General features: G+C 36.8%; 4 protein-coding genes across 9 annotated transcripts; 2 read left to right on the plus strand and 2 right to left on the minus strand.

Moving 5' to 3' along the window:
- The first annotated feature begins 2,507 nt into the window (after positions 1-2,507).
- LOC136209346 (uncharacterized) lies at positions 2,508-3,301 on the plus strand. The gene has a single exon (XM_066000790.1). It carries the CDS (start codon positions 2,519-2,521, stop codon positions 3,026-3,028), a length of 510 nt encoding a protein of 169 aa, XP_065856862.1. The 5' UTR covers positions 2,508-2,518; the 3' UTR covers positions 3,029-3,301.
- Positions 3,302-5,879: 2,578 nt separating this feature from the next.
- On the plus strand, positions 5,880-12,657 carry LOC136208565 (uncharacterized). 5 transcript variants are annotated; one of them, XM_065999559.1, is made up of 12 exons: positions 5,880-6,053; positions 6,224-6,283; positions 6,377-8,095; positions 8,201-8,273; positions 8,658-9,303; positions 9,409-9,622; positions 10,287-10,363; positions 10,425-10,555; positions 10,674-10,770; positions 10,871-10,927; positions 11,039-11,369; positions 11,931-12,657. In XM_065999559.1, exons 3-7 carry the CDS (start codon positions 6,893-6,895, stop codon positions 10,356-10,358), a joined length of 2,208 nt encoding a protein of 735 aa, XP_065855631.1. In that variant the 5' UTR covers positions 5,880-6,053; positions 6,224-6,283; positions 6,377-6,892; the 3' UTR covers positions 10,359-10,363; positions 10,425-10,555; positions 10,674-10,770; positions 10,871-10,927; positions 11,039-11,369; positions 11,931-12,657. The 5 variants fall into 5 exon arrangements, with proteins under 5 accessions (XP_065855631.1, XP_065855629.1, XP_065855632.1 ...); XM_065999557.1 differs by lacking the exon at positions 11,931-12,657 and having other exon boundaries at positions 11,039-11,552; XM_065999560.1 differs by lacking the exon at positions 11,931-12,657 and having other exon boundaries at positions 6,381-8,095; positions 11,039-11,552.
- A 943-nt stretch (positions 12,658-13,600) lies between these two features.
- LOC136209288 (rab escort protein 1) lies at positions 13,601-20,237 on the minus strand. Its single transcript, XM_066000717.1, has 9 exons — positions 19,442-20,237; positions 18,816-18,938; positions 18,445-18,544; positions 18,134-18,172; positions 17,814-18,057; positions 17,653-17,728; positions 16,468-16,660; positions 15,154-15,234; positions 13,601-13,892 (listed from the first exon to the last, which is right to left on the minus strand). Exons 1-9 carry the CDS (start codon positions 20,179-20,181, stop codon positions 13,812-13,814), a joined length of 1,677 nt encoding a protein of 558 aa, XP_065856789.1. The 5' UTR covers positions 20,182-20,237; the 3' UTR covers positions 13,601-13,811.
- A 40,925-nt stretch (positions 20,238-61,162) lies between these two features.
- Positions 61,163-63,564, minus strand: LOC136208999 (uncharacterized). Of its 2 annotated transcripts, none has more exons than XM_066000329.1 (2): positions 63,349-63,564; positions 61,163-62,111 (listed from the first exon to the last, which is right to left on the minus strand). In XM_066000329.1, exon 2 carries the CDS (start codon positions 61,897-61,899, stop codon positions 61,420-61,422), a length of 480 nt encoding a protein of 159 aa, XP_065856401.1. In that variant the 5' UTR covers positions 61,900-62,111; positions 63,349-63,564; the 3' UTR covers positions 61,163-61,419. The 2 variants fall into 2 exon arrangements, with proteins under 2 accessions (XP_065856401.1, XP_065856400.1); XM_066000328.1 differs by having other exon boundaries at positions 61,163-62,200.
- Positions 63,565-72,089: the final 8,525 nt, after the last annotated feature.

Consider the following 72,089-nt stretch of genomic DNA (forward strand, 5'->3'; position numbering starts at 1 on the left):
CAGATAAGTGTTTGGGATTGACACTACCCGCGGGTACCCTACCATTTGCCATCCCTAATCAAATCTGAATTTCAGCAAATGCATAAACTTGCAACCCAATTTTGACCTCAGTACGATTTGAATTTCAAATGTGTAAAATATGTAACGTGAAGCCACGTGTCTTAGATTTCCATATCAATTTGAATCACATCAATTTGAACTTGTATGAAGAAGTTATGCCTGAAACACGGAAGAGTGTCAAATTTGAAAAATAGAGCATCTACTGTAAACCTGGCCTGCTTGATGAGTAATATCGACTCCTCGATGAGTTGGTTGTGTTTCTCCAAAACCATCATAAAAACACTTAGCATAACCGTCATAAATACTAAAAACATCAAAATGTAAAATTTACTTAAAAACGTTATTCCACGAACACTCTAAAAATAAACTCAAAAACACTATTAGAGAAGATGACAACAAATATTAAAAAAACTTGTGGTTTCACCATTTCATAAAACATAGTCTCGTTATTTAAAAAATTGCAAACATAAGTTTGTGATTTGTATAGTTTGCAATCCCGTGCATTTTGTCCAACAAATGTTGTCGTAATTTATCTTTTATGGAAGTGAATTGAGCAATTAAAAATATGACTTTTCGAATTGACACATAAATAAGGCATGAGTTTGCAAATTAACTAAACACAATAATTTCTAAACGAAAATTTGATTTACAAATCCCTTAACTTCAAACTACATAACTCATAAATCCGTGTTTGTAAGTTTTTAAACCACGAGATTGTGTTTACAAATGAGACTCCATATTGTGTTGTTGTTGTTTATATATAGTTAGTATTAAATTCAGATAAGAGACAATAATTATTTATAGATATATTTTTCAACAATTGAGATCTCAATAATTGTTATATTATAATTGATGACTATGCATATTAATATTAACAAATTTAGAATCTATAAATTATTCATCTAATATTATATGAAATATATTAATGAGATAATGTATAAAAATATCCCTAACGTTTACAATCAGAATTTTTTTTTTACCCTTAACGTCTAAAATGATGCAATTTTACATCTAATATTGGCAGTCAAGATCAATTTTACCTCTAACATTGTCAAGTTGGGTTAATTTGAGAAATAATTCATCAAATTATCTTATTGGTCACTAATCTTGTTATCTACACTTCACATGTGAGTCATTTTTATCAGTAATTAATTAGTAACAAATCATAAATATATAATTAGATGTGAAAAAAAAATTAAAAATATATTGAATATTGTGCGGTTTGGATAAATTTTTTTAAAAATATTTCACTGAATTTATAAATATTAACATCCAGTTCTATTATTAAATCACACAAATATGATTTTTTTAAAAGCGAACTGATATGCAATTGATGTAGAATAAGGAAAAAATATTTATGTTTTACAAGAATAAAATTGTAATCGATGCCGAATAAGGAACAAAATATCTTTATTTTGCACATCATCCCTGTATTAATTTAAAAACTTTTTACTGGCCTTTGATGGGCTATATGATCCGATCCTGGCTGAGGCAATGACGATCAGAGAAGCTCTATCTAGGTTGAAGCAGAAAAAACGCAGCAACGTGGAGATCAGATCAGACTGCCTTTTTGTGGTTCACGTAATAAACAAGTCTATTTTTCAGTTTTCTTATTCACGTGAAGTTATTTCAGATTGTATTTCTTTGTTGCGATAATTAATTAATGTCTAAATTTCTTTTATTAAATGCTCATCGAATTATGCAGCTCATAGATTAGTAAGGACTGTAGTTTTAAAGTCTATGCGTGGAGAGTGGGAATGTCGGCCTTCGTTTCTCACCGAAATTCTTTTAGTTGATGCTTCTTAATAAAATTTAGGGCAAAGTTCAAATAAAACCCCTATGTTTTCACTAATTTTCAGATAAAGGATTGTAGTTTACTTTTTATCAAAACGAGGACTGGGGTTTTCAAATTAGCAAAATAATAACTTTTGATACTATTAAAATCACCATTGACGACTTCAAAAATGACATATTTTAAAAACTACTAATATTCTAAGCAACTTTAATTCTTCAACTTTTTTATTTTGAGATTATTTAGATGGTATTTGGTAAAGGGAGAGAAGTTAATGTTTAGAGAGAGAAAGTTCTAAAAAAGATGATTTTCTAAAATCGAAAATGTAGTTCCATAGAAAATATGGCATTGAACAACTTTAATTCTTGAAAATTTTCATTTTCGGGTCGTTAAACATAGTTTTAATAGCATTATTAAAAGTGTGAAACCTCAATCCTCGTTTTGATAAAAAGTAAACCATAGTCTTTTATCTGAAAATTAGTGAAACCACAAGGGTTTTATTTGAACTTTACCCTAAAATTTATTTAAATTAAAAAAAAAAAAACTTTTTACGGATGGAAACAGGGGATTCCACATTTATGATAATATATCACGTGACACACGTCAAATACCGTATAAAAATCAGAAACTGACGTTAATCCCGCCATTCCCATTTTCAAAACCCTAATGTTTTTCCCTCTTCCCTCCCATCAGTTTCCCGCCTCCGACGCGCTCCTCATCAAGATAAAAAACAACCCCAACCCAATCTCCTCTCACTTCCTATCCTCAGTTCTCCCATCTTTTTCCGATTCAGCCGTCTCTAGATTTTTCATCGCAGCCATGAGACCTTCTTCCAGATCATCACCGACAAGGAGGACTGATTCCTTCTACAGATATTTAAAGCCAGGAGCGCTTGCCCAACTCAGAAACTCTAAAATGAGTGCCAGATCTCGCAAACCGATCTTGCTATCTCACCGGATTGACTCACCGCTGTCTTCTCCTCAGATCTCTGCGATGGACCAAGTCCCTTGCCTGCAGGCCAAGATCTACGGTCCTCAATGCCTCAAAAGGAAGAAGCTCTTGGCTACTAGATCTGTGTTCTTGCTTAATCTAGGTTCTTCAACTCCTGTTTTGGAATCTAGTAATAATGATTCTGTAATTGCTTTGTATAATAATGATTCTCTGGTTGCCCATTGATTAGAGTGGTAGATAATCCGAACACAGTTCAGTTCATGTTAAGAAACATTTGCTTTTTTTTGGTGTAATTGATCATAAATTGAGAGATTGTTAGTGTAAATTAGTGCAGACTAATCAGGCTTACAATTAAAATTCCAATTGTACTTCACTAGTTGTGAATTTGATAATTGCTTTATGTTTATGATTAGATTCGTTTCAATCCGCCACAATTGAACTCTCTTGCTCAAATTTTATGAATAATAATTGGGGAAATATCGAGATTGATCCTGTTTATTTATTAGACTTTTTTTCTTCTTTGTTTGTAATTTGTACACAACAGGTTGAGGCTTTTCATTTTTTTTACCATTATAGTACATATTCCTTAGAAATAAATAAATAAAGTTGTGCCAGAATCGGTAGTTAGGCTGTGGGCTTTTGTTTGATTAGTTTGAGGGCTCATTTGGCTTGATGGTAGAAACGAAGGAATGTCCTTTCTTTCCGCTTGAACCGCCGCAAGAAGACATACTCAAGACTCAGTCATCAATTTCAATCGATTTGAATGTTCTTTTCAATCGATTACTCTTTTCAATCAAACGAAATGCAGGATGGTTTTCGGAGGAATCGGTTTGATGGAACTGGTAAACAGAAGGATAGTTTCCAAGGTCAGGTGAGTAGAGATTGATGATTCTTTTTAACTTTCTTTTGATAGTAGATCATTGATGATAAATTCATTTTCTTAATGAACTGAAAATTTGGTTCTATATAAGTTCTGATTGTTGATTGTTGAAATTGAAATTATAGATATTAAAATGACTCTTGTATATGACATAATTAGTTAGATATTAGATAGTTGACTACCTACCACCAATATTGGAAAGGTTATCTCATTATCATTGATCACTAGATGTCCAAATTTTTTGATAATTCTTGTTGTCATCTTCTTCACTGTGTCTTTAACATTATTATTTCTCCTTTTCATTCTCTGCTTTTTTTGTTCTACATTTAGCCACTGGATTGAGGTTTTGAGGAAGCTGAATCGTACTGGATGTTGATTATTAGAAGCCGAAGCTGAAATCAAGGTAAAAATCCTAACTATAGTTTTGATTGATTGCTTAGTTGGAATTTAATTATTAATATATAGTTGGTTAGTTTACAAGTACAATATATGACGGGGTTTTGCTAGCAAATGGGAAGACAAATGGCAGATGAGCATGGTGGCTTATCTGTTGCCATTGCTACTGCTGCAAACAAATTGAAAAACAAGTTAAAGATTATTTGGTTAAGACTGAGGTCAAAATCAAATGATTCGGACAAGTCTACATTTATATCAACAGAAGCAGAGTTATGTCTTTTGATTTGTAGCATGTTTCCTCATGATTTTAGAATGCCAATTGACGAATTGGTTATATATGGGATGAGCTTAGAGTTGTTTGAAGACGTGCATGATATGTTTGCAGTAAAATGTAGAGTCCATGACATCATTTCGATCATTAATGATCTAAAATATCGTTAACCAATTGGTGGAAAAATTAGGCTTGCTAATGAAAAAGATGGATCCGGCTATCAGTATGTAAAAATGCTAGATGGCACACGTGATTTAGCAAAGTGTTGGTATTTCACCGAGAGATTATAATACAAACGTGGCCACAGTCAAATTGGTATAAAGATTGTTATGGACTTCAATATAGCGAAGATTCACAAAGCATTCCAATTGAGTTCTTTGAAGGTATAAAAGAGCTTTGTGTTCTATCATTGTACGTCCCCTCACTACCACAATCTCTTAATGTGTTGAGGAATCTTAGAACATTGCGTCTAAAAATGCAATACGTATTTCCATTATCAATTGATAGAGGGAATTTTCTATGAAGATGAGGACGACATCCCCATACAAAGTGCTGTATTGAAGAACTAAATTTGCATTCACTTCCAAGGCTGATTAGTTTATCGATACACAAGAATAATACGATTAATGAGGTTCACGATGACATCAAAGAATCCTTAATGACTAATAAGGTAAAACCACAAGATTTTTCAGTCATTACTTTTTTTTATAAGATTGTTAGCTTTGTCTACAAAATAAAATATGAAACATTAATGTTATTTTCTCATCGATAGGTTGTTAACGGGTCAACCAACAATACTCACTTCTTTGTCGTGACGTTTTAGCCTGCTCGGTCCAATTGTAGTGCCTCGTATGCTTTCCTTGTTATGATGTTCCCTGAATTTCTGTTATCAAGTGATACCCTGCAAACCTAGATTACTAGCTCATCATTATGCCCTATTCTAAGGGTATCTTTTGTTCTGCCGAACGAAAAATCAGAGCTGGACTTGCTGGATCCTCCTTCTAGTGACCTTTTTGTTCTTTCTTTCTTTCTTCTTTTTCTGTGACGCTTGGTGTGGAGTGGACCATCTCAATCCTTTAGCTCTGATGTTCTGATGTAGAGCCCTTCCCAATCTTATATAGCAAACGATCTAACTTTTCGTGTACGACCATTTCTTTTTCCTATCTTTTACTACCTTACCACTTTACCATTCTTATAAAATTTGATTTTTAATTTTCATTTTAGTTTTTATATATTATTTTTTATTTTTAAACTAATTTCTTTTTTAATCTAAAAAATAGTTTTCACTAAATGTTTCAACGCATAACACTCATTTTAACTTTAAACTAAAATTTTAAAGTCAATTAGAAATTTAAACTATTAAAATCATTGATTAAATCTTTGAACAAAATAAAAATCATTAATTAAATTCTTATATTATTTTAAAATAAAAAACTATATCTATTTGATATTGAATGTAATGATTTCTGTATGGGTTCAAAATGGATTTGGAAAAGAGTGACTCTATTTCAGTTTTAATATTTATTTTTTAATTATTTTAAGATTTGTACTCTTTTGTCATCTTATCCAAAATGCAGATATCAATCGGTTTGAATGGTCCACAGCTCTTTGCAATCAAACGAAGTGTTCTACAGCTCTTTGCAATCGGAAGGATAGCTTTCGAAGGCCACAATTTTGATTGAAGGATAGTTTTCGAAGGCCAGGTGAGTAGATATTGAGGGTACTTTTTTACTTTCTGTTGCTACTTATGATAATAGATCATTGATGATAAATTCATTTTCTTAATTTAACTGAAAATTTAGTCCTAGATATGTTCTGATCTGATTTTTTGTTCTAAATTTTTTTGTTCTGATCTGATCTGGTTTTGGGGAAGCTGAATCGTACTGCATGTTGATTACTAGAAGCCGAACGTGAAAACCAGAAGTCGAACTAGGTAAAAAAATGAACTACAGTTCTGATTGATTGTTTAGTTGGAATTTAATTATAAATATATAGTTGGTTAGTTTATAAGTATAATGTATGACAGGCAGTTTTGCTGGCCATCTAAATTTGTATCAAATGGGAAGACACATGACAGATGGGCATGCCGGCTTATCTGTTGCCATTGCTACTGCTGCAAGCGAATTGAAAAACAAGTTAAAGAGTATTTGGTTAAGACTGAAATCGGACGAGTCTAAATTTATATCAACGGAAGCAGAGTCATGTCTTTTGATTTGTAGCATGTTTCCTGATGATTATAGAATACCAGTAGAAGATTTGGTCATATACGGGATGGGCTTAGAGTTGTTTGAAGATGTGCTTGATATGTTTGCAGCAAGATCTAGAGTAATTTCGATCATTGATGATCTAAAATATCGTCGTAAACGGATTGGTGGAAAAATTAGGCTTGCTTATGAGAAAGATGTACCTGGCTATCACTATGTAAAAATGCTAGATGGTGCACGTGATTTAGCAAAGTCGATTCTCTCAAGGAATCGATTTGTATTTCACCGAGAGATTATAATAGAAAAGTGGCCGGAGTTAATTTCATACAAAGATTGCTATGGACTTAATTGACTTCTTTGAAGGTATGAAAGAGCTTCACGTTCTATCATTGGACGTCCCATCACTACCACAATCTCTTAACGTGCTGAGTAATCTTAGAACATTGAGTCTGAAAGTAATTAAGTTTGAAGATATGTCTTGGATAGGTGGTTTGATAAATTTGGAATTTCTTTCAATTTTTGTCTTAAGTTTGACAGATATTCCTAGGGAGATGGGACAACTAGAGAATCTGAGGTTGCTCGACTTAAGGAAAATGAGCATTGGATACATTCCAGCAGGTGTATTTTCGAGATTGTTGAAACTGGAAGAGTTGTATTTTCCATTAAGCTTCAGAAGGTGGGGATGCAAGCCAAAAAAATATGCTGATTATGATGAATGGGAATCAGGGGAAGAGGATAATTCTGAAGATGATGAGAGAGTCAATGCAAGTCTTGCTGAGATAGTATCTCTTTCACTAAATGCATTACAAATTACTGTACCAAAAGCTGCAAATTTGCCTAAAAAGTCGCTGATATTCAAAAACATTCAAGAGTTTAAAAATCTTGCACCAAATAATGTTAAATATCAACCATTTGGCCAAGGTTCAATGAATCAGTTGCAACTCACAGGTGAAGCATGCATTATCAAAGAAAGTGGTATTTGTGATTTGATGAGCCGTACGGAAGACTTGAGTTTGACAAGAGTGAGAAATTTGAAGAATGTCATCTACCAGCTTGAAGACAATGACTTTATGCAGTTAAAGAAGATGATTATTTCTGAATGTGATGAACTTGAATACATAGTTGATACAACAAAAAAGCAAATTCTATCAGAAGGTGATTATTTGTTCAGGAAGTTGGAGTGTCTTCATTTATCAATGTTATCTAATTTGAAAGAAATATGTCATGAAAGATGGACAGATTTTCGATGGCTTCCGAACTTGAGTCACATAAGCATAAGGTTCTGTAATAAATTGAAATACGTGTTTCCTTTATCAATTGTTAGAGGATCGATACTAAAAAGCATAGAGATACTTGATTGTGATGAAATGGAGGGAATTTTCTATGAAGATGAAGACGAAGACGACATCCCCCTTATGTTGTGCTCTATTGAAGAACTAGATTTGCATTCACTTCCAAGGCTAATTAGTTTACTGGTACACAAGGATAATACGATTAATGGGGTTCATGATGACACCAAAGAATCCTTGACGACAAATAAGGTAAAACCACAACATTTTCATAGTCATTACTTTTTTTTTTATAGGATTCTTAGCTTTGTCTACAAAATAAAATATGAAACATTAACGTTATTTTCTCATCGATAGGTTGTATCAAGTTATGCCGAGGGATCAGTTAGTACATGTGATGGATATTCCAAGCCCTCTCCAACAAATAAAGGCAAGTCAATATTGAACGGGAGTTGCAATGATGATAAGGAACTCATTTGTACACCTTCTACCTCAACAAGCACAGCAAAACGACAAAAAAGGGATACCCAACAACTTAACCTCTATGCTAAATTTTATTAATTATTGGAGAGTAAAATTAAATATGGCCTGGGAATTAAAATATCTTATATTAATTGAAAATCACTTAATAATAAGAGTGAATATAGTCTTTCATTTTCATTTAAAAGGCTATGCAAATACAGATGAAATATAACTAAAAGATTTAAGGTCTGATTGGAGATCTCTTTTTAAACAGAATAGTCTCATTGTGTGTGTGTGTTTTCAGTTTATTATTAATGTTCATTTTATGTTTCTTTTATTTGGAAGGTTTCAGTTATAGAGAGCAAGGATGTAATTGACCATATGAAGATGTACACTGCTTTTCCATCCAACTTTGCAGAAAAATGGTTGCAGAATTTGAAAAGACTCAAAATAGCTTTCTGTGATGCCGTAAAAGTTGTATTTTGGTTTGAAGAAAACTATGGTACTTCTACAGCCTTTAATTCTTTGAAAGAGTTAGAGCTGTATGGGCTGCGAAACTTAGTTCATATATGGTTTCAGATTCCACCAAAAATTACTATCTTTCAGAACTTGCAACTTCTTGTTTTATCAGAATGTCCAAATTTATATCTTTTCTCCTCTCGAGTAGCCAAACTTTTGGCTCAACTACAAAAGTTATATATTAGTCATTGTGAGAAGATGGAAGAAATTATTGTTAAACATGATGAAAATGAGATAGAAGACACAGTTGTATTCCCCCGATTAAAGGTTTTGGAACTTCAACATATACCCAACCTTACGATTTTCATCAGTGGGGTTTATGAAATGGAATTACCTTTGTTGGAATCTTTGAAACTTAATCAATGCAATAAGATGAAATTTTTCTCTTATGGATCGTTGAGGACGCTGATGCTAGAGAGAATAGTAGTAGATGGAAGATTTTATTCATTAATGGGAGGTCTTAATGCAACTATGAGGCGGTAACATTTCTTTTCTTATGTTTTGAATTTCATTTATGATAGTTTAAATTTATTATATTCTCATAGCACTTGAAATTTATGATGCATTATTGATTCTTCTGCTAGTTTTGAGAGATGCCAGCCTCTTCATTCTTTCTCCTATGCTGATCTAAAGATTGCTACACAAAATTTTAGAGGAGATAATTTGTTGGGTGAAGGAGGTTTCCGGAAAGTCTATAAAGGATGGATAGACAAAAAGACTTTTTCACCCTCCAAAACTGGCATTGGAATGCCAGTTGCCATCAAGATATTGAACATAGAACGTCGGGGACAGTGGCTGGTAATGATTCTTATTGTGAATATATTATAATTTACTATGTACTACCACTTCTCTTTAGATGAAAAATAAAATTATTTAAGCATTTCTTATAATTATTTGTCCATTAAATGAGAGGTAAGAAAGAGAAACAAGTGCGACACTTTTAGTTTTATTTTTCACAAAATGAGTCCCACTGTGACATTTTGTTTCCTTCCTATTGATTGAAATTCTGTATTAGTTGATAATTGAAGTTTTGGCAATTCAGGTGGAGGATTGAATCCTCTATCTTCTGCACCTTAGTGTTTGGATTCAATTGAACCTTAGTAAGGCTTTGTTGTTGTTGTTGTTGTTGTTGGCAAGAAAAAAAATTAAGAGAATTGAATTTTCTCATATTTAAGAATTTGGAGACACAATTGCTCAATTAGCAATTCAATTCCTTATGTTTAGAATGTTTTCTAAACATAGAAAATGAATTGGTAAATTAATTAAATTGAATTCTGTTATTAAAATTTAATTATTTTCTTGTATGGAATTTGTTCAAAACCAGACGGTTCACAATCGAACAAATTGACAATGTACATGTCCTAAATTGCATATTTAAAGCTTCTAAATTTAACGTTGTATAATGTCTATGATTTTTTCACATTTATGCTAATTATATTCTGTTTTTAATTTGATAATGCAGTGGAAGTTGTACTTTCTAGAAAGGCTGTCGCATCCAAACTTGCAAGAGTGGAAAAAAGTTGAGAATATATAAAGACTTAGATTTACTTAGTAATGTCTTTGGTTATTGGATTGGTTTTATGTTCAGGAAGTCTAGCGATTAAACCATTGTCTTGGGACATGCGGATCAAGATAGCCACTGGAGCAGCTCGAGGTCTTGCTTTTCTTCATTCTTCAGAATGCAGGGTTTTTCACAGCTGTATCACACCTTCGCTTATTCTGCTTGATGTCGTAAGTTCTCGTTCTTAAGCCAAAAGAAAATAAAATTAATTGGATAGAAGTTCCATAAATCTTACTGTGAGTTATAATTTTGTAGCTCTGCTTACCAATTTTTTTTTCCTGTTTGCAGAATTACAATGCAAAAATATCAGATTTTGGGTTGGGAACACTTGGGTCTTCCGATGGAGAGTATGGTTATGTTGCTCCCGAGGAGTATATTGCAACAGGTAAGTAATACTCTTGTTATTTTGTAGTAAATTGTGAATCTTTGAATATGTTTGTCAACAACTTTAATTTGTGTCTAAACTATTTGTCTAAAAATATCAGCTTTTGTGTCGTCAAACGGAGAGTATGGTTATGTTGTTCCCGAGTGTATTGTAACAGGTAATTGTGAACCTTTGAATATGCTTGTCAAAAAATTTAATTTGTGTCATTTTGTAAGTAAGGTCAAACTATTTTATGTTAGAGTTATTGACTATAATGTTATCTATTAAGGCACCGAGGCTGCCAAATCAACGAAGAAGCAAAATATATATAACTTCGGCGTGGTGCTACTGGAATTAGTGACAGGATTAAGGGCGTCAGATCTAACACGTCCAGTGGGGCAGCAAAACCTGGTTGATTGGTTGAAGCCAATTCTCTCACAGAAAGCAGAGTTGAGAAGTATTATAGATGTAAGGATAGAAGGCCAATACTCATTGGAAGCAATGTTACTAGTAGCACAACTTTGCTCAAAATGTTTAGAATCCGATCCCGAAAGACGTCCATCTATGAAAGAAGTTGTGAATGCACTAAAACAAATAAAAGCAACTGATGAAAAATGAAGGTATGTTTAGAATCTTTATGTCTATAATTTACATTTTATAATTATGTTGTTGGTAGAGGATATTAATAAGGAATGCTTTGCAATTTAGCTTTTTAAGAAGCATTTGGATACATTAATAAACTAAGCCTTTGATCTTTTATTTGGATATATTAATAAACTACTGATCTTTTATTTTCAGTTCAATTAAGTTCTTGATGACAAAAAAAAATCAGATTTGATGATAAAAAATGGTTAACAGTGTTGTTCATTTAAGGTTGTTCAAATTTGTATTTTTTTTCATATTTTGGACGTTGTTTTTGATACTTGTAATGTGACTATAGAGAAACTGTCAAAAAAACATAATTGCAAATACAAATGAAATGAACAATGTCTTTTTTTCACTACTAATTGCGACAAAAAACAAATGTTTAGGGGTTTAATGTGTCTAAATAAAAGATCAAGAGCTTAATGAACTAAGGGGTGTTTTTTTCCGTTTTAGGTGTTTCAAGTTATTTGGTTTATTCATATTTTTCTTCTCATTTTTTATCTTACTATTGTTACAATCTTTTCCTAAATTGCAAGTTTCCATCAAAACAATGTCCAGGAGTTGAGACACTTCACTAACGCCTTATTAGATGGTTACTTTAAAGAACCGATGCCAAAGGTCATTGGGATCGGTTGTTCGAAACAATGACTCCAATGATTCCTTATTGGCCACTGTCATTAGAGAAAACTGACCCGCATGTAGTGAAAGGTCAGTAGCGTTGGTATTTTTAATTAAACTTATGGATACTAAACCCGAAAACTCTAATGACTATCCATGCAACATAGTGTATTTGTGGAAATCCATTTTATTGCATATATTCAGTTGATTGTGTGTGGATTTCGGTTAATTGAAAGTCCCATTCTGCTGCTGTTTTATATCAGACCTTGAGAATAATGTGTCTCTGAATTACGGTATTTGTGGTTGATACTCGCTGCACTCTAGATGTGATTCCGAAATGGTCATGAGCTCCTTTGACAATTGTTAACATCGTATTTGACAATCGTTAGCGCCATTATTTTGACGTAACATGGACATTAAAATAATCAGTGATTTTACTGTGACCAAAACAAAATTTTAGTGACTTAATTATCTTATCTTATTTTGCTAAACTAATAAGCTCATATAGTTTTCGTCTGATTGTGAAGTTAGTAAGAATTCTAGCTGCAGTTGCTTATGTAGAAGTCTCTGGACATGGTGATCAGGATTCAGGGAGCAGTTCTAATTTAGTATCTGTTTATTGTTATTTGAAAATTTTGAAAGTATCAGATACAGTAGGCAACAAATATATTAAACTGAATTACAACTTGAGTTATGTTAACAGCATTAACTATAATTTTACTAAATACTAATTATTAATTAATAACAGGTTAGGTTTATGTAGTTCTTATGATATTAAGTAAAGGGGAAAGTTCAAATAAAACCTCTGTGGTTTCAGATAAAAGACTGTGATTTACTTTTTATCAAAACGTGTTTTCACACTTTTAATAATGCTATTAAAACTATCTTTAACGACGTGAAAATGAAAATTTTCAAGAATTAAAGTTGTTCAATGTCATATTTTCTATGAACTACATTTTCGATTTAAAAAAATCATCTTTTTTGGAACTTTCTCTCTCTTTAACAAACATCATTTAAATAATCTCAAAATAAAAAAGTTGAAGAATTAAATAAGTGAAATCTTTGACAGATAGATGAAGGTGGTTTGTTTCATATTCGGTAAATTATTAGAACCACCCGGTTCTTCATGTTAAATAGATAACTTCTCTATTTTGCCACGTGTAATATAGAATACGTGTTTCCATACGTGTTTCCAAATATGAATGGGAAGTCCTTCAAGTGACATAGAATACTGGATATGATAAGTTGGAATATGAAGACATGTTGGCAAACAAAACACTTAGTGAAATTTAAGTCTATAATCAGACCGAACCGAGCTTTAACCTAGTCATACTCACTCGAGCCCAACATTTTATTCTTGAGTTACTAACAAGTTGTTCACAATCTTGTTTATGAGCTTTACTAGCAAATAACTTTCCAAATTCCATTGTTTTACATTTCCTCTTCATAAACATATTATTGTTAAAAATGGTACCGAACCAAATTTGATCACGAACGTATCCATAAACATTTTAATTGAGCTTGCTCATGAGCTTATTCATGAACCTATATCTGCTCGCAAGCCTTCAATCGGAGATCCATTTACAAATTGAGCCGAACATAATCAAGTTTTTATCTAGCCAAACATCGAGCCGCTCATACAGCCCTAGTGAAAATGAAGGTATGGTGATACAATACAATAACTTGAAAAGAGTCCAAAATCCTGAAATTACTGACCCTAACTAACCATAGCCAAGTGTAAAACCCTTGATCCAGATAGTATCAGAAAATGATACATTCTCAAACATCATAATCAAATTTTACCCACTATCATTCTCAGAATTCTCCGGCGAAGTTGTCTTGGGGAAGAACTCCTCGTTCGGATACAGTTTTTCAAATAACTGTGTGGTGTACATGAAAAAAACAAATTCTTGTCAACACAGGGAAAGAGAAGAATAAGCAACCTATTGTATAATGTGATAATGACCTATTCCAGACAATGCATATAAGATAATGTTCTAGGAAAGCTTTTTGCTTGAATAGATGAGAGTTATACATAATATATCTTTCAAAAGAATGAGACGTTATACGCCATTAATTTGAAACAGGAAACGAAGTACCTTCATAATAGAATCTAAATCGTGACCGAAACAAAGAAGTGGACATAACCAGACACAGAAAGTTGTTTACTTGAATAGATGAGAGTTATATATAATATATATCTTTCAAAAGAATGAGATGTTATACACCATTAATTTGAAACTGGGAATGAAATAACCTTCATAGTAGAATCTAAATCGTGACAGAAACAAAGAAGTGCACATAACCAGACACGGAAAGTTGTTTACTTGAATAGATGAGAGTTATACATAATATATCTTTCAAAAGAATGAGACGTTATACGCCATTAAAGGGAAACAGGAAACAGGGAGCGAAATACCTTCATATAATAGAATCTAAAACATGACCGAAATAAAGAAGTGGACATAACCAGACACGGAAAGGTGTTTACTTGAATAGATGTGAGTTATAATATAATATATCTTTCAAGAGAATGAGACATTATACGCCATTAAAGTGAAACAGGAAACGAAGTACCTTCATAGTAGAATCTAAAACATGACCGAAATAAAGAAGTGGACATAACCAGACACAGAAAGCTGTTTACTTGAATAGATGAGAGTTCATAAAATATCTTTCAAAAGAATGAGATGTTATATGAAAGTGAAACAGGAAACGAATACCTTCATAGTAGAATCTAAAACGTGACCGAAATAAAGAAATGGACATAACCAGACACAGAAAGCTGTTTACTTGAATAGATGAGAGTTATATATAATACTCCCTCCAATCCCTTTTATAAGTCATTTTAGGGAGTTTCACACAAATTAAGAAACACAATTAATTTTAAATCAAATTACTAATCTAACCTTAACGTTGGGAACCAAAGTACGTAATTAATATTTGAAGAACGATTAGCCATATATGAAACAATAAAGAGAAGGGTAAAATGGGAAAAAGACTCCAAAATTCCATTGAAATTCTAAATGACACTTATTTTGGAAAGAACTCAATTGCTAGAATGACTTATAAAGTGGCATGGAGGGAGTATATCTTTCAAAAGAATGACATTATAGGCCATTAAAGTGAAACAGGAAATACCTTCACAGTAGAATCTAAAACGTCACCGTAGTCCAGATTCCCATCAGGCATGCAAGTGGAGCAGACAGAATTGAAGTCGCCCTGACAAAATAGAATAAATAAGATATCAATTACAGTGATGAACACAAAACAGCAGAGTAAATGCTTCCATTTACTAAAATTACTCTGAGAATAAGCAGTCATATGAAACTAAATCATACAACACAAGAAGATACACCAGCAACATTTTGCACACGCATTTCAACCCCACTCAAATAATGAACTGTTATCGGCCTAGGATATAGTTACGGCAAGCGTGTGATTTCCTATAGAACTTTAAGGGCTCGTCTAGAGACAACCCTTAAAATGTGGTATTCTGATGGAATTTGGTTAAAGCATAACGAATTACATAGGATTCAATTCAATCCTAGGAATTGAATTCCTATTTCTATCTTGTTCCAAGTAAGAAATATTGGACTTGTAAATGAGTTCCATATTTTATGAAATTCGTTTATTCCAGGTGGACCCGCACTCTATATACCATGTAAGTAACACAGAGGAACTTTAGGAAATGGAGAAGCTTTAGGAGATCAAATTGGTGATTTCTAATTCTAGCATAGTACAACAAAAGAGAAACAAATAAAAAGAGAAAGAACTGTCACTATCATTGTTTATGTTTAATTTTAGCAAATAATAGCTATTTCCATCACCACAAGGCAATAAAGAGTTTATGATGCTGAAAATATTGTATTGGTTGGGTAAAATTCCGTTTTTCCAAACAGCCAATACACCTTATGAGTTCTAAAATCCAATCAGTAGTCCCTAGACAAGTTTCACCAATTCAATAATGTCATGGAACCGTTTGTTCAAAAAGCTTAAGCCCATAGTTAAAGGTCCACTTCATATTAATATCTAACACACCCCCACACGCGCTTGAAGCGTGCATAACACAAGCCCATATTACCATGTCTTGCAATTTAATCAACAAATGCGGTTACCAAGAATCAGACCCTTGACCACTTGGTTGATACTATGTCATGGAACCATTTGAACTAAAAGCTTGAGATGATAGTTACAGGTCCACTTCATATTAATATCTAACAAATAACAAATGTGAACGGATTGTCATGATTCTCAAGTGTCGTACACCATTCACCGTGCAAATACATAATAAATTCAACTCAACAGCCAAAAAACAACATAAAATCAAAACTTGCTCTAAAATAATATCAAGCTTTGTTGAGAAAAGAAAATCGTAATGTCTGTTAACTCATCAGTAAAATATCATGTCATATCCAAGGAAAATATAAATTAACAGTCAAGAAAGAAGCTTACAGTAATCTCCTCCTGAATATAACATGCACTCCAGAGTAAATTGGGCTTTAGTTCTGTATTCTCAATTTCATCTGCGGAAGTGCTAGTGGTATCTACAGAATTGGGACAACTTAGAAGGGAATTGATGGCAGCATTTAATAACTTCTTTCCCTGATGTGCATCATCGCACAATGCTGAAAGATACAGTACAAATCTGCAAGGAAGATACAAAGAAAAGAAAGAGTTAAAAAGAATTAATAAGAGGGGATTGGTTTGTCAAGAAAAAAACACTAGATCTTCTAAAAGACGAACCCAAGCATACTTACTACATTAGATTGAAAGAAAAATAATTAAATATGTCAACCAATCAGTGAAAATTACTAGATTCCATTCTCTAATAAGGGTTCTGTACACCTACGGTCTTATCAAGGGTGTGAAAACCATGTATTAGACATATGACATATCCTAAACTTCAACAATTTTTGGATGAAGCATGCCACTCATCTAATATTGTGACAAAAGAGAGAAGTTATAAGACAGGATTGTCTTTCTGCCCGATACTTCAAATCTCTTAGTTAAGCATGCGATAGAAAGAGTGATGGTACTTTAAGGGGAACGTGGCAGGGGTATTACTACACATAGGGATTGGAGAGAGATTTTGAACAGCTGGAATGACTTATGCAAAGGGATAGTGACTGAAATTTGAGTGATTATATATATAGGTGTGAGGGAGAGGAGAGCCTTTTTAAATTGACAATCGGAAATTGTCCATTGGCTTGGGAAAGGGAATGAGTCCTTCTGAGGATCAGAGATTTCTGTCTTCTGTTCTGTTCTTTCCTTTCTTTATCTTTTGCTCTAGTGCTTGCTTCTAAATCTTAATTGTAAAATTCATCTATCAAAGCTTTCTTCCTATTTCTGTCTGTTTAAATTGCCTATTCTCTATTCTCTATCTACATGTCTGCAACCTCATCGATGCCCTCATAGTACTCTGCACCAGGTGAGAAGAGCACAGTTCACACTTTCTAATTTCAGACTATTTGCCTTGATAAGAGAATAACATGCCCATTTCTATCCAGGAGCTTGTGTTTCCAAACAATGACATGTAACTTATACATCAAGTTATATATATATATATATAAAGTGGGTCTAGATGCATATAAAAATTGGAAAACAATTGCATCTTCTTCAAGAAAAATTCTAACTTACATGCCAGGAGGACATACAGCTAAATTGTCGCCTATCTGAAGAGCCCGGATTGATGAAATCTGCTCAGGGTACAAGGCTACAGAAATAGGATTATGTTTTTTTTCTTAGTTACGTCTTTGACTCTGTCAAGGTTCAAAAGAAAAACTAGAGTATGATCTTACATCGAGGAGGATATACAACCAGAAAGTTAGATATATCTGGATTCAAGGATTTCCTTATGATGCATATTCCCCTTGCCACCTTCTGTTTCAAATCCCTCACACTCAAATGATGAAACCTTTCATGCACAGAATTTGATGGACAGGCTGTAGATGGTGAAAGTGTTAAGGATGGATCCAGAATCAGCTTCTGGCTAAATATGTCCTGACCCGATGCCAATCTGATGCCTCTGTAATCACCACTGCTCTGAAAAAATACAAAGCACGAAGTAAGAGACTTGACATTATCCAAGTATTGAACAATCATGAGAATATCTCAGAACCTTGTCCGTAAGCATAGCAATCACTGGCATTCGCAAAACCTGCACGAAAACAAGTTTCAAGTCAGATGAGCACATTGGCTTGAAAAGCTAAAACTGTAAATTTATTACTCTTCCTCTTCATTGGGATGATGGACGCATTAAGATACTATCCAGGTCTAATATACACTTTACCAATATATACATAGAAAATACTGGAAGATCTGCAAAATCCTAGAAAGCAAGACATTTCTATGATTGCAAAAAAGAAGGCACCACTAGACAAAAAAACACAGTAAAGAAAATAATGCATAGCACTATCAAGCTTAACTTACATAAATACAGCCTTTGACTGCAGCTCGACGACAAAAGGCTGGTGGTACTTCCCCTTGACCATAAATAGGATAAATGAAAGCCCCTGTTGCATTTGTAAATCTAAATAGGATAACAATAGTTAATAAAGGTAGGAACAACTTGATCTAATTTGCCTATCTGATATAAGAACCCTAATGCATGTTTTTTTTTGTCCTAAAGTTTTCTTGCAAATAATAAAATGGACAAAATTACATAACAAATATGTTATATGCAAAATGCATTCTGGGATCAAAATGATTTCATCTTTTCAAAGTACAAAACTGATCAACTGCTCACATTTAAAATTAGAGGATAACCAGCCTTAACCATGAAGAAGAATGGGAGTACCAACCTGCCAACTGATGATTGATACAAAGACAAACGAGCTATCCCGTCTCTTGTCTTAAGTATGTGTTTACATTCCTCTATATTTTCCTGATCATAATCTGCCATGGATATAGCATACAGAATAATCCTGCAGAAAGAAAGGGGACGAAATCTAAGTTACCAAATTCAACTATGCAGACAAAAACAAATAACAGCTGATGTATGAAATGGATGACAAAAAACAAGACAAATAACAGCTGATGTATGAGAAACAAAATAATAATCCTATTTTTCTGAAACAGCAGACAAGTGAGTATGAAATGGATGACAAAAAAAAAAAACAAACTGAAAGACTTCATTCTAATGCATGCTGCTAGATAAAAATATTTGATTTTTGCTTAAATACATCATTCTGCTATTGTTAATAGCTAGTCAAAAGCTCAGTTGACTGAAATTTTCTGTGCATAAGGTCTTATAGAATGCTAGCATTACTTAATTTTCTACAGATTTTGCAAACTGAAAGCAAACACTTTGGAAGTAAGAAAAGCAGCAGATTTTAGTAAAAACAAAGCGAGAGAAAAAACACACATAAATGACAACAAATAAAGCAACTCTCACTAACAGATAGAGAAAGATGACAGCAGTGTGTACGATTTAATCTTGGAAGGCAAATTCATTTTATTCAAGAACTCAACAAATGGGCTCTCCAAATCCTCCTCTGAAATTCTAGTACTTTCTGATTCCTCTTCTTCAACCTGATTCTCATTTCCTCCATCTCTACCAGATAAAAGGGCCAAATGTCCTTGCACTAGCTTAAAAAACTTCATCAATCGATTCTTCTCCATCAAGCTTAAGGTCTTATCCTTGAATATAGAAGCCCTAGAATCCGGCACATTCCATAGCTTCCCATTCGCATCGCCCACAAAGCTCGCATCTATGCTCTTGAATTCCACGTACTGGCTAGCTCCAGACTTTAACATAAGATCAATGGACTTATCTGCACAGTATAAAACCCTAGGTCCTGATATGTCCAGATTGAACTTACTAGAATGTTCTTCCAGAAATTGAGCGGAAAATGAGGAAATCTCTACGTCTGAATACAGTGGACGAGTGGTGAGATTTACGACGGAGAAATCATCGCCGTCACTTGTAGTGATCGAGGACGAAGGTGGTGGTGGAGAACTCGAGTTCGAATTGAGGAAAGTGGTGAAGTCATGTATAGGGAGAGATGAGAAATGGGAACCGTAGAACTTGTTGGGATCGATGTGGAGCACGGATTTACCGGATGCGGAGGCTGCGGCGGCCATCACGGATTCAACTAAGCCGGTTCCGACTAGTACAAGGTCGAAGGAAGATGGATCGATTGGAGGATAGGACGGAAGTTCACTCATGGCGGCGGTTTAAGTGGAAACGGCATAGAAATGTGTTAATCGAAGGCTAATAAGAAAAACACGGTTGCCGGCGTATTCTTTTTAAGGGGTAAATTACACCCAGAGCCTCTTAGCTATAATCATTTTTATGTTATGATTCCTAAACTTTAAAACTTAACATAAATGTCACAAAACTTTACATTTTTTTTTACATAAAACTCGTGATTTTTTTACCAGTCACTATGATCTTTGACTTTTTTTTTTTAAGTCTTGATCACATGCATCTTAATGAGTATGTAAAATTTTCTCATTCACCGTTAGATCTAGGCTTATTAGAATTCTAAGGAGAAGATTCAAAACATCATGAGACTTAAATTTAATAATCTTATATCTAACGGTGAATGAGCAAATTCACTTGCTCATTAAGGTTGCATACGAAAATTCCTGTTTTTTTTTAATAGGTAATATCATATAATTTCTCCCCTTTTTTTCAGGTTTAATAGATCGTTTACCCTTAAGTTATCCAAAAAGCTTGATTGACCACTTGAATTTTCAAAGTGTTTGAATAATCCGTTTAACTTGCTTAAAATGTCATAATCCTCTCAACTTACTTAAAATGTAATCAATTACTCCCCCGATTGCTAGATTTTCTTTAGGGCTCCATCATTGCTACTAAGAAAGTTCATCTGGTTAACTAGAAAATACTGACAGAGTCGTGGTTAATTTGTGTACGGGTGTTGCGTGTCCAGAACTTCAAAAGGCATCTGGCGCTGAATATGTTCAATCTGATGGAGTTGTTGATCGTGTTCGCTTTGGCCAATTGTAGATACCCATTTTTAGTCGGACCAATTTTTAAGTTTTTAAATAAAATTATGTGGTTTCACTTTTTTTTTGACAAAATTTTCATTTTTTCAAATTTGCTCGATAAATTTTTTTAAGAATTAAATGATATTTTAAGCAACTTTAATTCTTGAAAGTTATCATTTTGAGGTCATTATAGGTCAGATTTGGAAAAATGAAAATTTTGCAAATCACAGGTACTAATATGTAAAAAAAGTGAAACTATATAGCATTTATTTGAAATTAATCTTAATAAATTTTACTTAGAATTTTAACAATTCGTGAATCATTAAAAAAATACGGTGTTATTTCAGAAATAATTTATTAATGGAAAAATTGACCGGTTCAGCTGTTAGCTAATAATTGCTGCGGTTACTATTAGCTGTTTACAGTTGCAGTAAGTTGTTAGCTGTTTGTTATTAGTTGTTTAATTATTAGTGTTTGGTAAGATTATATTGAACTGTTGCTGTTCGGATTTGAAATGTCTAATATGGACATGTTTTAAATTAATCAACAAAGAAATTATAAAATGGATAAGGTGAAAAAATGTCTATAACGTTTACAACTATGAGTAATTTTACTCATGACATTCGCAAATAAGATCAATTTTTCCTATAATATTGGCAAGTTGGGTCAAAATCAGACATTGTTATAAAACACGTATATTTTATTTCTTATTCTACACCAATTACATATTACTTAATTCTAAAAAAGAGATTTCATAGGTTTTTTTTTTGTGATTTAATAATAAGATTGAAAATTAGTATTTATAAATTCAGTAAAATATTTGATTTTTTTTGTCCAACTCATACAAAAGACAATATTTTTTTAATTTCACGTATAATCATATGTTTGTAATCTGTTACTAATGATTATAAAATGATGCACATGTGAAGTATAGATTACAATATTCATGACCAAAAAGACAGTTTGATGAATTATTTCTCAAATTGACACAACTTGTTAATGTTATGAGTAAAATTGCTCTTGGCTAACGTTAGATGTATAATTGCATCATTTTTTGACGTTAATGGTAAAATTGCTCCTAGCTACAAACGTTATGGGTATTTTTGCACATTATCCTATCATAAAATAAAAAACGTGTTACACAAATTAATAGAAATAATCTATATAAAAAATAAAAAACATAATGAACGCAACAAAACCTTATTATTCCGGTAATTATGTTGTAGAAATATAAATAATGTTAAAAAGAAACATATTTTGTGGAAATAAGAAGAAATATTTTGTCAACAACAAATAACTACAAATAACTATTTATGAAAAGTTCCAAAACGCTGCAGTTTCTAGATAAAATGTTAAATGTTGCGGTTATATAAGCATAACCGAACGCTGTATTTTCTACGGTTTGAAATGAAACGATAAACACTCATTCGAAAAGTTGAAACAAACACCCCTTTTAGATTTGGATTAGGGTCTAATTTTATCCCAATATTTTAGAAAAATATAGATTTAATCCTAACGTATAAAATAATATAAATTTAGGTGTTGTTTGATAAAACTGAAAATTAAGTGCTGAAAAAATAAGTACTGAATTTTAAGTGCTGGATATTACAAGTGCTGAAAATATTGAGTGATATAATTATTATAAAAATATTAGTTGATAATTTTTAACTTAAAATGTTAAGCTAAATATTTTGACTTACCAAATTAAGTGTTTTTTAACTTAATTTATTAATTTAAGTGGTGGAACAATAATTGCTATCAAACGCACTTAAATTAAATAAGTGCTTAATATTTTAATTTAAGTCATTAAGTGGTTACTCTTAACATTTCTAATTAAAATCAATTTTATTCTTACCTTATCAAAAATTTAAAAATATTGATGACAACTATTTAACCATCACATGGGACTATTCAAACATCAATTATGTTTGAAGTATTTAATTTTGTTTTTTGAGGTATTTTTTATTTTAGGTATTTAATTTTTTTTTTAAACCAAAAAGTATATTATTAAATCAGAACTTGTTCGTTACAAAGAATCGGTATCAAATAATCCGGCGCTAAGAAATAGCTAAAGAGATTAGCATTGGAACGGGCATGCTTAGCCATAACGTGAGCAGTCCCGTTCGCTAATCGCGGAACAAAAGTCACAGAAAAATCTGGACGTCTAAACAGAAATTGATGAATATCGTCAATAACACCTCCTACCTCCGACCGGTCCATAGCAGCTACATACACTCTATCCACAATAATTTTTGCATCAGTCTCTGTTGGAAAATAGGCAAACGTATGGCAGCGGAAATATAAAAATTTAACCTTTTTCCATTAACCCAAGATCCGTTAATCGTTATTTCATAGAAGGAAATACCTTTTGACGAACTATCTACTATTGCAATCGAAGTGCCCACAACTCTTACTTCGAGTTCCCGAGCACAAGACAAAAACACAATCGAAGATTAAGTTAAATATCAACCGTATAAAAACAATCAAGAATAGATTGTCTCTAATAAATCAACACAAGATCAAGGAACAAGAAAAAGAGATGAAAATCAATTGAACGGAAGGAAGCGGTAGATAATCTCGTCCTCAAACAAGTGGGTCGAAAATTCTCTCTCCCGGTTTAGTCTGTCAATTTCGAAAATTGCATAGGGGGGTATTTATATTCTCTTGTATCTAAACCCTAGTTAGATAGAATTAGGTTACTGAATAAGAATTTAATTCGGAATATAATTCTTATTTATTATTTACAATTATATCTTAAATATAAAAGATAATAATAATAACCTTATAGGATAATAATAGGAGTAATTTAATCTCATTAAAACTCCTAATTTATTTATCCTTTAATTAATTTAATTCACAATTATAATCTAATTAGAATTGTTTAAGAATCAAATTAATTTATTCATGTAATTCCTTACATGAAAATCGCTCCCTATATACTGGGCTTTAGTGGACTCAGTTGGGCTTCCACTAATTAATTAACATATGTTTCTCTTTTGGGCTCCAAGTCTTATGTGTGACCCATTAGGTTCTTATTGCTTCTAGCCGTATGCACCTATTAAATTAATCTTCACATAATTATACTTAATCTTTGCATAACGGAATGAGTACGCGAAATGTGATTAGCAAATCCGAAACATTCCCCCAGAGCTATAAGAAGACAGGTTGATTCTGTCGTTGACCTTTCCGTATTAGTTACAGTATAATTCGATCCTTTATCAACTACATCCTTGAACTGAATCTTATGACTATGGATAATGTCAAGTCACATATAGCGAGACGTTCGTTTTACTTGTACAGGCTGAGTCAACTCCAATTAGATAGGTTAAGTGAAATCTGTATTTCAAGTCTTAAGCTATCACCTTGCAAGGATTTAGAGTCAAGTCTTCTACAAGCGATCCATGGACGTATCTCCCATTTATCGGGAGTGACAAATGCTCAATCCAATGTATAATTATCCTGCAATTACTTTTTGTGATACCCAACGTCTGTCGTTCACACCCCAGAGTCATCTCTGTTATGGATCGTGTTACAACAGGATCAAAGCATCACATTCCGTAATCCAGAATCATCAATTAACATTCCTTTGAGTCTGTGGATTACTTATACCTATTAATACCAATGAGATGAACAGGTGACAAGGATGAATCTACCCATCCTGTTATCTCAAGTCAGGTCCCCAATCCTAATGAACTTCTTTTCATTGGATCCATGTAACTGTCCAGATATCTGTATATATGAAGCTTGTGAGATCAGCTTTCTGTCTCGACAGAAGACATTGTTACATGCAAGTCTCAGCAGTGATATGTCAATCCTAAACATATTACTTGACTTGGGGTGGTTTTAAGTTTATTAGTTTATTATAAAGTTTCGTCTCACTTCATGTGTAACCCCCCTCATTTGGATCACATGAAATCTCACACAATATCAGTCATAGACATGTTTTCAATTCTCAATCATATAAACTTTAATCTCATATAAATTTTACATATTATACATACAATACACGTTTAAGTCATTATCCTACACAGAGGATTTACAAAACAAAAGTACATTCACAAGACTCCAAAATGCCTAGATGAGAATGGACTGACACTGCTGGTGCAACCCTAAGCAAGAAGAACTCCACCTAACCTGTAAAATCTGTTGGCAAGGGGTGAGCTGTCTACTCAATAAACATATTACACATATATGTATATACAAGTAATGTAAAGAGCACAAACCAAAATAGGTCATCAGTACCAAGTTAGAATTTATTCATTTAGAATAGTAATACTGATTTTAGAAAGGCCTTGCTATACTTAGACAATATATATAAAATGGTCCTTGGGCCCAATCTGTATTCCGGCTCACTAAATTCGGAATACAATCATCTGTGCTACGGAGGAGTTACACTCACTCACGTACTCATATATCTCAACACATGTGCTTCCGGCTCACAATATTCGGATAGCACTCTCAACTTGGACCATTTCACATATCCATCTAAGCAAGCTCATATTCATTTATACTCCAACCATTATTCAGTTCCAGTATGTGCACAAGGCTTAACATGCCGTATTTACGCATAACACTGCAACATACTCAATCATAACACTTTCTTATCAATCATGATGTATCATAAACACTCAAACATTATCCACATCATTCACATCAGATTCAACCACATCTCACACTCAACAAGTCACAAGGCACAATACAGTCATACACATATATAAGCAATATGCTTACCGTCGCACTTGGTTCGATCTATTCAACACGATCGGGTGTGCGTTCAATTGCACCTTGCCCTCCTAATGTCACATAACATTGATACAATTAGACTTAACATAAACTTAATGAAAATAGAACCTAGGAATGCTATATGATTTACAAGACACTAATGCCACAAAGTTCATGCAATCTAATCCTTTTGTCTTAGATCATCACATGACCTACTTGCACACATTCTGCCATAACTTTCTGTATATGAATCCAAATGCCCTGATTCTTGAACCTACTGAAACTAGACATATATGGGTAGAACATATCCAAATTTCACTTTAATATCACTTCTACACAATATATGGCATGCAAAATGATTCGGTCCTGTTTCCAGCCAAGAAACAGACTATTCAGATTTGCATCGACCATACTTCACTCAACCTAGCTCACAATAAACACAATGGATTGCCAAATCCTTTTACAGACATATACTTCAAGTATTTAGGAACACTTTTGTATGAAGAAACGTTCTCCAATTCGGACTTTAAGATCCTCAAAATGCTACATCAACATGGCTGCCTCACTTGACATTCAATTTCGAGGCAATCATGATCCATCTAGGTTTTCTTCCTCTATATATGGAATTAAAGTCCCATATTTTACAGAGGGTTTCATAACACATATAGGAACATATGTTATTCTTTATGTATCTTCAAATTCGAACAATATCAATATGAAAAACAGGCTCCAAAATGACTGAAAGCAGTACCCTAGATTTCTGTTTAGGGCACTTGATACATATCTTTCATTTGGACAGCCTAAAACCAATGAAAACAACACCAAAACTCAACAAGCTCAATCACAACTCATCCACAACAAATCCTATGATCATACCTAGGTTTTTTCAGAATCTCCAACTCATAGAAAATAAGCTAAAACAGCATACTAACCTTCAACTTGTGTCTATCACCTAGTATGCTTCCTAACTTGACTTGTTTGGCTTGAAAATGGAAGAAATTGGAAGAGTTTTGTTTGGAGGATGTTAGGGTATATCAAAGGAAGGTTTGCTGAAGTTTTGGTCGAAATTGTGGCTGGAAATGAGGAGAAATGAGTTGTATCAATCATTGTTAAAACAAAGAGGCATACTTTGTCTTACTTGAGTGACACCTCGTGCTTGCTCACAAACCTCCAATCCAGCCCTCCACAAATGTAAGTTAATCAATTTAGGACATATGAATTCATTAATTCATTCATTTAAGTCCTAACTCAATTAACCAATCGTTACATCTTAACGACACACTAATCGCCTACTAATCGCACGATAATCGCATTATGCATACAAAACTTCTACTGACAATGAGATGAATCTAAAATGTATGTATTCAATCATGAATATATATATATATGAATGTGGGAAGACTCATATGTTAGGGTTTTGGGGATGTTACATCATGCTTGTATGAACACTTTAAACAAACTTATGGATTTCCTTTTATTAGACTTTATTTAGTTCTTAAAAGGGATTGCCTTTATATAGTTATGAAACCATATCTCATTAAAACAAATGATATAAAGAACACTTCATTTACATTGAGTTTGTATCCTAGAACAATTGTCTATAGGACACTAAAACCCCAACAGTCTCCACAATAACATTCTGAAAATTTAATGCTTCGCACCACTCCATAGCCTTTTCAACTGCTAATGCTTCAGCGAGGAGAACAGAAATAACTCCTGGACCCACGCCACTGAAGCAAGCCAAGAAAAACCCCAAATGGTTTCTAATCACCGCCCCCGCTCCATACTGACCGGTATCAGCAAACATAGATGCATCTATGTTACATTTCAACCTCCCCTCAGTCGGCCTCTCCCATTTCACGATCACACCTTCCCGCACCACCGCTGATGATCGCCCAATAACCCGACACCCCTCTTGCCATTCCGTAATCAGTCTTTCAGCCCTCCGAACAACAACACTCGCTTCCTCACCATTATTCCCCCAAATAATTTGATTCCGGTTATACCATATAGCCCAGTAACTTTTGCTGCGATATCAACAGAAACAGTAACCAACATATTAAGTGCCCATTCCTCCACCCAATCCCAATCGCTACCCGGCCAATCCAATCCTGCCAGCCCCCAACATGAGGCTGCAAAATCGCATCCCGCAAAGAGATGCCAATGATGCTCGACATCACCATTACACACCCCACAAAAAATCGGAACGGGAATCCTCCTTTTGGCAAGCCGAATCCTCAACGGTAATAACTTTGAACAGAAACGCCATACGAACAACTGAAGCTTCGGGGGGATGTCTAAGCACCAAATCTTCCTCCATCCCCCATGATCTACCGTACGTGACCGAACCAAAGCAAGACGCTGATAGCCCGACTTAACGGAATAAACACCATTTGGCATAAAATGCCAAAGAATCAGATCATCCATATTACTTTGAGGAATAACCATATTAACAATACGCTCCCTATCCCCCGCATCGAACCATTTATCAATTTTGCCCTTATCCCAAATTCTTGTACCAGGTACAAACAGATCAGCCACCATCGCATTCTGATTTTCAGCGTTATAAATCAAAGTCAACAACCCTTTTATCATCAGCTATAATCCAAGGATCATTCCAAACCGAGATTGATCGCCTCTTCCAATCCTCCACCTCACTCCCTCCTTAATTACCTACAAAGAACTCCAAATACTTCTCCAGACTAAGCTGGGATTGTTACCCAAATGAGCAGATAAAAATGACGTATTAGGATAATATTTGGCTTTGAATAATCTACTCACAAGTGACAAAGGATTCTCTAACAACTTCCAACCCTGTTTTCCAAGAAGAGCAGGTTAAAATCATAAAGGTTCCTAAACCCCAGACCCCCTCTATCCTTCCCCACACACAATCTTTCCCAGCTACACCAGTGAATTTTCCTACCTCTATTCTCCTTCGAACCCCACCAAAAAGAATTCATCATCCATTGAATTTCCTCACATGTTGATTTAGGCAATAAGAAGGTACTCATGCAAAAAGTGGGGATAGATTGAGCAGCAAACTTTAAAAGAACCTCTTTACCAGCGTTTGACATGAATCTGAATGCCCAACTTTTAAACCTTTTAGTCAGTTTTTCCTTAAGGAAATTAAAAATTGCCTTCTTAGACCTCATAATGAATGAGGGCAGCCGCAAATACCTGCCCGTATCCAAAGGAAGATGAATTCCAAGAATACCCTTAATCATTGCCTGGTTCTTAAACAATACATTCCCACTAAAGAAGATACCTGATTTCAGCTGATTTACCGCCTGACCAGACATGAGTTCATATGTATGAAGAATACTACTCACTTTCCTGCATTCAGCTTCAGTTGCACTAAAGAATAACATGCTATCATCTGCAAAAAATAAATGTGAGATAATTGGTGCATTATTACAAATACGACACCCAGTGATAGCCCCTTCCTCCTTAACCTGAGAGATAAATCTAGACAAAACCTCAGCACAAATAATGAATAGGTACGGAGATAAAAGATCCCCTTGTCAAAGACCTCTCCCAGGAATAATTGGACCCACAACCTCTGAGTTCACTGCAATTTCATATGACACAGTGCTAATACACATCATAATCCAATTAACCCATACGGATCATAACAGCCTTAAGGAAACCCCAGTCCACCCTATCGTAAGCCTTACTTATGTCAATTTTCAATGCAACTTCACCTCTCCCCCCTCTTCTCTTCCTTTTCATAAAATGCAGGGATTCAAAAGCAATTTGGACACTATCAATCAAAGAACGACCAGATACAAAAGCTGACTGACTCTCCGAGATAATATAAGGCAGTATACACTTTAACCGATTAGCTAATACTTTTGCTACCAGCTTATAGAGCACATGACACAATGAAATCGGTCTAAGATCAGTCATACGACCCGGATTAGCACACTTAGGGATAAGAGTTATAATGGTATCATTTAACTTCCACGTAAATTCATTCCTAGCTAACCATCCACAACAAGCCTAAAAAACATCAAGCCCAATGGTAGGCCAAAAATGCTGGAAAAATCCCGAGTTAAGGCCGTCAGGCCCCGGGGACTTATCAGCCTGCATTTGAAACATCGCTTGGGGAAAATTCCTCAAATGTAAAGGAAGCTATAAGAGCACAATTCATCTCAAGGGAAATCACATTTGGCACCACATCAATATCATGAAAATTTGAAATAGGAGAAGCAAAAAATAATTCCGTAAAATAAAGCTTTGCTACCTCACCTTTACTGTGTTCTTCCATTTGGACAATACCTTGGTAATCAACTAAAGAATGAATGAAATTAACCTGTTTTCTTGCAGTGAAACTGGCATGAAAAAAACGAGTCTTTCGATCACCCTCTTTGAGCCAAAAAGCTTTAGCACGTTGCCTCCAATACACAGCCTCCTGGTCCAGAACCATATTTAACCTCTCTTTGATGTCCCTATACCGCTCAATAGACACCAAATCAGTAAGATCCTGGAGCTGTTCCATTAATTTCTTATATCTGCTAATTTTCCTCAAATGCTTATATTCAGCCCCCCATATCTCAGCAAGATCCTGGAAGCTTTTCCATTAATTTCTTATATCAGTAAGATCATGGAGCTGTTCCATTGATACGCCCCTCCAATGAACCACCATGACTATTCTGCCAACAAGCGAAAATAGCGTCTTGAAACCCATCTTCTTTAAAAATTGTGTGTGGGGTTTGGGCAATTTGGCATACGTGAAATCTGGTTATTTTTTAGAATAACCCAGCGAATATACACAAACTATTGCGGCTTATTTAGAGCTCAATTAGAGAAGCTGACACCGGCAACCGCGATACAATGTGCAACAACATGTTAGACTTTTATATTTTGAAGTAACTATCCCTCTCTGACAGACAAGCTATGGCTCCTCAGATCACGGAAGTTTGCTGGTCGGCTCCCCCTCCCGACTAGATGAAAGTCAACACTAATGGATCGGCAATGGGTGCCCCTAGTGCGGCTTGTGCTGGAGGTATCTTTCAAAACTCTCGTGGTCTTTAACATAGAGCGTTTTGCTTTCCTATTCCAAATGCATTTGCTTTTGTCGTGGAGCTGCAAGCAGTAATCCACATGGTTGATATTGTCTGGACCCGTGGTTGGCATCGGCTTTGGATTGAGGCTGACTCCTCGTATGTGGTTGATATGTTGAGATCATGATCCACTATTGTTCCTTGGTTTGTTTTCCAGATCTGGCATACATGCCTGCAACCTATGGAGTACACAACCACACACATATTCCGCGAGGGTAATAGGGTTGTAGATCGTTTGGCCCAGGAAGGTATGCTATAAGAAATCCATACCTAGTGGGACACAACACCAAGCTTTTGTAACTCGTTTATTTATCAAGACATGGCTGGTCTTAGTCAGTGTAGATTCTCTTAACTTTTTGTTGCCTTGGTTGGATGTACAAGTTTCTCTTTTTATTCCCCTATAACATTTATTTTTATTCTTTATTCATTTATTATTCTTTTTGGTTTCGATTTTGCCTTGGTCTGGGGGTGTCAACCTAGTTGGGATTCTCTTATCCATTGGCTCTACTGGCTTCCAACTTTCATTAAAAAAAATTTAGCCATAACATTTATTTTACCCTTTAAACTATAACTTTAAAATCAATTAGGACCTTAAATTATTAAAATCATTAATTAAGTCCATGAACTAAGCAAAAATCAACTTGAGATATCATCTTATCCTAAAATTAGAAATTGTGTCTATTTAACATTGACTCTAATGATCTATGTGTTGGTTAAAATAAATTTGAGGAATAGAGTCTGAAACCATTCAAATAAACGATTTTCGATAAAAATTCAATTAATACTTTTACTTATGATAAAGACTTAGCTGATAAAAAAAATTTGATTTTGGGCATCTCCTTGGAGGACCGGGTCCGGACGAGGGAAGTCGGAGAAAGAACCAATCACGAGCAATAAGCGAGTAAAGAGGCTAAAACAGTGCCATACAGCAGGTCAGCAGCTTAGGCACACTCCAGATGAATGAAAGCACGCTCCGCGTGAAGGAAGGTTTGATCCGGAGAAAAGGCCAGCAGCCAATCCACGCTCTGCTTGGTTTGGGCATGCTCCACTTGAGGGAAAGCACGCTCCACATGAATGAAGGATTGATACGGAGAAAAGTCCAGAGACTAATCCACACGGAGCTTGGAATTAGGCACGCTCCGCGTGGATTCATTTTAATGAACTTGCTCCTTACTCCAAATCTGCCACCCCTTTCACCTTTACCCCAAATTACCCCTATCTTTATCATTTTTAATTAAATATATAGTGTTGAAACACCTTTCCACAAGATTTTGATTTGACAAAATCATCCATAATTAAGAGGAAATTAAATTTAAATGCTTTGATTTAATTGTACTAATGAGTTTGTTCAATATTGAGTGCAAATATATATATATATATAAAGTAAGACAGGTTAAAAGTCAGCATAAAGCCAAAGCTGAGTGAAATGGAACTCAGCATGGGAGAACAAAGAAGCTGAGTAGAGTAGAACATGCATCATAAGCTTCCTTCTAAATCACCCGAACAAAGCTGACCAAAGCAGAAGACTCCTTCTTGAGAAAACATACAGAACGGAGCTGACTAAGAAATACCTCAGCATGAAACTTGTACATTCGACAGAAACGAACGAAGCTGAGTTACAGTCAGAATAAGAATGAAGGATTCGTTGACAAGAAGACAAAATCTGCCGATCCTCTGCACCAATAATTGAAACCTCGAAAATATAGAAGTCTAATTCCAAGAATCATGGGTCTATGGATTATTGGTAAAAGACAACTGACACAAAAGACAAGTCTGATGCAAGAAGACAAAGATCTGACGCCTGAAGCAAACAGAGAAAGGAAATGGCGGAACAGACTGAAGCTGACCAGAAGATGTCTGCTAAAAGAGTTGTTTTGGACTTAACGGCTAAATCACCTCAAATGATTTCAATCACCAGAAATTCATCTATAAAAGGACAATGGTGGTTCTTGGATAAAAAACAACTACAGAAGCAACAAAAAGAAAAATCCAAGAGAGAAAGATATTCAAAGCACTCAAAAACAAGAAAGATCTTACACCAACTTTTCTATTCTTTGTGTAAATGCTAGATTGATTGTCTGTAATCATCTAAAGTGTTCTTTATCTGAAAAAGAACAAGTGTGTAATCAATAGTAATATTGAGAGGTATGTACTGAGTGCTTGGTTGTACGCATTCAGTGGTAGAAAAATCTAAGTACTGGGTTGTAGTGCTTAGTAGGAGTTGAGTAGACGAATAGAGGACGTACTCTTGCATACTCACTGCCTTGTAAAGGGTTTTTGTGCTCTACCTTGAAAGAGCTCAGTATTGGATTGAAAATCCCAAGAGGAACTGGGGACTGGACGTAGGCAGAGAGGCCGAACCAGGATAAGTCGTGCTGAGTAACTTCTGAACTCTCTCTCAATATATATATATGTATGTGCATGTATTGTTAGTTATATTTACTCAGCTTATAAATTGTTAAAACTGAAACTGAGTAAATCTGAGTGCTGAGCTGGAAGCTGACCACAACAGTGTCAATTCCCAACTCACAAGTAAAGCAGTCTTAGTCAGCATCGTACTAAAACTGCCTTATTATACAATCAGCCGTGCTGACCAAAAGCTGAGCTGACTAACTCCTAAAATAACTTCAGGTCAGCATAATCAAAACGCAAAAAAGTTATATTAGTTCCTAACCCCCCCCCCTTGGAACTAATTACTAGGGACCAACAAGTGGTATCAGAGCCAAAAGCTCACTATTGAAAGATCTAACAATCTTGAGCTGATCCCTAAATGGCTGAAAATAGCACTCGTTTCCTTCCAGGAAATCAAACAACACAGATACTCCCTGAGGGGTTATCAATCACTCGACCTCCCCTATTCTTTGGATCTAATTATACATTCTGGAAGAATAGGATGAAGAACTTTATTCAAGCTACAAATATGAGTGCATGGCTTGCAATAGTTCAAGGTCCACATATACCTTATAAAACTGTTGATAACGAGAAAGTTATCAAGAGTGAAACTGAGTGGACAGAGGAAGACCTCAGAAAATTACAAAATAATGCTTCGGCTATAAATATGCTTCACTGTGCTTTAGATGCTGCAGAATACAATAAGATTTCAGGTTGTGAGTCAGCACAGGAGATCTGGAAAAAGCTTGAAGTAACTTATGAAGGCACCAACAAGGTCAAGGAGTCAAAAGTAAACCAACACATGCGACTGTATGAGCTGTTTGAAATGACCGACAATGAGGACATCTCAACAATGAATGCCAGGTTCACTAACATAATAAATGAGCTTAAAAGACTCGGCAAGATCTTCACTGAAGAAGAGCAGGTGAAGAAGATCTTACGAAGTCTTCCCAAAAGCTGGCAAGCAAAGAAAACAGCCGTAGAAGAAGCTCAGGACCTGACCACATATAAATATGATGAGCTAATCGGATCCTTGCTGACTCATGAAATTTCAATGAAAAGCTTTGAAGCTAAAGAAAAATCTGAGGATAAGAAACAAAAATCACTAGTGATGAAAGCTGACTCCACTGAAGGAGAATCAACTGATGATGAGGAAATGGCCATGTTTACTAGAAAAATGAAAAAGCTATTCAGAAGAAATGAAAGAAATGGTAAGCGGCCATACAAGAGAGGAGACAGATACAAAGCTGAGTCTAGTGACACCAGATACAAAAAGGACAGCTCCAAGCCTGTTACATGTTATGAATGCCATCAAACTGGGCATATTAAGTCAAGCTGTCCCAGTCTGAAGAAAGACAAGAATGGAAGCAAAAAGGCAATGATGGCCACTTGGAGTGACAGCGATGAGTCAACATCAACCGAAGCTGAGCAAAACGAAACAACCAACATATGTTTCATGGCAGACGATGGAGCTGACCGATCTCAGTCTGAGCAAATCAACCTATCTGAAGATTCTGAGCAAGAAGAAAACAACAATGAGGTAACATCCCTATTCCTGCTTAGAAATGAAATGATAAATGCTCTGAGTGACTTATATACACTAATTAAAAAGTGTAACAAAAGAAGTAAGGCACTCAGCAGGCGCTGTGACGAGATTGAGGAGGTCAAACTAAGTGATCTCCGATATCTCCTCCAGGACAACTCAGACTTACATACAAATATGCAAATCTTACATAAGTCTGTCGTGGAGGTTCAAACTGAGTCTAGGAAACTTAGAAAGGATGTGACAATCCTACAAAACCAAATAAACAGGTCAACTAAGAATAAATCCCATGCTGAGTACTCTGGTACTGGTCAGCATAAACAGTTCACCCAGTGTAGCTGTTGTGGGAAGAGAGGACACACAAAAGCTGTGTGCTGGCATAATAAAACTGTCAAATGCGACCTCTGTGGTAAGAAAGGTCACACAACTAAAATATGCTGGCATGCTCAGCATAACAATGCTGACCACACTCAATATCACCCTCAAAAGGTAACCATGTGTGGCTTTTGTGGAAAAAATGGTCATACCACAAATGTGTGTCGTCACAAGTTAAAATATGATTTTACACCTGTTTACACTAACATGAAAGGACCCAAAAAGGATTGGGTACCTAAAAATGAATAGTCTAAAATGCAGGTAAGCTTGACATGCGTGGAGAAATCAAAACTTTGGTATATAGACAGCGCATGCTCAAGGCACATGACAGGTGATGAAACTCAGTTCATCACACTAGAGCCTAAACGAGGAGGTAGTGTAAGCTTTGGAGACAACAAAAAGGGCAAGATAGTCGGCTCAGGAACTGTCGGAGGTAACCCTAAAATTGAGTCAGTCTCCTTAGTTAAAGGTCTCAAGTATAATCTTCTAAGCGTAGCTCAGCTTTGCAAGAGTGGAAGGAAGGTTATATTTGATGATACTAAGTGCCAAATACTCGAGGGAAAAACAAATGATTTGATTTTAACAGCCCCTCGTGTAGAAAATGTTTACATGTTAAACTTGGAAAAGGAATTTTCAAAGAGTATATGCTTAGTATCAAAAGAGGATAACTCCTGGCTATGGCATAGGAGACTTGGGCATGTCAGCATGGACCTTCTTGCCAAAATAGCTAGAAAGCAATTAGTTGAGGGATTACCAAAATTAAAGTATGAGAAAGATCAACTCTGCAATGCTTGTCAGCAAGGCAAACAAATCAAAAAATCATTCCATAGCAAAAAGGTTGTCTCAACCAAAAGACCATTGGAATTACTACATTTGGATCTTTTCGGACCTATCCAGCCACTCAGCTTGGGAGGTAAGAAATTTTCCTTAGTTATTATAGATGATTTCTCTAGGTACACTTGGGTTATCCTGCTAAGTAGCAAGGATGAGACATTTGAAGTATTTACCACATTAGTCAAAAAGGTTGAAAATGAAAAAGACCTAAGAGTAGCTCACATTAGAAGTGACAATGGTGGAGAATTCAAAAACCAATTGTTTGATGAATTCTGTGAAACCAATGGCATTGACCACAATTTCTCTGCACCTAGAACTCCTCAACAGAATGGAGTGGTTGAAAGGAAGAATAGGACAATAGTAGAAATTGCTAGAACAATGCTGAGTGAAAACAGGCTTCCAAAGTACTTTTGGGGAGAAGCAGTCAATACAGCCTGCTATATATTAAATAGAGCATTAGTAAGACCTATACTAAAGAAAACCCCTTATGAACTTTGGAAAGGACGAAAGCCCAATATTGGATACTTTCGTGCCTTTGGGTGTAAGTGTTTCATACTCAACACCAAAGATAATCTGGCAAAATTTGATGCCAAAGCTGACGAAGCGATCTTTCTAGGATACTCAACAAACAGTAAAGCATATAGAATTTATAATAAAAGAACCCAAGTTGTGGAAGAGTCAGTCCATGTAGATTTCGATGAAACTGACCCTGCAGGAAGAATAACTCAACATACAGAGGAAGAACCCAACTCAGTGTCTGCTGATCAAAATGTGCATACTGAGCCATCAGTTCAAGGATTGAGCCAAGGTAAAATTGAAACTGAAATTACCTTTGCTGACCAATCTGTCCCTGCAGAGATTGTAGAAACACCTGTTCCAAACAACTCAACACTACCCAAGGAGATAAAAATTCCAAGAGGACATTCAGAGAAGTCCATCCTTGACGATGCAAATAACAAAGTAATGACTAGAGATCAGCTTAGAAAATTTCTTTGCAACGTTGCCTTCGTATCAATTCATGAACCAAAGAATTTTGCTGATGCTGAGCATGATGAGTATTGGATCAACGCTATGCAGGAAGAGCTTGATCAATTCACAAGAAATGAGGTATGGGATTTAGTACCGAAACCTAGGAATCAAAAATCCATAGGAACTAAGTGGGTTTTTAGAAACAAACTAGATGAACATGGAAATGTAATTAGGAACAAAGCTCGACTAGTAGCTCAAGGCTATAGTCAGTAAGAAGGGATAGACTATGGTGAAACGTTTGCACCTGTTGCTAGGTTGGAAGCAATATGCATATTATGTGCATATGCTAGTTTCATGAACTTTAAATTATATCAAATGGATGTCAAAAGCGCATTCCTTAATGGTTTTATAAACGAAGAGGTTTATGTTAATCAACCTCCCGGTTTTGAAGATTCAAAATTTCCAAACCACGTTTATAAACTTAAAAAGGCCTTGTATGGCCTGAAGCAAGCTCCAAGAGCTTGGTATGAAAGGTTGACCAACTTCCTACTAACCATGAATTATGTCAGAGGAAAAGCTGACACAACCTTGTTTATTAAGAAAAAGGGAAACATACCTTACTTGCACAAATATATGTGGATGATATAATATTTGGTGCTACTGACGAATCTTTATGCCAAGAGTTTAGCAAACAGATGCAAACTGAGTTCGAAATGTCTATGATGGGTGAACTCAGCTTCTTCCTTGGACTTCAAATAAAGCAAGGTAAGAATGGCATATTTATTAGTCAGTCTAAATACGCTAAGGAAATGTTAAAGAAGTTCAGCATGGAAGAATGCAAACAAATATCAACCCCCATGGGTACTGATACTGTCCTATGCAAGGATGAAAAGAGTAAGTCAGTTGATAGCAAACTCTATAGAGGTATGATTGGTTCCTTACTCTACCTCACTGCTAGTAGACCTGATATTCAATACTCAGTATGTTATTGTGCTAGATATCAAGCTGACCCCAGGGAATCTCATCTAATTGCTGTAAAAAGAATTTTTAGATATTTGCAGAGCTCAGTTGATGCAGGTTTATGGTATCCAGCCTCAAATGACTTCACACTCATTGGATACACTGATGCTGACTATGGACGAGACAAGCTAGAACGAAAAAGTACATCAGGAGGATGTCATTTTCTTGGAAGTTGTCTAGTATCATGGTTTAGCAAGAAGCAAGCATCAGTTGCCCTGTCTACAACTGAAGCTGAGTACGTTGCTGCTGGAAGCTGTGTTGCTCAAGTCCTATGGATAAAGCAACAGCTCGAGGATTATGGAGTAACAACGAAGACAATAGAGATCAAATGTGACAATAAGAGTGCCATTGATCTATCAAAGAATCCTATCCAACACAGCAGGATGAAGCATGTCAGCATAAGGCATCACTTCATCAGAGATCACGTACTAAAGGATGAGATCAAGCTGACCTATGTGCCAACAAATGAACAGCTTGCAGATATCTTCACTAAACCTTTGGCTCGTGAACAATTCAATACACTAAGGGAAGCCATTGGTATGTCTAATCCTCTTCAATAATCTAAAGTAGTTGAATAAATGTTGAGTAATTGTCATGCTGACCAACTACTAGATATTGAGCCTAATAGTCTATGCTGAGTTAATACAAATGCCTAGAAAAGATTCTGTGCTGAGTAGATAGATATATTGAGGAATCATCCTATGCTGAGTGAATATACATATGTTGTGAATACTGAGTCACTTAGAGATAGGAAATCCATCATCATAGAATTGAATACTCAGAATAACAAACGGTTCAAATTATGGCAAACCGGGCAAATATCCACTTGCACCAATACACCATAACACGTGTAACAAATCATACCTAGGAAAATGCGAGTAATGATGAAAGCCCATGCGCCGAACCTGTCATAAATGACAGAATCCTTGTCGATTAGAGTCCCAAGATAAGAACGGCCAGTACATTAATGACTGATGTGTCTATAAATGGCGAAAAGAGTCCCCATTCATTGTTTTTATGCTTACAAATCGCCAGAAATCGAAATCTTCCCCTTCTCCCTAAATCTTAAAAACCCCTCTCGATAACAATGGCTTCCGGCAAGAACGAAATCCCTAACCTCACCACTCAGACTGGCCAAACATCTGGCAAACCCACTCAAGCTGACATAGCTGGGTCTTCAAAGCAAATCGAAAGGAATATGATGAAAGTGCACAAAAGGGTTGGAAATCTGGAAGTATTGAAGTGCAGATGGTTTTCTCAAAGTTTCGTCGCCTCTGAGAAACCCTTCTGCGAATGGATTAAGCAAAACAAATGGACCGGCCTTTTCTCTCTCGCCGGAAAGGTATATCCCAGACTGGTCAGAGAATTTTACTCCAACTTGTGCGTCGATGAGGATGATGCTGACTACCTGGAGACCACAATAAAAGGCCAGAAAATCACCATAACCCCTGCCTACCTCGCTACATTGCTAAACCTGCCAAACGAGGGCATAGAGTTCAGAACAACAAAGGAGAAAGTCCCCAAAGAAACCCTTGACAAAATCAAAGGATTCTGCAAGCCCAAGGATCACAAAGGGGAGATACCAAGCACATGTATGGGGCAAGATCAAAAGATGGCTCAGTATATACTGACCAACTTCATCCTCCCTAAGCTCGCCTCAGCCTCATCTGCCTCCAACTTCGAACAGTGCTTCATATGGCACATGTTGACCTATACTCCACTCAACATGCCCGTCTTTTTAGTGGGGGCCTTTCAACGCAGCGCAAAGAAACTCAGGCTGGGCTCCTTGGTCACCAAGATCATCGAAGACAAACAGGTTGAAACAATAGGCGAAACTGACTCCTTAGGGACTGAAATCACAGCAGCTCTGTTGATTGGATTAACATACAATCAACCACTGAAAGGATATGAAGAAGCTGCTAACGATGATGCTGAGTTAAACGTTGAGCCTGAAAATGAGCCTGAAACAGAAGTGGAAGTTCCTGCTGAGCAACCTAAAGAAAAGAAAATGAAGAAGAGAAAGGCCAGTAAAACCTGTGCCAAAGACATCCATGACGTCCCAAGGAAGGTAAGATTGATGTCTAAAGAAAAGGTCAAAACTGACAAAGCAAAAGAAGGAGCTGAGTCAGCAGAGAAGAAGAAAAGGCATGAAGAAGAAGAAGAAGAAACTCCTGAATCTCCTTTGAAGAAGAGGAAGAGAATTGAGTCCATAAGAACAGTTGAAGCTGATCCCGTAGATTGGGTTGTAACAACCCAAGATCATGAAAAAGACAAGGAAGCCGTTGCTGAGCAAGAGACTCATACTGAGCAAGAAACTCATGCTGAGTATGAAGAAAATGCTGATATGGAGCAGCCTCAGGAAGGAATAGAGCAAGAAACTGAACATGTGGAAGTCGAGGATCATGCTGAGCCTCATGAGGAGACAGCTGACACTGATCTGGGAAATGATGCTGACCCCTCTCCTCCGAAGCAACAGAAACTCAAACGACTCAAAAAGAAAGCTCATAAAGCTCAGATCATTGATCTTCTTGCAGACTCAACCCCGCATGAACAACTCTTCGGTCTGTCTGAGTTACAATTCTCCTATTTTGCAAATGCTCCTGAGTCCACTCAAAAGGAAAAACAAGCCTCTGTTACTCAGGATGAGGAACAAGCCAAGTCCTTTGAAAATCCAAATCCAACTGTTCAAGAAGGAGAAACAGAAACTGCCTCCATTTCACCCACTCAGGATCCACAGATCAACATGCCTCCACCTCCATCTCCACATGTTGATAACACTGTTCCTACCAGCACTTTGCCGCAGAGTCCGGTCCCCAATCAAGATAATCAAGCTGGCCAACATCAAACTCCTCCACCACCAGGGCAAATTCCATCCACCGACCCAAACACGACCAAGTTTGACTACTTGAACGCTACTGAGTCAGGCAGACGAATCATTGCCTCTGCTCAATCTCTGCTTCAAGAGTTGAACCCTACTCAAGCTGAAACTGAAAATTCCAATCCTGAATCTTCCCAACTGCCCACAGTCACTCAGCTTCTGAATGAAATAAAAGGGCTGAAGGACCTGATCAGCATAATGACCTCCATTCAAACTCAGCAACCACGACAAGATCACATCACAAAGCTGTCTGAATTGGTTCTTACAATGGTCAATCATTTGAACTCCCTTGAAGGTAAAGTTCAACACTTATCTGAAATAAATTCAGGACATGCTACTTCGGCTGACCTCCAAGGGCTCTTCACCAAGCTCACTCATGAATTAGCCAAGTCCAGTTCATCTACCAATGCTGAGTTAGTCACCAATGCTGAGCTTCAAGATTGCTTTACCAAGCTTCATGCTGAGCTGACCCACACACGTGACTTAGTATCTTCCTCCTCACAATGTACCATCGATCAACTGAGTGAAGCTGTTCGTCTGCTCAACCTTCACAAAACACCAATGGAAGTTGACCCAGTCTCCAACAGCGAACTCTTAAGTTTTTCAAAGGCCATCATGAAGGAGATGAGAATCAATAATGCCCAGCGCATATTCTACGACTCTGCCTTGCTTAAAATGTATCACCAATCCTTTGGTCAACTTACAAGTTCCCTCACCTGGCTGAGCAAATCTCATGAATGTCTGCTCAGCATGATCAGCAGTTCCCTTCGGGTTCCTCCACGCGTCTAGTGTGACAGTGTTCCTATCATTGACGGTCTGCGTGAAAGTACTTCGAGACTCCAGCGCTACACAACTCATCTTTCCGCTCATGCTCGCATTGACACATTTGTGTATAAACCTGATGATGGCAAAACGGGGGAGACAAGTAGAACTCAGCCTGCAGATTATGCCTCAATGAGCAAAGATAAAGGCAAAGGAATAGCTAAAGCTGATCAAAAGAAGAAGAAGTAGATAAAGTCCACTAGATGTGTAGAACTTAGCATAGCAATTTTCAGAAATGTGCTTATCCTTTTTTATCTATACTAAGTCCTATTCTTCTCAATATAAGTTGATTAAACTAAAATTGAACAAACAAGAAGTAAGGCATACTCAGTATATATGAGGAAATAGACTGAGTAACATATTTTTGAAAACTGACTTACATTCCCACAAAGTAAAATATCTTAAGAGTAAACGATTCAGAATTAAGACAAGATGTGCAAATCTTACGGGGGAGTCATGTCAAAAAATATCAATCATGGGGTAACTTATAACTGAGTTCCATAACTATGTATTTTGCCAACATCAAAATGGGGGAGTTTGTTGAAACACCTTTCCACAAGATTTTGATTTGACAAAATCATCCATGATTAAGAGGAAATTAAATTTAAATGCTTTGATTTAATTGTACTAATGAGTTTGTTCAATATTGAGTGCAAATATATATATATATAAAGTAAGACAGGTTAAAAGTCAGCATAAAGCCAAAGCTGAGTGAAATGGAACTCAGCATGGGAGAACAAAGAAGCTGAGTAGAGTAGAACATGCATCATAAGCTTCCTTCTAAATCACCCGAACAAAGCTGACCAAAGCAGAAGACTCCTTCTTGAGAAAACATACAGAACGGAGCTGACTAAGAAATACCTCAGCATGAAACTTGTACATTCGACAGAAACGAACGAAGCTGAGTTACAGTCAGAATAAGAATGAAGGATTCGTTGACAAGAAGACAAAATCTGCCGATCCTCTGCACCAATAATTGAAACCTCGAAAATATAGAAGTCTAATTCCAAGAATCATGGGTCTATGGATTATTGGTAAAAGACAACTGACACAAAAGACAAGTCTGATGCAAGAAGACAAAGATCTGACGCCTGAAGCAAACAGAGAAAGGAAATGGCGGAACAGACTAAAGCTGACCAGAAGATGTCTGCTAAAAGAGTCGTTTTGGACTTAACGGCTAAATCACCTCAAATGATTTCAATCACCAGAAATTCATCTATAAAAGGACAATGGTGGTTCTTGGATAAAAAACAACTACAGAAGCAACAAAAAGAAAAATCCAAGAGAGAAAGATATTCAAAGCACTCAAAAACAAGAAAGATCTTACACCAACTTTTCTATTCTTTGTGTAAATGCTAGATTGATTGTCTGTAATCATCTAAAGTGTTCTTTATCTGAAAAAGAACAAGTGTGTAATCAATAGTAATATTGAGAGGTATGTACTGAGTGCTTGGTTGTACGCATTCAGTGGTAGAAAAATCTAAGTACTGGGTTGTAGTGCTTAGTAGGAGTTGAGTAGACGAATAGAGGACGTACTCTTGCATACTCACTGCTTTGTAAAGGGTTTTTGTGCTCTACCTTGAAAGAGCTCAGTATTGGATTGAAAATCCCAGGAGGAACTGGGGACTGGACGTAGGCAGAGAGGCCGAACCAGGATAAGTCGTGCTGAGTAACTTCTGAACTCTCTCTCAATATATATATATGTATGTGCATGTATTGTTAGTTATATTTACTCAGCTTATAAATTGTTAAAACTGAAACTGAGTAAATCTGAGTGCTGAGCTGGAAGCTGACCACAACAGTGTCAATTCCCAACTCACAAGTAAAGCAGTCTTAGTCAGCATCGTACTAAAACTGCCTTATTATACAATCAGCCGTGCTGACCAAAAGCTGAGCTGACTAACTCCTAAAATAACTTCAGGTCAGCATAATCAAAACGCAAAAAAGATATATTAGTTCCTAACCCCCCCCTTGGAACTAATTACTAGGGACCAACATATAGTTGTCCCTTATTGTAATTTTTCATTTAGGTTTTGAGGTGATATAAATTCATCTTTTTCTCTTTGTAATAGTCAACTTTTTATCAATCTAAAATTAGCATCTTCTTTGTGAAGTTTGTTAAGGTTTGAAATCTTCAACAATGAGGATTTCGCTATTCCTATGGATTTAGTCCATAAAACCGGAATTAACTCTTTCTAGTTTAGCTAGAGAAGAAATATCTTTGTTAGTTTACAAACTAACACGTCTCGAAACCGATTTATATCAGTTGGTATCAGAGCCGATAGTTTTCCTAACGGAGACTTCTTTCGACTATGGATCAACCAAGTTCATCTCTACCATCCGAAAAAACTATCAACAAGGGAATGGAAAATCTCAAAGCCACCATGAGAAGGTATGAAGAGACTTCTAGGGAGGATTTCCGAGTGCTAAACGAGCTAATGGGGGAGTTTATGGCATCTTGGGAGAGTCTCAAGCAAGGGTACCGAAATGGTTCCGAACCAACCATAGAAGTTCCTCCTAAAGATCCATTACCAATCTTTTCTCCTTTACACATTGAAGAGGTAAATCCTAAACTTCCACTTTCTCATATTGAAGTTGTGGAGAGTCATATTGCTAGGAAGAGATTGGATGTTTGTGATGTTGTTTATGATGTTAAAGTGGATTTAGATTCTCATTGTGGGTCAATTGTTAATGATGTTGTGAATGAGAATGTGAGTTCATGTATGGATGAGGAGGAAGGAGTATTGATAGGTGAGGATGTTGGGGAAAACCATGTTGCAAGGGATGCTCCCCATGTGTTTGATAAAATAACGCTTAAGCATAACTTTACTTGTATGTGTGAGGAAAGTGGGGGTGTATTCTTAAGGAAGGGGAGAATGACCTTGGGCTTGTTAATCTCTTTGAGGAGAAGGATGAAATTGGGTTATGCGTGGAGATTGATGGCTATGGGGATGGGAGAGATGTTGGTGGTTCAACCATGTCAGGTTGTAGTATGTCTTGTGAGTCAAGCGACTTAGCACATGAATTAGTCGGCTTGAACTATGGGGAGAAGCAAATGGGAATGATAGGTCATGGGAGAGAACGGATTATGGACGAAGAGGGAAGCGAAATTGCATATGATCATGAAGAAGATGAGATAGAAAGGGGAATTGAGGAGGATGAGCACCGAAACATTGAGTGGAACCGGTATGGGGCTGATGCGCCTCACGGTAATCGCACCGCAAGGCTCACTAAGGGATAAGTGTACCCCGTCGTTATCAAGTAATAAAATCTGGAAAGTCCAGGTATCGAATCCACATGACTTATTTACTACAATGATAACATTGGGATATTATCCCGAGGACCCAGAGGGATATTCACCTAAAGAACGCCGCGTATTGACGAGATCCGACTGGCGGATCACCGGGTAACTAAAGTCTCATCAAAAGAGACCCGCTAGAGAACCTATGAGGCGAATCTCCTTGGACACTCATTCGCCATTAGAACGGCTGGGCCGATCCGGCCATAAAGACCATTAATGAGCTATCAATTAGCTAACCGCCGGCTTCTAGGTAACTTGTAACCGCCATTAATGGAACATTAATGGAGACTTTGGTGTAGATGGCGAGACCTGATTTGGGCGGTTATTGGGCCGCTAAATATGGAGATGAGGGATCCCTGGAGAATGAGTCGGTAATCAATGATCTGAATGAAGCTCTTGGGCAATTAGGCAGGGTTCGAGAGAGTCAAACTCTAATCTCAGGAGCTGCCAACATCCAACTTGGAAAAAAGGAGCTTTTGTCTGTAAGTGCTTTCTCAACCATACGTTTGATTTTTAGGCAATTGCTTTTGGGGATAAATATCGACTAAGCTTTTGTTTGATTTTGTAGGCGTATACTCGCTTACGAGTTGCAGAGGCTGAGCTTCTTCAGGGGGTGGCGGATAAGGCCACCATAGAAAGGTTGGAAAAAGAAGCTGCGGAGGCGAAGGCGAATGCCGAATCAGCTCTTGCTCTTAAAGATGCCGAATCCGCCCGTAAAGATGATGAGATCCGACGTTTGAAGGAGAAGATTGAAGCGGATGCTAAGGAGTATGAATAAGCTTTAGCGGATGCCGAATTTATGGCTGGAGAGCAAGCCTTCTTCTATGGGGAATGGCTTATGGCGTACTTCCAATTGGAATATCCTGAGATCGATTTTACGGATCCGGAATTCGCCGTTCCCGATCCGAATGTAGTTGTTAAATATCGCAAAACTCCAAATATCAAGGACTACATTCGGGATTGCGTTCGGGCATGGATGAAGGGACCTGTTGAAGAAAGCAAACCTGCCACCAACGTCCAGCTAGTGGATCTCGAGGAAGTGCCTCCGAAATCTGGTGAGGAGCTGATAACCGATTGCACCATTCTTCCTGAGGAAACACCTTCCGTGGAAAAGGAAGTCTCCTTGGCGGGCGTATCCGAGGCTGTCGAGAAGGAAGCTTCTCAAGCAGGTGCTTCTAGCGAGAAGAATGTTAAGGAGGATGCTCCTGTAGTTACTTGATGTTTTATTTTGTTTGTAAAACTTTTTAAGTACAATTTGTTTAATCCTTATGGTAGCTATTTATTTTACCTTTACGTTTGCGTAAGTAAATATATAAGCGTCTAGGATTTATTTTGGAGTAGGTGGCCAGCCATACTCCATTGTGCGAACCTTTGTGAAGGTTTGAAGCTGTTTTATTCCCTTAGAGGAAGTAAAGCTGCCTTCAGGGATCATCTTGCGACCTATCTTTGAGGTGAAGTGATTCACCTAGAGGACTTTGTGGACCCTTCTTCGGGAAGGGAGTAAGAGAGTGTAAAGACCTTGCGTCCAAGGATCGTTTTAACTCTATCTCGAATGGGGATCCTCTAGAGATGGATCCGCCCATGAGATTTGTTCTCCTATTTTTGAGGAGAAAAAGTAGCTATGAGATAGCAATACTTTTGTGGAAAGCGTTGGATGCCCCCCTTCTTTTTAAGACTGGAATATTGATATTGCTGCAATAAAAACTTTAAAAAGAACATAGATAATAGAACAATTGATGTTTATTGATAGGAGAAATGCTTTATTACAGCAAGCAGGTCTTACATGTGAGCCTCGTTAAAACCTTTAATAAGAAAAACCACATGGGAAAAAAGCTTACTAAAGGAAAAAGAGTACTCAAGACCGTATGTACACTTTATTTTCTGACAAAATATTTACGGAGATTTTGGAGGTTCCACGTGCGTGGCAATGTGTTCCCCTCCATGTCTTGAATTTTAAATGTGGCGGACCCAATCTTGTCCACTATTTGATATAGACCCGTCCAGGTGAGCCCTAGCTTGCCCTTCCCTTCTCGAGACTGGATTTTTTCGGCTTTGCGGAGCACGAGGTCTCCCACATTCAGGTCTACAAGTTTGGCATTTTTGTCATGGTAAGCGGTGATCCGCTGCTTGTATGCCGCCATACGTACATAAGCATTGTCTCTTCGATCTTCATTTGATCAAGACTCTCTTTTAATCTGTGGCTGTTGTCCTCCTCGCAGTAGAATGCAACTCTATCACTTGGGACCAGTATTTCAACTGGGATTACAACTTCTACACCATGAGAGAGGGCGAATGGTGTTTCTCCTATGGCCGTTCTAGGAGTAGTGCGATACGCCCATAAGACATTTGTCAACTGATCCGCCCACTTCTTATCATGCTCCCCCAATCTCTTCTTTATTCCTTTTACAATCGTCCGATTCGTGACTTCAGTCATACCGTTGGATTGAGGATAATAAACGGAGGCGAATCTGTTCAAAATGCCCAATTTCTCACAGAAAGTTTTGAACTCATCACAGTTGAACTGCGTTCCATTATCGGTGATGATTGTGTGGGGTACGCCATATCTTCCCACGATATTGTCTTTAACAAATTCCACCATTCGTTCAGCAGTGATGGAGGAGACAGCTTCGGCTTCTACCCACTTGGTGAAGTGATCTACTGCTACTACCACGTACTTCCTTTATCTACGAGTAGGAGGAAATGGTCCAACGATGTCAATTCCCCAGATGGCAAAGGGTCGCCCTTCAATAATGGGCCTCTGGAGATGTTTGGCAGTGTGTGATTCATTCGCATGAATCTGACAACTATGGCAAGATTCCACCAATTTTTGTGCATCAAGCTCGGCAGTGGGCCAATAAAATCCTACTAACCGGGATTTCTTCAAGAGGGAGGCGGATGCCTCATGTGCCCCACATGATCCCTCGTGCAGCTCCTTAAGGACTTGTTGTCCCTCTTCTGGCAGAATACATTTTAACCAATGATGGCTAAAAGACTTTCTATAGAGGCAATCGTTGATTATGGAGAAATAGGCTGCTTTCCTGACGATCCGTCGAGCCTCCTCTTTATCAGTGGGTAGAGCTCCATCTGACAAATACTGCCGAATGGCTGTCCGCCAATCATCCTCTACTGTTGTGAGTAGGGATATTTCTTCGGAGGCGAAGGCCGGGGCAGCTTTAACCTCGAATGGACATTGCGGATCTGTCTAGTTCTCTTCGCTGGAAGCCATTTTTGCTAGATGATCCGCTTCGGTGTTTGATCCTCGGGGCACATGGATCAATTCCCATTTAGTTTCTTTAGCTTCGAGGTGATCCATCAATTTTTTAACCTCGGCCACATATTTGGCCAAAACATCATCCTTTACCTCGTAATTTTTGATCACTTGATTAACCATCAACTTGGAGTCACTATAGATCACGATCCGCTCAGGAGTGATTTATTTTAGCAGGCGCAACCCCAATATTAGAGCCTCATATTCTGCGGCATTGTTGGTTGCATGGAAATCCAACTTTGCTGCGTATCGTAGTTTTATGTATTGGGGGCCCTTGATCACGATACCTATACCAGCTCCATCTGCTGAGGAAGCTCCATCCGTATACATCGTCCACTCCTCTACTTGAGATTTAGGGAGATTCATCCCTTCTTCGGTGAATTCATTCACAAAGTCTGCCAAGACCTGACTCTTCAAAGCGGACCTGCTCTCATATCGCACATCAAACTCTCCAAGGCGAATTGCCCATTCCATCAATCTCCCTGAAGTGTCCGGCTTTTGCAATACCTTCCTCATGGGTATATTCGTGCGAACTATGACAGTGTGGGCCTGGAAGTATGGCCTAAGGCGGATTGCCGTGGTGACAACGGCAAGAGCCATTTTATCAAGTTTAGAATACCTGGTTTCAGCATCCTTCAATACTTTGCTCACGTAATAGATTGGATACTGCTGGCCATCCTCTTCTCTTATCATGACTGTGCACACAGCTTTATCTGTAACCGAGACATACATGTAGAGATTCTCACCTTTTTGGGGTCGGCTCATCATGGGCGGTTTTGTGAGAAACCGTTTGATTCCCTCGAAAGCCTTTTCACAATCCTCATTCCACTCAAATGCCTTTTGCTTCTTGATGACCTCATAAAAGGGCTGACATCTACGAGATGAACATGAGATAAACCTGCCCAAGGCCACGATCCGCCCGTTAAGGCGTTGCACTTCCCTGATGTTCCGTGGTGCTTGCATTTCCAGAACAGCCTTAACCTTGTCAGGATTTGGGCTCACTCCTTTCTCGCTAATCATGAATCCCAAGAACTTTCCATATGTCGCACCAAATGTGCATTTTTCCGGGTTCAGCTTAATATTGTGGCGACGAAGTACGGCCAATACCTCCCTTACATCATCTGCATGTTTTTCCACAGTGGTACTTTTGATAATCATATCATCCACATAGACAGAGTAGTTATCACCTTTGCTTTCTGCGAATATTTTGTTCATCATCCGCTGATAGGTAGCACCTGCGTTCTTAAGCCCAAAAGGAATGACTTTGAAGCAATAAGTGGCTTGGTGAGTCACGAACGAGGTCTTGATTCTATCTGATGGCTCCATGGGGATTTGATGATAACTTGACTTTACATCTGTAAAGGAGTACATAGCATGTCCGGCAGTTCCATCTACGAGTATGTCAATGCATGGCAAAGGATAGTTGTCTTTGGGACAAGCCTTGTTGAGATCCGTAAAGTCAATACACATACGGTAGGATCCGCCTGCCTTTTTCACCAGAACGACGTTCGCCAACCATTGTGTATAAAGTACCTCTTCAATGGCGTCCGCCCGTTGGAGCTTGGTGATCTCTTCTTCTATCACCTTCTGCCTTTCAAGGCCATGGTTTCTCCGTTTCTGAGCTACAGGAACTGCATCTTTGTCGATGTTAAGTTTGTGAGTGATCACGTCTGGACTGATCTCTGGGAGGATCTCATCTTTCCATGCAAAGATGTCTTCCGCTTCATAGAGAACCTTGGTGATTGCTTCTTTAACTTCACCTTTGAGCCCTTTAGCCATTCGCACCTGCTTTTCATCTGCCATGAGGTACATTTCTGTCTCGCCCAAGGCCATTGTAACGAGTTCCTCTTCATCTTCATCCTTAGATTGGGGGGCGAATCATTAGTGATGCCGAATACGTCTCCTGAGCCACTTTTTGGCTCCCTCTGATCATTACACCTCCTTTGACCGTGGGGATGTAAAGAGTTAAGTGGCGTATGGAGATAAGGGCTGCTGTTTCGGAGATAAAGGGCCGTCCGAGGATAATATTATAGGCCAACTGACCATCCAAGATAGAAAATTCCAAATCGTCTTTCCAGACCTGATCCTCATCTGCTAACTCACAATCTAATGTTACCTGGCCCTTTGGCTGGATGGTATGTCCTGTCACTCCTAGGATATCCACTACGGTTGGTTCCACTTAGATTGGATCAATCATGAGTTTGGCGAAAGATCCTCTTGTGATGACATTGCATGAGCTCCCAGTATCGATCATCACTCTTTTCATCTCCCAGCCTTCCACCATCATAGTAATGACCAAAGCATCTGCATGAGGAGAGATCTCTGGACCTACATCTGCAAAGGGCGATTCAACGATGCTCTGTCAAGTGCAATGGTCTTTGCCTTTTTCAATACTGGTTGGTACCCAAGTCCGCCTGCTATGACATTGATGGTCCCCTTTCCTTTCTTCTTTGGGTCATCTCTGGATCTATCACCATCTCCCTTCTTGACGTCATTTTGGATGAACCGATCCGATTTGCCCCTCTCAATAAGACGCTCTATTTCCCGTGCTAACTCCCAGCATGCATCTGTGTTATCGCCATTTTTCCTGTGATATTTACAATAATTTTTAGGATTTTTACCAGTATTGGTGTACTCCCCCCCTTTTGGCTCGGGGTATGAAATGCTCCGTTTGTGTTGACTATTCTCGATCCACATAAGCACTTTACTTTTAGAAGCATTGAGAGGTGTGAAGGAGGTGACAAATGCCGATTTGTTCTTAGAACCCTTACGTCGGCCCCTAGAGGAGGAATCCTGGTGCTTGTCCTTTTCTCTATCCCGATGGCGAGATTCGCCTTTGTCTCTTCTAGGCGGAGATGAGGATTCACGGCGAATGTCATCTACTTCCATAAAGTCTTTGCATCGCTCCATCAATTCTGCCATGCTGCTGGGCTTCTTTCCAATTAGATCCTCCTGTAAGCTCTTACAAGTGGTGTTTTTTACCAGAGATTCCACTGCCATAGAGATATCCACATCAACAATTTGTATGCACAATTTGTTGAAAGAGTTTACATACTCTCGAAGGGATTCGTTCGCATTCTGCTTTAATTCAAAAAGCTTCCTTGACTTGACCACTGGAGGGATATAGCCGGCGAACTTAGCACAAAATTCTCTGCTGAGTTGGTCCCAATTGTCTATCGAGCCAGGAGGTAAGGATTGGAACCAGCCATAAGTGGGACCTCCTAACGTGGTAACAAATATTTTGCATAGCACTAGTTCAGTTACGCGGTTGAGACGAAGCAGTATTCGGTATTTTCTGACGTGGGCCTCTGGGTTGTCAGCACCCGTGTATATAGGGAGATTAGGTATTTTAAAATGCCTATCCGTTTCCTCTGCCTCGATCCAAGCCGTGAAGGGCGAGTCTCTATTGGCGAATGGGTTATGTCTGGCATTCTCCTCATTCATATGGAGCACCGCAGCTCGAACTCTGTCGTCAAAATTCTCCGGACCCGCTCTTGGGCGGCCCCTCCATGGAGATCTGCTTGGAGAAGATGAAGAGCTGGATCCCGAAGATGGATCAGAGGGTGATCGTCCGCCTCCACTTCCGCGTCCGCCTCCTCCACCTTGTCCGCCTGGGGGAGCTTGACCGCTACTCCCTCCAGAGCCTCCTGAAGGAATGTGCCTTTCATTTCCTTGGTGTGGTGGTGGAGGTGGCCCATTCGAACGGGGTGTCTCTAATGGCTTTTTGCTCTGTCTACGTCCAGTAGAGGGAGGTGATCTACCCTTTCAGGAGGATCTCGGTCGGCGGGGCGAAGGTGATGTAGACCGCCTACCCTTCTCTTTTCTACGTTTTTTGTGTTTTCGCCCCTCTGATCCTCCTAAAGAAAGATTCGACCGTGGTCGCCTTGGGATATCTGATCCGCCTAGATTTAACCTTTGGCTTGCTGATCCACCAGGAAGAGTTTGATCGTTCCTTTGACTTCCTCCTGCGCCAGTAGGGAATAATTCCCGATTGATCGGTCGTTCTCCAAACGCCGCCGTGGAAGTTACCATGGATTCCGTATTGTGGGCTTGGAGAAATGAAGAATTGTGGGCGTTTGGTCCTAAAGTCATCTGAGGCCAAGAAGATATCGTAGATGTAGGCGTCAAGCTCCAAAACGGAGGAATGGTCATGAATGACCGTAGACGATCACCTGTTTCAGGGCCAAACTTTTCCCCTATTGCTTCTGCACACATGTTGATGAATGCATCCGAGGGCATACTACTCTCAGCTTGTGTTGTGAGAACATTTGGATCAGTGCGTCCAGCACTAGTTACTGGTTGACTCGATGGTGTTATTAATGGTGTTTCAACCCCTGAGGAGGGATTCTGATCTCCATTTGTCATATTCTTTCTAACGTGAATGGAAACCCTTTATTTGATTAAGGATTCCACCTTCACCGCACCAATTGATGACAAGTGGAGAAATTCTTATTAACTTCCGTCCCTGTGGGGGCGTCGTTGGGTTCAACGGGGGGAAGCTCCAATGCCAAAGTCAGTAAGGAAGAACAAGAGAGCAAACTGAATTGACAAAGGGTGAGTGAATGTGTACCTGGATAGCCTGAGATATAGGCTATATATAGTCATGAAGTTGTAACTCTCAGTAACTAGAAAGTCTCCATTAATGTCCCATTAATGGCGGTTACATGTTACCCTTAAGTTGTCGGTTAGCTAATTGATAGCTCATTGCCAGATCGGCCCAGCCGTTCGAATGGCGGATTGAGAGCTTATGGAGATCCGCCCCTCAGGTTCGCCCGCGGGTCTCTCTTGGTGAGTCCTAGGTGATCCGCTCGTCGGATCTCTTTACTTCGATACGCCGCGGAATTCCCGTATTAGGCGACCGACACGTGGCGTTCTTTTTAGGCGAATATCCCTTTTGATCCTTGAGATAATATCACAATGTTATCACAATTTTTCTTCTAATTCTTGATACGATTATTATTTTTGTGTCGTTTATATCATGAAATATATATAAGATATATTGTTACTATATACATGACACCGTAGCTCATTTCGATACGCCCATATATGAATTTTCCATTGCTCATCCACTCCACTCCCCTCTTCTTCTCTTCGCCTTTCTCTGCTACTGCTCCTCTTTTTTTTGCCTTTCTTTCTTTTCTCTCCCTTTTCTTTTCTTTCTTTCCTTTCTCTTTTTCTTTTTCTTTGATTAAGCAACAAAATAGAACAAAGATCAACGGAAATTACGGATATAAAGATTCAAACAAAGATTATCTAAGGTTAGTTTTGCAATTTAAATCCCTCATTTATAATTAGGGTTTCTTTAATTTAAATTATCTAAATTAGTGATTTTGTGTTTAATTAAGTGATGTTGTGTTTAATTAAATGATTTTATGTTTAATTAAGTGATTTTGTGTTGATAATTTTACTGATTATATATTAGGGATATAATGCACAAATTTAGGGTTTAGGGATATAATGCTTTGATGATTTTGTGATTTTATTGATTTTGTGATTTTGCTTTGATGATTTTGTTGATATAAATTGCCATCTTCTCAGCATTACTTATCTTATTCGAGTCGGTTGAAGGTCAAGAAACGTTAATTTTTTTTTTACTATAGGTAACGAGAACTATTTATTAGCAATTTATGAAGAATTTGTTTTTTGGATTTTTTTTAATGTATTTGTTTTTTTTTTCTTGCACACAATTTACTCCCCCCAACTATTGAGTCATGGCTCCACCCCTGCGTTTACGTTATTTGTTATTTCTTTCTCCTCTCTCCCTGTAATTGAAACATTTTTCTTTTTTAATGCATTTGGGTTTTGTTGATTCAGGATCCGGGGATGTCAACCTAGTTGGGATGTCCGGGACCTATCTTTGACATCATCCCAACCTTTAATAAAAAAAAAGCTTTGAAGAATATTATTTAATATGCACCAAATTGAAAATGAGAGAAATATTTTTCATAAATAATTTTATTGAAGTACATCCATTTGAATCCAATTTCATTTATATCATTAAAATCAGTCTTAAAAAGCACATAATCCATGGGAATCTAAGTTGGTCTCCATCTTTCAAAATTAAAATTCTGAATTTATTTGTACAATTTATTAATCTATAATAAGATTTTATTTATAAAAGGACTTATTTTTATTTATAAAAGACTTTTTTTTACAACAAACAAGAATTGGTAAATCAAAGCGGTTTGTTAGTTCTTATTTAGTTCTCCTTTCATAGCTTAATTTATTTTATTATTATAAACAATAAATATAAAGTGTTTCGTTAGAATTTAGAAACAACCGTTGATAGCCATTTTGAAAAGAAAATTAGCAACTCGATGTGTTACAAGCAATATATCCCAAACCAAACATGTTTGATGTTTTTTGCTTTTTTTTTTTCCTCTATCGTGAAATCATAAAAAATTATACAACGTTCTTTGTGCAATACACCTAACTAATCTATTTATATCAATTATACACATATTGATCAAATGTATTGCACATAGGGGTGTTATAATTGGTCTAAAAGTAGGAATTTAATGCGAGATTATAATTGGTCGAAAAATATATCGTATTAAAATATCAGAAATTCAATCAATAAAAATCGAAAAGATTAGAAATTTAGTTCTTATTTAGTTCTCCTTTAATAGCTTAATATATTTTACTATTCTAAACAATAGATATAGAATGTTTCGTTAGAATTTAGAAATAACCGTTCAAAGCCATTTTAAAAGGAAAATTAGCAAATCTATGAATTATACCAACACTGATTGTTAGCGATATTTTTGTAATATTGTCAATTTCAACCTTGCCACGTGTGGATTGAATGCGGGAGTGCCAGGAAAATTAATTCTCAATTAATTTGGACGGTTAAAGTGATGAAAAATTGCACGCGAAAAAACTTGATTTCTAAACGAAACGATTGGTGGGGGGACTCGATGATTGAAAAATCCTTTTTTGGGTTCTTAGTGCTCCTATAAAAGCTTTACTAAATATTTAATGGCTACCATAAATTAAATAAAAGAAATTTAAATGCGAAATTGACATGATGATTTGAGAAAAAAGTCAATTTTATTGATATGAAATAGGTTAATTACATATATTGATAAAATATGAGCAATTACAATTAAATTTATATCTATTAAAAGCAATAATTCTTCTAAAGACTATTCCATATATTGTCAATACATGGGACTAATCACTTTATAAGGGATTGTTTTATTATTTCATTTCAAAAATTACTCAAATAATTTTGGATAATTATATATTTGAATTTAATTGTAAATAAACTTTCAATTTGGTCCTTATATTGAATTTAAAACAAAATATGAACAAAAATGGAAATTGGAATACAGAATCGAAGAACGAAATTGAAATGATGATAATAGAATTGAACGAAATTGAAATGATAAACTTAAAGCCAATAAATGGCTAGTTTTGATGGGTCTTGGGGTGAAATCGGCATAGATTCCACGAGCGTGAGCGCGACTTGAACGAACGATCGAATGTATGAACATCTTGAGTGTGAAATTCTGATACAATTTGAAGATGAATGAACGTAGATGAATTAAATGTTTGGATAATTAAAGTTTGAAATCGGGAACGATTCACAACGATTATTTCGAGTTTAAGAACGATGTTGACAAGATCGAAACGACGTTCAGAGAGGTAAGACGAACGACTCAAGTTCGAATTAGTTTGGTAACAAAAACCAAAAGCAATAAAATTTTCGATTTTTTTTATATCCTAGTCCTCCACCTAGATGGTCATGATGAGTATTCAGATCCGTGAATAAGTCTACCCAACGAAAAAGTTGGGTGAATGATATGATTACACCTCCGTAGATTCTAGTTTTACCATTAATTCTGATTCAAATTTAGTATAATTGAATACAATATATAAGGTTAGGAATTTTGTATTGTGAGTAATATATTTTAGGGTTAATTATAAATAGATGTAATGTGGTTTCACAGATTTGCAGATGGATACCTGTGGTATTTTTCGTTAGAAACACATCCCTGTAGTTTGTACAATTTTCATTTTTTGTTTACTTTTCCAAATTTGACCGATAACGACCTCAAATGATAATTTTCAAGACTTAAATGATATTTTTCCTATCTTTCTCATTTTTGGTATTTTTTATGTTTTTCTTGTATTTTATGTTTTTTTTCATTTTTCGAGGTTTTTGTATATTTTGCATTTTTTCCATTTTTCGCATGTTCTGCATTTTTTTCGTATTTTACGTTTTTTTGCATTTTTTGCATTTCTCTTATTTTTCATGTTTTCCCGTTTTCGGTTTTAGTATATATTAAATATTTGAATATTTAATGATAATAATTAAAAAATTTCAAATAAATAAGAAATTAGACTTGAGAATAATATTGTCATTTTAACTACAAATATAATTATTCTTTTTTATCACATTCCATCAGCCAAATATAGGAATAGATAATCCTATGGAATACATATTTTATTCCCTCCTATTATATTCCAATTGAATAACTATTATCTTCCATTCTATTCTATTTTATTCTACAAACCAAACGACACCTAAATGAATTTAAGAATGCACAAAAATAATTCTTTGATTTTCCATTAAAATTAGAAATGGAAAGTTATAAGATACTATTTCACTCATATTTTAATTTGGACCAGTTTTATAAATAAGTATGTCTCGGCCCAAATTATACATATAAAAGGATCAATTCGGTAATTTTACATAAATTGAGGACGCTGGTTCGGGTACCCGCCCGATCCGTCCAGATCCATGTCTCTTGGATAATAAAAATTATTCATAGGCCCAGCCCGATCCAGGTCTGCTAAAATCCTCCTATTTTTTTGACGGGCTTGAGATTAATAAAAATAACAAGGACCGGCCCAGGCCGGCCTGCCTATTAATATTAATTAATAAATATACATATTTATATATTAAATATTTACTTTTTAAGTATAATATTTATTTTTTATAATTAACAATTGTATATATGTATATATTTAGGTGGACTTATATGGGTTGTGCTTGGAATTTGATTTTTAAGCCCGAGCCCAGTCCGGTCTGAGCCCGCCTAAACTAATAGCGGGTTAGACTAAGCTTGGACTGGCCATTTTTACTTAAAAACCCGATAGGTCCGACCCAAGTCCGGTCCAATCCGGCCCATGAACAGGTCTAAATAGAAGATAAACAAAAATTCACAGAGAAAAACAGATTCAAAACCAGAGAAGTTCATCAATGGCAGTTTAACAATTCGTTCATTCATTAGCTTATTACTGCAAAGACTTATCTAGTTATTTTTACTCGATTCTTGTAAGTTTCCAGCATTTTGGTCTTGATTCAATTGTTGAATTTGATTTTCGGTTTGTCTGTACTTTGTTTCCCTGTTTTAATTATTTACCGGGGCATTTCTATTTCAATTAATTTTAATCTCGTAGATTTAATTGCAAATCCTAAGCTTTTTAGTACTTTAAGTTTTTTCACAATCTTTTGTTAGAAGTCAGAATTAATAGTGTTTTGGGAGTTTTTTACAAAATCTCTAGCACACTCGAACAGGTAACAAAAAAGGTGAAATAAACGCAATAGAGAAGATAAAAACACAATAGTAACAAGTATTTTGAGTCCCTTATTATTCATTTCATATGTGTTTGAAATAATATTTTTTACAATTTGAATCAAAGTTTTTACGATTTCTCTATAGCCATATTACACGTAAAAAACGACTTTCAAACTGTAAAAAATTACAAATTTCGAATACAAATGAAATGAATAATATTCTGGTAACCGAGTTTTATGTTCAAAACTGAATTTTTTTAATCATTAGGGGATTAATGTGATAAAAAAAATTTTAAAAAGTATTTAAATAAAAAATTAAAGGTTTAATAAATAAAAAAAATCAAAGCTAATGGGCTTTATCTTTTTCCGTGTCATAAATTGTGTGCGAGACATGCTAAGGAGATAGAGAATCGGGAACATAAACTTTCTTTCCTAATTATCCATTAAATTTTAGGTAAATAATTTAATAGTGCTCTACTTTTTATCTAACATACTGTCTGTCTTTCTATTTTGAAAACCACATTATAAAATACATAGCTTTTGTCAATATTAACCTTTTAATCATTTCGTCTAGTTTTTTTAGACTTGTAACTGTTATATTTAGCATAAACAGATATATATAAAATAACATAGTAACATAGTCAACTTGTATTGTACTGTGACTGTCCTAAAAGCTAAGATATATTCAGTTGAAAATCTAAAAAAAATAGACAAAAGGACCACATGATTAATATGGGGTAAATTTCATCAATGGTGTACAACCTTTACCCCATTTCACACTTTAGTGTACAACCTTCAATTTATTTCAGTAATATGTATGAACTTATAGATGACCTCCTACTTTAGTGTATAGCCGGTTAAAATGACCGGTCAACCCAAAAGTCAATTTAACACCTCATCATTTTGTATCTTAATCATAAAAAGAGACCCACACTCATAGTGTAATTACAAAAATAACCCTATTCCTAAATAAAAAGCATTGTATCTCCATTTTTCCCTTTCTCTCTCTTTCCTATTTTCTGTAAATCTTTTCTCTCTCTAACTCCTCTCTCTCCCTCTTCAATCCTTTCCCCAAATTGTTTTCTCTTCAAATCCTTTTTTCTGCAAAACCAAAAACAACAATAGTCCCAAACAAAGGATCTGCAAAAAAAATTGACATTATATGTCTTAATCCTGTTATGAAAATTGAAACAGTTGAATTAGAATTACCAGGAGGAGGAAATGTAAGTTTAACAATGGTGTTTTCATAAAAAAAAATGGTGCCGACGCCTCGTCGCTTTCTAAAATTTCAACTTTGCCAACAACAGCAGAAAGAAGTTGATCGATAAGTCTGCCCAGCTCTAGCCCACGATAAGCCTCCCACACCACGCTCACTGGAACATCCATCAGAGTCCCCACTGATTGTTCATCTTTCATTTCAACTGGGCAATTTAGAGGCTTTTTTTTTTTCTTTATGGTTGCAAAATGGAATATCCCCTTAGCAAAGTTTTCTCCTCCGTTTTTGTCTCATTATAGACAAATTTTTATGTTAAAAAAATTCTAGGAGTTTCATGGTTGGATTATATAGCCTAGACCATTAAGCTATTCTTTTTGGCTTAATACTTCATTTTTGCACTTATGATATTTTAGTTTACAACTTTGTAGTCAAAACTGAAATTTTAGAGAGTTTAATTGCTTAGAATCAAAATGATTTGCAGAAAAAATGCAGAAAAACTGATTTGAAGAAAGGATTAAAGATAGAGAGAGAAGAGTTAGAGAGAGAGAGAATTTGTAGAAAAAAGGAAAGAGAAAGAGAAAGGGAGGAGGGAGAGATAGTCCTTTTTATTTAGAAATGAGGTTAGTTTTGTAAATACACTAAATGTGGTCCCATTTTATGAGTAAAATAAAAAAAAATGTTGAGGTGTCCCGTTGACTTTTGAGTTGACCGGTCATTTTAACCGGCCATACACCAAAATAGAAGGTCAACTATAAGTTCGTACATATTAGTGAGACAAATTGAAGGTTGTACACCAAAGTGTGAAATGAGGTAAAGGTTGTACACCATGGATGAAATTTACTCGATTAATATGGGTAAAAAATAGATCTTAAAATATATTTTTCAAAACGGTAATTAATTTATTAGTCCTTATATTTTGATAAAACACACTGTTTAGTCCCTGTATTTTCAAAAACACATGGTAAGGTCCCTAACCTTTTTCTCAGTGAACTGTTTAGACCTTCCGTCTGTTTGTTAGATTTTTTACCGTTTATGACTTCGGAAATGACTAAATTACCCTTTACTATTTACCTTCAAACTTTAGAAGAGGAAATCCAATTTAGAAGAAGAAGCTATTTGTGTGGAGAACAAGAAAAAGAACAGACCCAATGCTTACGAATTTGGACGATTAAGAAGAAAATCAAGAAGAATAACACTCAAAGTTGATTTCAGATACATTAGAGTTTAAAGGAAATGAAAATAAAGGAAAGAAGAACTCAAATCCAAATTGACTAACAAAATCTTGATGAGAGTCTACACGGCAGGGACTAAACAGTTCACCGAGAAAAATGTTAGAGACTAAACAGTTCATCGAGAAAAAGGTTAGGTACTTTATCATGTGTTTTTAAAAATACAAGAATTAAACAGTGTGTTTTGTCAAAATATAAGGACTAATAAATTAATTACCCTTTTCAAAATAGAGGAACTAAACAATATGTTAGATAAAAATTAAGGGACTAATAAATTATTTACTCCATCTTTAATCTCTATAATTGTCCAAAAAAATCAACTAACTTATGTACTTTGAATTTTTTTCATTTACCAATAGACTTACTTAAAGTGACAAATAAACTCACAACTTTCTTAAACCTATCAATCCTTTAGACTTGCTTAAAGATACACATTTTAAACATTTCTAAAATCTTTTCACCATGTGAAGTTTTAGAGATTGATAGTTCACTTGTTTATAAATTGAGCATTAATGATAAATAATTTATCAATCCATACATTTTCCTAACACACTGTTTAATCCTCGTATTTTAATACAATGTTTAATCCTTAACTTTAATTACTCAAATATTTGAGTTATTAAACAGTTGAGGACCTTTATAAAAAACTAAACTATTGAATTGAACAAAAGTTTTAGAATTAAACAGTCTAAAATTAAAATATGATAACTTATCAATAATAAATTATTTACCGGAATAGCAATAATAAATAAATGAAACATACACAACATATTTTAATTGCGAGAGACACCGCCTAAGAATAATTTGATAAACCTCAAACCGATTAATAAGAACTAAAAAAAAAACTCAGTATATTCTATTGGCCAACTAGGGAGGTGTTTGTTTACCTACTTTTCATCTCATGTTTGCCTTTCCACTCCAAAAGGGAGAGTTTAAGGTGTTTGGTTCGTAACCTCATATTTGCCTTTTATACATTCAAAGCAACTTTTTCCAACAACAAACAGCAAGTTAAAAAAAAAAAAAAAAAAAAACAGACCGTAACAAGTAAAATATTTGCTCTGTCAAATTAACAGGGGTTTAGAGACATGATTAGCAAACAACTAGCTTTTAAACAAAAACTTAAAATCCAACATTCAAAGAACAGGTATATAAATAATCTAAGCATAATCCTCTAGCATCACAATAGATTCATGTAAAGATGGAAATGAACCATGACTGGCTGAAACATACATCAAAATTTAATCAACAGATAAACAGAACACTAGTATTTCCCAGCCAGCCATTATTGTGTTCCCTCATTGTCGTGACCTTGACTCGGCTCTTCTAGCTTCATCGGGTGTAGATGGAAACAACTCCACGTACCTTGAACCGATTGTCATCTTATCCTTGCTCATAGCTCTTTTAGCTTCCTCAGTAGAAACAAACTCCACATATGCCTCTCCAGTAGCTTTTCCGTCAGGACGGCATGCAATGTGTACCCTCTCTTCAACCAGCTTGTAATCTTTGAAAAAATCAATTATATCAGGTTTCTTTGCGGAGAAAGGGAGACCTCGCATCTTCAAAATTTCACTGTATTCCATTTGTTCTTTCTCACTGACCCTCTTTGTTTTTTTGACTGGAGGAGGACTTCCATGGTAATCAGAGTCGTAGATTCCTTCGTAATTCACCTCTGCAGAAACAGCATTGTAATAATCCTGTCTCTTGCACCTAAAGACTTCAACATATCTACGCCCCATGTTCTGTCGATCTCTCTGTAACGCAAACTCGACTTGCATAGATCCTGAAAAGACAACAAAAGCTTCTCCTGTGAAGCGCCCATTCTTATTGACCAGCAGTACATCCACAATGTCCAGCCCCGCAAAGAACTTGAAGATGTCAATATCTGTGCAGTTGAAAGGAAGCCCCCTCAGACGAACTACAGGAAATGGAGCAGGCTGAAAGCCACCTCCATAGCCATAGGGTGGAAAGCCACTTGCGCCACTGCTCACTGCGAAGTAGGGATTTGATTCCATCATTCTTGGTCTCTTTGAGCCGACATCGTACCCATCCGAAACCCCCCCGCTTCCCAACATTGCCCTTCAATTATCCATACCCAAAAGAAAGAAAAATCCCCACTCAACCTGTTAATAAAACCAAACCCAACCCACACTTCCCTGACACCTAACATTGCTACCATTTTCTTCCTAATAAAGGATATATCATATACAGCAGCCATCCTAAAAATTACTATACAAAAACCCCAAATGCAAAGCAAGACACAGACACAATGAATGCGCATAATCACAAGTGGCAGCAAAGGGACTCAACAAATAGATGCAGAGGAAAAAGCATGCATAACTCTTTTTGTTCCGACTAAATTTTAAAATGGGATATGAAAGATGCAATTATGTTATCAATTAATTGAACCGAAATCTAGTGACATGCCCTGTTATATATATCCATCAAAGAGAACAGAGTTATTTTCCCAACAGACAATGCAAACTCGATAATACACATGCTACACATTGAACTACAAATAAAGTAGGCACAAGAAAAACATGTTCGAAACTAAACAAATTGTTAGTCAACAGGGCATTAGTAGCAGTGAACATTTGCGTAATAACTAAAAAACTACTGCCAAAATTAGTTATCCCAGTGCAAATGCAACCCCTGAGCCACAAGACACGCAGCTTTTTCAAAATGCTCATCTAGCCTTAGCTAGAGTTTCCAAATGTTTCCTTTTTCCTTCTTTCTACTGACTACTAATGATTTAGCACAACTCTACAAATTTCACTAGCTACCATTCAAGAATGGGATCCCCTTTTTAGAGAACAGCAAAAGAATGTTCTCCACAGTTAGCTGCGTGCTATAATTTTTTAACAAAATTGCTTGATAATTTCACTAGGTAGCATTCAAGAAAGGGATCCCCTGCCTTACGAATATAATAAACCTTGAAATTTCAATTCCCCCTCCCATTTTTCAATTTTGCAAAATGTTTTACCATTTCATTTAGTTTATTTTTCCAAGAAAACCAAAACAAAAGAATACATGAACCTCATAACACAAATTAAAACTTGTAAATCATTATCGAAAGAAAATCTACCAAATCAAAATTCAGTATTGTAACCCTAACAATCGAATATTAAAAAATTAGGAATTCAAAAGCATAAATAGCAACAACAACAGCAAAACCAACAGCAAATTAAGAATTAAACTAAAAAAGATTGCAAGATTTTCATACTTACCCTCTGGACCCGTACATGGTTCCGTATATTGGCAACTCTTTTAGCTTTCCTAATCGATCTTCAGCGGATAATTTATAGAGAGATGAAAATCCCTCGGAGAAAATTGCGATTGCTTGTACCCAAACTTCAAAAGCCCTAACGAATATCTCTCTATTTTGGGTTGGGAGAGAAGGAGATACAAGAAACCCTAGCTGCTGGATTCAAAATAGAAGACTCCACTTTCTCTCTTTATTAATTTTAATTTTTCTTCCTATTTATATTTTCAAGAAAGAAAAATTACTAACTTATCCTTTTTTTATCAAGGGAATGATCGTTGGTCAAATCCCTACGGTTAAAAGTTAAAACTACATTGTGCAAGATGGTGTAAGTTTTACATAAAACTAAGCGTTGTTACGGTCCGGCTAAGCTAAAAATTGGAAGTTAAACTTAAATTATCAAAATCATCAATCATCAATCATGTTTTTAAATCATATAAATTTTGATATAGATCAGTTTCGAGATGTGTTAGTTTTAATCGTAAACTAATAAATATATTTCTTCTCTAGTTAAACTAGAAGGAGTTAATCCCGGTTTTATGAACTAAATTTATAGGAATAGTGAAAATCCACATTGTTGAAGGTTTCAAACCTTAACAAACTTCACAAAGAAGATGATAGTTTTAGATTGATAAAAAGTTGACTATTACAAAGAGAAAAAAGATGAATTTATATCACCTCAAAACCTAAATGACAAATTACAATAAGGGAAAACTACATAGTTAATTAAAAATGATAAAGATAGGAGTAGTTTGGAGTAAAGGAGAAAGGGGTGGCAGATTTAGAGTAAGGATCAAGTTCATTAAAATGAATCCACGCGGAGCGTGCCTAATTCCAAGCTCCACGTGGATTGGTCTCTGGACTTTTCTCCGGATCAATCATTCATTTACGCAGAGCGTGCTTTCCCTCAAGCGGAGCATGCCCGAACCAAGCGGAGCGTACCCAAATCCAAGCGGAGCATGGATTGGCTGTTGGCATTTTCTCCGGATCAAACCTTCCTTCACGCGTAGCGTGCCTAAGCTGCTGACCTGATGTGTGACACTGTTTTAGCCTCTTTACTCGCTTGTTGCTCGTGCTTGGTTCTTCCTCCGACTTTCCTCGTCTAGACCCGATCCTCCAAGGAGATTCCATGCATCATACACTCTCTCTTAAAAAAGAACTTGCCCCAGTTGCTTGCCACGTATTGATGAGACGTGTTCGTTTTGAGCGGACCCAAGCCTTCAAATCAAACCAAGGTATTGTTCGAAATGAATTCAAAAATTCTACTCCATTTATTGTCGAATTCTCCTTCTCCTTGAGCCGTTCCCCACATCTCAACTAGTGCATCACCCCGGGTTTCATCCTCATGATACTAGCTTTAACCTTCGACCGACATCAAAGGGAGTATATCGACGAAGTTGGTCAAACCAATCCTTCATAATGTCTTGGAGGCTCCTCCCCTTCTCGGCCTCATTCCCTTCCTTAGATTTAGCTTTATTAAGAGAAAGGTTAGGCAAATCATCCACGAAACCCAAGTCATTGTGAACCGATGTTTCTTCTGTGCGACCAAGGCACCCATTTTCACTCAACTTCCAAGTTGGACAAGCTCTCAAGGTGGGCTTCCTCTTCTCATTAGGCATTAGCATCCTTGTCACTAAGTATACATTATGCTCATAGCCCTCATCCTCACCATCATATATCTCCTCATTTTGGCTCCACCCATCATCCTCTAACTCATCATCACAATAGAATCTTTCTTCCTCATCTCCATAAGGAGCCCCATGTTGATCCCACTCAATGTGTCGAAGCTCACCCTCTTCATAGTAAACTCCATCATCGTCTTCTTCATAAGCGGCCCCTGATAGGGGTCAAAAACCCCTATCTTTGGGTACGGTTTTAGGACGGGTTTTTAGCGTTATTTCATGAATAAGTGAGCGATTCTCGCATTTATATGCTTTTGTGTGAGTTAGTCAGAAATTGGAGATGTTTTATTTACTTTTCGTTGTTTAGGCTCGTTTTCTGGTTATTTTAGGCAAATATGGCCAAAATAGCATGAATGTTACAATTCCATTATCTTTTATAGCTAGTTGATCAGCCAAAAGTCGCACCAAACGAAGTGTTTGCTCAAAATGAGCGATTGGCGGGTCAATTTAGCCTTGGGACTAACGTTATTTGGAGTTTTCGTGCATGCGCAGGAATGAGTTCGGGCGAAAATTACATCTTTGGAAATCCAGCGACCGCACAGGGGCGTGCCGGGCAAAACCGCTCGTCGAACTGGTCTTGGTAGGCCAGCTCGCCGAGCTGGCTATGCCAGCTCACCGAGCAGGCCTCCAGGGGCCAGCTCGCGGCGAGCTGGCCTTCGTAGGCCTACTCGGCCGAGTTGGCTCGCCCAGCTCGGCGAGCTGACCTGCGGGAATCAGTCAAAAAACTGATTCCCAGCCCCTCAAAGCCACGATTGGCCCCACGACTTCCTATTTGCAAAAGGATACGAATTAGGTCAGAAAGAGGGCCCGAACCGCGTCTATAAATAGGAATTTCCAATTGTAAATTAGATATCTTTTTGTCTTTGTAATTTTCTTAGCTTTCACCTTGAGAAATCCTCTCCACCTCCTCCATATCCTTCAAACCTCCATTGAAGACTCCTCCGAAGCTCCATTCACCGAGGATTGCTCAAGCTCCATCCTTAAGTCCTAAGAAGACGCCTGCATTGGTAGACAGGTTCCCTAAAAGGGATTTTTCTTCTTTTATATTCTGTCTAGCCTCTGATCCATGTTATGAATCCTAGGCTCATTGTATCTTCGTGACAATACTTTTCATCTTTGATATATATTATAGTTTTGTTTATTCAATTGTTTTATCGCTTTAGTCTTTGTCTTACGCTTTGTCTGATTGGTTTAACTCATTCGATAATCCCAAAATTAAGTTGGCACATATTGCGAGCTAAATCTGACCTAGTCAGTGCCTATAGGATTGACGACCCTATAGAAGATTAAGCACAAATTGCTGAGCCTTAGAGCTAGTTTCGGCCTTACAAGGGAATCACGAACTGGGGACTTTAGGAGGATAGGTAGGGTTAATCGCCTCAGACACAAGTGACTTCGATTAGGTTTTAATTTCGTTGTCCAAACAATCTATTTTCATTATCATCGTATCCCTTCATGTTCCTTTGGGTAATTACATTGGTAAAAGATCACCTAGGAGTAGAATAACTTAATTAGGAGTAGAATAACTTAGATAGAATTAGAATAACTTAGCTAGGAGTAGAGTAATTCAACCTAGGAGTAGAGTAATTCAACCTAGGAGTAGAGTAACTTAATCAAAACAACCTCAAAACCCACACAGCCTAGATAACACATGAGACCAAGTAGCTCGATACTTGTAGTAAATAAGTCCTATGGATTCGATACCTGGACTTTCCAGATTTTATTACTTGATAACGACGAGGTATACTTATCCCTTAGTGAGCCTTGCGGTGCGATTACTGTGAGGCGCATCAAGTTTTTGGCGCCATTGTCGGGGATTTATTTCTTCTGCAATATCGAACAAAGGTCGATTTGTTAGTTTAGGCATTCTTTTGTAAATATTCTTTGTTCATATCATATATTCTTGTTTACTATTATATTTGTACTTGTTTATAATTATACTCATTTTATAAATACACTTCTTATATACTTGTAAAATCTTTCTTTCAGCAATTATGGACAACAGAACTCCAAAACCGTCCATGACTGACCTCAACAAGAAAATGGACTTCCTTGTGGCCTCCTTCGGCCGCAACAACCAAACAGGAACACCATTTTGTGCAGGATGTGGCCAGAGTCACCCCGGTGAGGTATGCCATATCAACCACCATATACCTAGAGGTGAGAATGTAAGTTATTCGGGTAATCGTCAAAGGTATAATTCTGACCCCCCAACTTATAACTTTTATGATTAGGAGCACACACAATATCCACCAGGGCCATACGTGGCACCCTGATGCGCCTCACGGCGTTCGCACCGCGAGACTCACTACGGGATAAGTGTACCCCGTCGTTATCAAGTAATAAATTTCTGGAAAAGTCCAGGTATCGTCCACAGGATTTATTTCTGCAAGTATCGAGTTACTTGGTTTCAGGTGTTATCTAGGCTTAGGGGGGTTTTGAGTTGGTTTTTCTTAAGTTAATCTACTCCTAAGTTGAATTATACTACTCCTAGCTAAGTTATCTAATTCTAACTAAGTTATTCTACGCCTAATTAAGTTACTCTACCCCTAATTAAGTTAAGCTACTCCTAAGTGATCTTTTACCAATGCAATTATCCGAAGGAACATGAAGAGATACGATGATAATGAAAATAGATCGTTTAAGCAATTGAATTAAAACCTAAGTCACTTGTGTCCGAGGCGATTAACCCGACCTATCCTCCTAAAGTCCCTAGTTCGTGATTCCCTTGTAAGGCCGAAACTAGCTCTAAGGCTCAGCAATTTGGGCTTAATCTTCTATAGGGTCGTCAATCCTATAGGCACTGACTAGGTCAGATTCAGCTCGCAATATGTGCCAACTTGATTTTGGGATTATCGAATGAGTTAACCCAATCAGACAAAGCGTAAGACAAAGATTAAAGCATTAAAACAATTGAATGAACAAAAACTATAATATATATCAAAGATGAAAGTATTGTCACGAAGTTACAATGAGCCTAGGATTCATAACATGTATCAGAGGCTAGACAGAATGTAAAAGAAGAAAAATCCCTTTCAGGGAACCTGTCTACCAATGCAGGCGTCTTCCTAGGACTTAAGGATGGAGCTTGAGCAATCCTCGGTGAGCGGAGCTTCGGAGGTGTCTTCAATGGAGGTTTGAAGGATATGGAGGAGGTGGGGAGGATTTCTCAAGATGAAAAGCTAAGAAAATTACAAAAGATAAAAGATGCCTAATTACATTGGAAAAATCCTATTTATAGGTGTGGCTCGGGCCCTTTTCTTGACCTATTTTCGTGTCCTTATGCAGGTAGGAAGTCGTGGGGTCCATCGTGGCGTCGTGGGGGCAGAATTGGTCTTTTTGAGCAATTCCCGCAGGTCTGCTCGCCGAGCAGGGCGAGCTGCTCGGCGAGCAGGCACTGCCTACTCGGCGAGCAGGCCTCTGAGGGCCTGCTCGGCGAGCTGGCCTATGAAGGCCAGCTGGCCGCGAGCTGGCCTAAAATAGGCCAGTTCGTCGAGCAGTCTAGCCCGATGCGCCCCCGCGCGGTCGCCGAATGCCGATAACGTGTCTTTTTGCCCGAACTTATCCCTGCGCATGCACAAAAACTCCAGACAACATTAGTCCAAAGGCTAAATTGACCCGCCAATCGCTTATTTAAGCAAATGCTTCGTTTGGTGCGACTTTTGACGGATCAATTAGCTTTAACAGGTAACGGAATTGTAACATGCATGCCATTTTGGCCGTATTTGCCTGAATTGATCATAAAACGAGCCTAAACAACGAAAAGTAAATAAAACATTTCCAATTTCTAACTAACTCACACAAAAGCATTTAAATGTGAGAATTGCTCGCTTATTAACTAAATAACGCTAAAACCCGTCCTAAAACCGTACCCAAAGATAGGGGTTTTTGACCCCTATCAAACCTCCTCGCACTTAAAACTTTACTTGTCCCCAAGTAAACTAAAAAAATAAACCCGCAATCACAAGCAAGCTAGAAAACCTCCCGGTTTAACTAGGTGCTTGACACAATTTCGAGCATCTATAATTACATGCATTCGAAAATACAAAGTAGAGACACGATATCCAAAAGCCGCATTTCAATTATCATAGGTCATATGTTTTAAGACAAAGGACACATGTTCAATTAAACGAGCTTGAGGGGATCGCTAAGTAAAACACCTCACCATAGGTAGTTCACTCATTTCATACAATTTTGGTGGCTAAAGTGTTTACTCTCGGCTTATGTTCTTGCTTAGGATTACGTTGATTTTGCACGTTCATCCGAGTTCCTCTACTATGCTATATGACTCCGATGATATAAAAAACAGCCTCGAATTGGGGTTGTAATGTGGTTAGAGGGTTAAAGGTACAACAAGGGTTAATAGTTCTAGCACTAGAAAAACAAAGTTCAAATGGCTTTAGCAAACATGAAGTGACTGAGCTTTTTATTCATTCATTATTCTCTTTTTAGGACGTTTTCTTGAGACGTTTTGATTTTAAGAACTGGGGAATGAAGTTCTCCCCTTTTTGTTCGTCTCTTTTCTTTTCTTTTCTTTTTCTGTTTTTCTATTTTTCTCTTTTCTTTTTCCCCCTCTTTTTTTTTCTTTTTGGGATAGCGATGCTCATTCACTTTTTAGCCTTTTGGCGTGCTACTATGATGCCATAAACAAAGATAAAGCGCTAGAAACGACAAAGGCTCGATGTGAGCTTTGCAAAAACTTAGGGTTAAGTAGCAAACCAAATGATGGTTTGCAAAAATTGGGTTAGAACGAAAGAAAAATCTATAAACTACAAAAATATGGGCTCAAAGGGGCTTCCTAGAGTGGATGAAAAAGAGAAAATAAGGTAAAGAAAAAGGGTTAATTCTAATGAGGCTGATTCATCGTTTATCATCTCAAATCATTGCATGTAGGTTCAACACAGTATTAGATGCAAAATCTGTAATCTTTCCACAAGTCAAAGCATTCACACAAAAATGTCAAGAAAAAGAGCTTTTTGATGTTCGCTCTTGGGCTCAAATTCAACTCACAATTCTTTGGGTTTCAATTTTGTGTTTACTAGTTTTCCCCAAACTCAAGTTTAACATCACATGCCTTCAATTCTTAAGTTATCTACCTAAGTAATGATTTTAGCATTTCTTCAAAAGTAGGGCCTAAATGCAAACTTTAGCTCATGCTTTTACAAATACAAGGATTGTGTCCTACACCTAAACTAGTTGTCATGCAATCTTAGATTCGGTTCTCAGCCCTCAAGGACAAATAACGAAGTTTAGATTCGAAGGAGGTTCACGGTTTTAGGTCCTAAACATGCAAAACATAAATAAAACCCGAAAAACGCAAAACTAAACTAGACACGACGCAACAAAAATTTAAAAATTTAAAAATTATACAATTTTTGTAAGTTTGTCTACCCCTCCTCCTCACACTAAAAATATGCAATAAGTTCCAACATTGCATCACAAATCATAAAGAAAAAGTTAGAGTGGAGAAGACAACTTACTGATCATCCTGAAGACGGAGAATTTGGACACCCGAATTGTCTTTACCGAGATAAAGTTTGAGTCGATGTCCATTTACTTTCTGGGTGGTTCCATCTTTCAACATAATTTCAACCATACCGGAGGGATGTGCGTCAAGAACTGAGAATGGTCCATACCATCTACTCTTGAGCTTGCCAGGGAAGAATCTCAATCGGGAGTTATAAAGCAATACTTGGTCGCCTTTATGGAAGGTTTTCCGCTGTATTTTTTTTATCGTGCACCCTCTTGGTTCGTTCTTTGTACAGCTTGGCATTCTCGTAAGAGTTATATCGAAGCTCATCCAGTTCATGTAGTTGTGTTAGTCGTAGGTCACCTGAAAGTTTAGGGTCAAAGTTTAGAAATTTTAGTGCCCAGTAAGCTTTGTGCTCTAGTTCAACAGGCAAATGACAAGATTTCCCAAAAACTAAACGGTAGGGGGACATTCCTATGGGAGTCTTGAATGCTGTCCGGTATGCCCAAAGAGCATCATCCAGTTTAAGACTCCATTCCTTTCTAGCATTCCCCACTGTTTTCTCAAGAATACATTTTAGCTCTCTGTTTGACACTTCTACCTGACCACTCGTCTGAGGATGGTAAGGTGTGGCGACCCTATGGGCTACGCCATACTTCTGGAGCAACGTGTCAAACTGTTTATTGCAAAAATGGGATCCCCCATCACTAATGATAGTCCGGGGGGTTCCAAATCTAGTAAAGATATTCTTTCTCAGGAATTTCATCACTACTCGAGCATCGTTTGTGGGTAGGGCTTCGGCCTCTACCCATTTAGAGACATAATCAACCGCGACAAGAATGTATTGGTTGTTGTGTGACATAGGGAAAGGTCCCATAAAGTCTATGCCCCAAATATCAAATAGCTCACAGACGAGTATGCCTTACTGAAGCATCTCATTCCTCCTAGAGATATTCCCTACTCTCTGACATGCATCGCAGTATTTAATATAACTATTGACATCATTATGCATTTGTGGCTGATAGCGCAACGATCTAGTGGTAGAGTTTCTTACGACGATTTAAATATGTATTGCGATGAATGTGCTATGTCTATGGATATGGTCTTTATAAATTGCTCTTGACTCTACTAGACACTACGACTACTTAGGGGCAAGTGTACCCCGTCGTTATCAAGTAATAATCCGGTTAAGACCGGGTATCGAATCCACGGGATTTATAATTACAAGTATTAGACGACTCGGTTTCGTATGTTATTTAAGCGGTAATTACTTTGGGGTTAAGTAAGACACAACTACACACTATTCCTCACTATTGGCGACACAGATTTATGTAGCTAAAACTCTATGAAGTGGGGTGAATATGATAAGTTATAACAATGATAAATAATGACTCTAAATGTATACGGATAATAGTTTACTCTTGCAAAGATGACCAAGTGTAGTAGAACCGACCCGTGAAGCACTTAGACTACGTGATTCCTAGTCAAGGCGTGTCTAATGCAGGGGAATTAGAAACTAGGGCCCGTAAGTTCCGTGGCTTGTCAATTCCTACG

The sequence above is a fragment of the Euphorbia lathyris genome, chromosome 10 (assembly GCF_963576675.1).
Source record: "Euphorbia lathyris chromosome 10, ddEupLath1.1, whole genome shotgun sequence".
In the NCBI taxonomy this organism is placed as follows: Eukaryota; Viridiplantae; Streptophyta; class Magnoliopsida; order Malpighiales; family Euphorbiaceae; genus Euphorbia; species Euphorbia lathyris.

Bases quoted from the DNA above. Each gene is read 5' to 3' on its own strand.
- LOC136209346 (XM_066000790.1), top strand. From the start codon at position 2,519: ATGTTTTTCCCTCTTCCCTCCCATCAGTTTCCCGCCTCCGACGCGCTC.
- LOC136208565 (XM_065999559.1), top strand. From the start codon at position 6,893: ATGGACTTAATTGACTTCTTTGAAGGTATGAAAGAGCTTCACGTTCTA. The intron at 8,274-8,657 runs GCAAGTCAATAT...GGAAGGTTTCAG, and splicing joins GCCCTCTCCAACAAATAAAG to TTATAGAGAGCAAGGATGTA. The intron at 9,623-10,286 runs GTAATGATTCTT...TTGATAATGCAG, and splicing joins AACGTCGGGGACAGTGGCTG to TGGAAGTTGTACTTTCTAGA.
- LOC136209288 (XM_066000717.1), bottom strand. From the start codon at position 20,181: ATGAGTGAACTTCCGTCCTATCCTCCAATCGATCCATCTTCCTTCGAC. The intron at 18,173-18,444 runs GTAAGTTAAGCT...GTTTTCGTGCAG, and splicing joins CAGTCAAAGGCTGTATTTAT to GTTTTGCGAATGCCAGTGAT. The intron at 13,893-15,153 runs GTATTTCCTGTT...TACACCACACAG, and splicing joins TTTTAGATTCTACTGTGAAG to TTATTTGAAAAACTGTATCC.